The sequence below is a fragment of the Salvelinus namaycush genome, unplaced genomic scaffold (assembly GCF_016432855.1).
Source record: "Salvelinus namaycush isolate Seneca unplaced genomic scaffold, SaNama_1.0 Scaffold170, whole genome shotgun sequence".
NCBI lineage: Eukaryota > Metazoa > Chordata > Actinopteri > Salmoniformes > Salmonidae > Salvelinus > Salvelinus namaycush.
In genome coordinates this window covers 73,374-145,462 of record NW_024058453.1, presented here as the reverse complement: position 1 = coordinate 145,462, position 72,089 = coordinate 73,374, and the positions used below count along the sequence as shown (strand labels likewise).

Here is a 72,089-nt window from a genome sequence, read left to right as displayed (position 1 = left end):
AATAGCTAAAGGATCCAGGGTATGACCATCTTAAAACGACTGCATTTACCCCCCGACCCCCCGCCCCGTTGTCAAAGCAACAGTTTAGTGTCAAAGCGGATAGACGGTAGGTTCTATGATTGTTCACTGCCTCCCTGTGACTTCTGTTTTCTCTGTTAGTGAACACATGGCTGCTGAAAGGATTCTTGATAACTGAGCCCCGCCCCTTCTCTCCTCCCACCCTGTCATAACATTGGCCACGTTCCAGGCTGACTACATTGCAAACAACTGACAGAACTCACAACTTCTGTATAGGTGTTTAGTATATCAGTTAACCACATCATATGATATAGCAATCTGATGAGCATTGGTTGCTGGTTGCAACTCCGCTGCAATATAGTTGGCCTGGAACGAGACCGCTCTCTCCTCATTGTGGTTGACAGATTGAGCTGTACTGAGCTCTGACTTCACAGATACAGGAAACTACTAACCCTGCTACTGTTCTCCCTCCATCACATTTATTTCAAAGCCATTAATGTAATTTATTTCTACAAATATTTTTAAAACTTTTAATCTTTGTTTAATACTAAATATATTTGTAGCCACTTCTAATTATACCTGAGAACAAACATATTTTCTTCAAGTGAAATTAAATTAATATCTTTATAACAGATGTACAGGAAGTGGATAGATAGGACAGGAGATGTAATAATACTCAATGCTTTTCTTTATTGGTTTTAACAAAAGCTGCAGTGCACATGACAACAAATGTCAATTCACTGGCAGAAGAAATGTGAACAATGTAAGCAAACAATGTGGGAAACATTTACAACAGGACAAATGACTAAGATGGCGCCGGAGAAGGCAGACGTTTTACATGTTTTTTTGTTTGTTTATTTGCATTGTCTGTAACTTATTTTTTGTACTTATTTTGTACATAATGTTGCCGCTACCGTCTCTGACCAAAAATAACTTCTGGACATCAGCACTGCGATTACTCACCATTGACTGGCAGAGTCTAATTTTTCCTTAACGAGTCTGACGAAGCCGACGCGAACAATATACTGCTTTCTCGGGAACAGGCCCAGATCTCCGTGATTTGCATGAAGAGGAGACGGAGAAAAAGGGGCCGGAGGTAGGGGCTGCCTTCTGAGAATTCGTAGGCGATCTAATAAACCCCCACTTCCTTCCATTCTGCTAGCAAATGTGCAAACTTTGGAAAATAAAATAGATGACCTACGCGGAAGATTAAACTACCAACGGGACATTCAAAACTGTAATATCTTATGCTTCACGGAGACGTGGCTGAAGGACGGCACTATCAACATACACTGCACTGGCAGGATGGAACAGGGGCGGTGGACTATGTATTTTTGTAAATAACAGCTGGTGCACGATATCAAAGGAAGTATTGAGCTGTTGCTCGCCTGAGGTAGAGTATCTCATGATAAAAAATAGAGGGTTGTGAGGTACTGCACCAAGAAAGCAACCCTGGTCCTGGAGTGCTGCAGGCACTTCATGTTTGTGGAAGACCAGGTATTGAATTTAGGCAATCACTGAACTGATCAATTAGCTAAATTACTCAGCATGGTCTGTAGTTGTGACACAATCCTGCAGTACCTACAGCAGTCCAGAAAGAGGTTTGTCTATTGTGAGCTTAGTCTGCCAATCATTCCTTTAACTGGTGGAGTTAAATACTGCCCTCTTCCGGCTGCTGTGCAGAATGAACCGTGTCAGGTAACTAAAGGCCTCTGGGTACATTAGTGTGTGTTTGGTTTTCAATGGCCCTAATCTGGCACACCTGATTCAGTCTACTAACCATCTAACCGTTGACTAATTGATGCAGGTGTGCCTGTCTGGTGGTCCCAGAGGAGAGGATTGGAAAGTACTGCACCTTGTAGGCAACTGTGGTCCTGGAGTGCCGCAGGCATGTTTTTAATTCTCTGTCATTCATGCCTTTAGCTGGTTAAGTGAAATGCTTCCCTCTTCTGGTAACTGTGAACAATGCTCCATGTCACTGCAGCCTACCTAGACTGAAGCATCTGTCAACCCTCTATTTAAAATGTTTGTTTCCCCAGAATCCAACTCCTAAATAAGTGTGTGGCCTATTTGCAGGTGTGAGACAGTCATATGAAAACCCCTTTATCAGATCAATTAAAAAAAGGTCAATGACTAAAATATGTCCTTGATTGTTGTACTATTTGATGTTTATTGTCAACCTGCCTCTTAGACAAACCACCTAGACCGTGTCCGACATCTGTCTTGACTACTACTGACTAAAACTACTGCGTTCTAATCATACTGCATACTATGTAGAATGGAGCCTGGCGAGCCGGCCACATCTCTTAGATTATTATTATGCTACATGGTTATCTGTGTGGTTATTGCTACCCTATTTACAATGTACAGTCTAGTTAAAATGTATACAATAAGCAACAAATATTAACATACTAGGTTCACCCATACTGAGAATGTGTCTTCTACAGTCTATCCACTTATCTTATTATCAGCTGATTATCATCTGGGTCTGAAGTGACAATTCTCTTCCTCAATAGCATGTAGTGAAAAACACCAGATTAAACACTGAAATGATTATGACGTCCTGGCATTGAAAGCATACTCAATATTAGAAATGTCACATATTATAAAACATTGTATTTTCTCATATCCATCAGCCTACTAGTTAGTATGGGGAGTTGGACGTGGCCAGTGTGTTTAGTCATATGGTAGAATGACATACCAGACAGAACCCTCCATATAGTCCTTTCTCTCTATTAACCTATGGCCTATAGTGATCTTACACGTTATCAACGTGTGTCGGTTGTGCTTGACTGAGTCTCTCAAACCAGTTTTTCCAGGTGAACAACGTACTTAATGAAACCGACAGAATATCACTCCCATGAAAAGGCTGCATGGTATTTATGGTTGATACTGTAGCTGCATCATTTATCTTTGTTTTCTCTGAGAGGCGTACGGACAGTGACCTCACAGACAGGAAACGACTAACCCTTCTCAGTGCTCTCTCACCCAACCCTGTCACTCAGCCTCAGAGAGCCCTCCAAGTTGTATTTTCTCCTCACTCTTGTTATTCTTACAACCCATTACGAACTGACCTTAGGTTCAATTGAGTCAGCTTGTCTGGTATAATTCATTACAGATTAGACATGACGGGACACGTGCAATCCTGTCAAGACTTGCATAGTGTGAAAGGTTAACTGTAGGATTTTGTTAACTAACGTGTCATTTCTTTGTACAGCCATTAGGCATGACAGTCAGGCACATAAGGTGATTTTAAGGATTTTGAAAATGCCACAATGTCACTCAGATGTGATGATAGTGATTGGTTCTCTTTGGCTTCATCTCGGCAACTCAGAACCAATTATTGCATGAGCACTGGCCTCTGGACCGTTACTAGTGTTGGTTGTGGGGGGTTGAGATGTTGGACTAGTGGTGGAACCAGGGACAATCATCTTTGGTAGCCCCCCCCCCCCCCCCTCTTTGCAAGTCTCGTGCAACGAATGGCCGAAAATCCCCTCCCCTTCCAAAACTCAAAAGCTGCCAGATGTACTGTAGGTAGCCGCGGTCACGGTGTACATGCCAGCAAATGTCAAGAAAATATTACACCTGACCAAGACATGTAATCTCAACAATTTCAAAACAGTAGCAGTAAAAAAAAATATGCAACCGAGCAATCAATGCAGGTTAAAACAAGCCTTAACAGGGGTTGCGTTCCAGGTCGAATACATTGCAGACGTTGCATTGCATCAACCATTGGTTGTGTGCCACATCATCGACTGTGCAGTCGGGCATCAGATTGCGATATGATGTAGTTAGTTGATATGTTAAAGACCTATACAGGCATAAGATTAGGCATGCGTCTGCAATGTAGCTGACCTGGAACACAGACAGAATCTCTACAGTGTGAAGCTGGGGTAATATACAGTAGTTATCAACATAATATAGAGTATTATGTAGCCTGTATCTGATGCTCTGATAATGTTTGATTCCACTCCACTCAAAATCAATTTGCAATTCAGATCACTGTCTACTCCCTTGCTCTTTAGTGTGTAGATGACTTCACACAACAGGTTATTCACTGGTGACTTTGTCTGGATTTTGGTGACTTCAAAAATCTCATATGGCGGAATTAAAACTTCCCTCTCTTCAGGAAAGGCTGAGTAAGAAGTTAGCTCAGCGCCAAAGCAAGTGTGGATCTCAAAGCAAGACACATTCCCAAAGTTGGTTAAGTCGGATCTGAAAGAGCTTGTGGCGAAGGTGCCGAAACGGATCTCGTGGTTGAGAACACTCAGATCAAACTTCTTGTTGGTTCTGTGAAAGGTTTCCTTACATGTCTCTTGTCCTTCTCTAAGAATCTGAATGGCATCAGTCAGGTAGAAATGCAATGCATGGTACTTGAATGATGTTGTCATATATGCAGAATTGCCCTCTTGAACTGCTTTGTTAAAGTCCAGGTAGATTGATTTGGAATTGGGTCCTGGTTTGTTTTTTGTGTACAAATAGATAGCAATGGAATGCTCTGTATTCAAACTGTCTCCATGTGGTATAGCGTGTGGTTTTGCTATGTTCCAGGATGTATTGAATTGAGGATTAGTGTTTAACTCATCGTAGAGGTACATGTTTTCAACCACCCGTAACATTAAATCTCTGCAACCATCATATTTGTCATCAACAGAAGAACGGACCATGTCTAGAGGTAGAATCTCTTGCATCCCTCCATCTTGAATCCCTCCATTCTCAGTTTCTCCATCCTGTGACAGTGACATTATTTAGACACGTTTCCATTCATAAGACTTATGGCAAACTGTACTAAAGTTTGGGAACGCTGTTCTAATGTAGGGGCAAACAATGACAATTTAATATGTAATCATTTTTTCTTTATTTTATTTCAATAAAATGTAAAATATCTCACCTTTGTATGGGGAATGTCGAAGATGAAAACTAAGATTACCATCAAAACAAGTAGAAATATAACAGAAAAGACGATTGTCTTCTTTTTGTGTATGTTATTGATTTCCATCTAGTGACGTTGAAGAAGGAAGTAAAAGGTTACAGTTAATTTCAACAAGAAACCAGTGCTGTGTTCGAATACCCATACTTACATACTGTATACTACATACTTAAAAACTTCTTGCCACTATAGGGGGTGCTGTTTTCGCATTAGCATAATTTCCTCTACAGATTAAACTGCCTCTTATTCAATTATTGCTCTTACTATATGCATATAATTAATACCATTGGATAGAAAACAATCTATAGTTTCTAAAACCGTTTCAATTTTGTCTCTGAGTGAAACAGAAGTCATTTGACAGCACTTTCCCTGACCAAGAAGAAGAATGCAAGATGTGTATGCTCGCTTCAACGCTCTGCCTATATATGGTCACGCCACCTATGACCCGAAACACACTTCATTCGTCTTCCTCTGGGTGTCAAGAGGACGTCAGAGGAGAAATTTTTTGTTTACCTTGTACTGACGTGAAATAAGACCTATTTCTTTGGCGTGACCGACAACTTCCGGTTCTCTGATTCGCGCTATTTGGAGGTGCGATTGTCTACTGTTTTGCTGCCGTTACGGATGAAAACTATCTCCGTCTCGAAATTTGTTTGATACATGTGACCATATCATCTTAATGTATGTTTTTTCAATATAGTTTAATCAGATTATTTGAATTTTTTCGGGAGTTTTGCCGTGTTCCGTTCTGTGACTTTTTTTTACTTTGGCCAGTCGACCAGTACATATGCTAAATGAAGAGGGAAAGTTGCCATTATGAATGGATTGAACGACTCATCAGGACTAAGGACACCTTGATCAACATTCTGATGAAAGATCAGCAATAGTAAGACCCAATTTACGATGTTATTTCATATATCTGTCGTGCATGTGAACTGGTCGGGGGCGCCCAGCTGGTTCTGGCTGGCGTGGCTATGCTAATTTAGCGCTACATTTTGTTTTCGCTATAAAACATTTAATAAATCTGAAATATTGTTTGGATTCACCAGATGTTGGGCTTTCAATATCTGTACGCTGTGTATTTTTCTGAAATGTTTTAAGATAAGTAATTAGTTATATGACGTTGGTCTCTGTAATTGTTCTGGCTGCGTCAGCACTATTTCAGATTGCAGCTGCAATGTAGAACTGTGATTTATACCTGAAAAATGCACATTTTTCAAAAAAAAACTATGCTATACCATAAATATGTTATCAGACTGTCATCTTATGAAGTTGTTTCTTGGTTAGTGGCTATATATATTTTTATTTAGTCGAATTAGTGATAGCTACTGACGCAGGAAAAAACTGTTGGAGTAAAAAAATTGTGTCTTATGCTAACGTGGTTAGCTAATAGATTTACATATTGTGTCTTCCCTGTAAAACATTTTAAAAATCTGAAATGGTGGCTTTATTCACAAGATCTGTATCTTTCATCTGGTGTCTTGGACTTGTGATTTAATGATATTTAGATGCTACAATTTACTTGTGACGCTATGCTAGCTATGCTACTCAGTGGGGGGGGAGTGGGGGGTGATCCCGGATCCGGGTTGGTGACTCGTTAAAGGTTAATGAGTACATACTACATACTATAATTTCATTTTAGTATACTGTAAACGAACGGTATCCTTTCAGTTGAGTGTACTAGCGCTTTGCCTGTCTAGCGCTTTGCCTGTCTAGCGCTTTGCCTGCTGTTGCTATGCAACTTCTTGCTAGCTTGTTAGCGTAACTAACAAATGACTAGCTAGACACCTTACAACTTCATTAACAATGTCCAATGACAACGCAAAATAAATATACCACTTAACTAACCTAAGAATGACCTGAATAATAAAGTCAGTAAATGTTGGGTAGTTAGTTAGATAGCATATAGTTAATGTAGTTTGATGTATTAGTAGCCAACTAACGTTAGGTAGCCAGCTAACATTCCGGTACATACAAGCAACTGCTGCAATGATATGCTATGCGGTTCGTAAGGCTAGCGTACCTAACAAATTGTCACCCAACATAATGTGTAATGTCACTTATTTGAAAAGTCATTACATTATTACATTGCTGAACATTTTCTTAAAATTTGTCATAATTACTTAAAGCAATGCATTTGTGTCTGCTCTCATCGGACTGCATATTTTCGCCATTTTCTTCAAATCTGAAAATGTTGTGAAGCCACGCCCATTTTCTGAAGAATTGCATTATGAGCCCCAAAAGCACAGAAATAGTGTCCACTGCCTGTTATACTTCCTATTTTGACTAATGTAGTACGACATCCGGGAACCTGTGGCATACTAACTATATCCATACTATGACTAATAAGTACACTACATACTCAATTTCCGTCACAAATAGTGCGGTTAGTGCGGTTAGTATGAGTATTCCAACACAGCTCAGGTCCTACTGTGCCTGTTCCTGAGGTATTCATATTGAGAGGTACAATTGGAAGAACTTGAAATTAAATAAAATGTAAATGTGACATTTGTAATATCTGCCATCTAATGTATTTGTGCTCTCTGTTCTCGCTAGTTAGTCACTTTTACTTATCACTCACAAGTTAGTGTTATACTGTAGGGCAAGGTTACTACTATAATCATTCTTTAATCATTCATTTTGTGTCTTTTGCTTGTGAAATAATCTGTAGAAAACTGGATGTACAGGAGGCAAAGTACAGTTAGAAATGTTACATTCTTACCTGTTAGTTCAGTTCTGGTCAATCAACGTTATGGTATATTTTTTTAGGCCAAGTTATGAGCAAAAGCTCTTAATCCTCTTCTCTTGTGTTTTCCATTGTTATGTCAATACGCACAACATGTTTTTTTATGGAAACACCCATGTATGACGCAACACTGGTTTTTCTGGTCCTTGGTGACTTTAGCACTGAGTACACCTCGCATTACACTTCTAGCACAGGTTAAAGGGGAAACACTGATGTATCACAAGGGGTAAAAACCTGAAGCATCCGGTGGGGGCTTCCACTCACTACCAAATATGGTGATGAGAGGAAACCCAGTGACCAGCAGTGGGATAAGATTGGCAATATGTAACTGGGCCAACGTTGTACTAATGTTATAATACATTAAACATCTGATCTCAGTACAGTTTTCTGTTCCCAAAACGAACATATGTTATGAACAGAATGAACACAATTATGCAGACTTTACCCTTTGCAAAATTTGAAAAAATTACATTATTTATAAATAGTGTTCAAGTTCCTACATACCCACACTCTGACACATTCAGATATACTACATACCCACACTCCAACACATTCAGATATACTACATACCCACACTCCAACACATTCAGATATACTACATACCCACACTCTGACACATTCAGATATACTACATACCCACACTCTGACACATTCAGATATACTACATACCCACACTCTGACACATTCAGATATACTACATACCCACACTCCAACACATTCAGATATACTACATACCCACACTCCGACACATTCAGATATACTACATACCCACACTCTGACACATTCAGATATACTACATACCCACACTCTGACACATTCAGATATACTACATACCCACACTCTGACACATTCAGATATACTACATACCCACACTCTGACACATTCAGATATACTACATACCCACACTCTGACACATTCAGATATACTACATACCCACACTCCGACACATTCAGATATACTACGTGGGTCATTCCTGGGCTCGGGTAATTTTTCAGCCCCTCTGACCTTAATATTGTATTTCAAGTATTGGGTCACCAAAATGAAATGTTAAGGACTTTGTATATACATTGAAATGTCCAGAATAATAAATTGACGTAAATATACCATTAATGTTAACTTCATTATTAATTAAAAACAGTATTTTTTTAACTGACACTAGGATTTGTGGTATGTCTCCCAAGCGTTTCACTTAATTTTTACTTGGGAAATGAATATTAAAATGTGCACATAATTCATATTTTTTTATCAAATAAATGCATGATTATTGATTAAAATCACACAATTTATCTCTGACCCTCAGTCTACACTCAACCCCGTCACACCAAACAAACTCTGCCAATAAAAATGGTCAGTCCACCCTTACGTGCCATCATTAACAGGAAGTGACATTATTCAACAATGTTCAGCTGAATGTTACAGAAACAGGTAAGTAATCATATTATTTTATATCTGTATTTTTTTTAAGTCAGGTGGGGATCGTCGAGCTGACCAACTCAACCCTGTTACATTAACTTCTTGCAACTATAGGGGGTGCTGTTCCGCATTAGCATATTTTGGTCTCCAAATTAAACGGCCTATTGCTCAATTCTTGATCGTACAATATGCATATCCTTACTAATATTGGATAGAAAACACTGTCTAGTTTCTAAAACCGTTTTAATTATGTCTGTGGGTGACCCAGAACTCCCTCTACAGCAAAAATCCTGACATGACTTGCGAAGGTCTGAGAATTATCCTCTGATCTGGGTTCAGTTTTAAAGCCTGTGTATATCCTATGGCTGGAATTGAACTGCACCCGCCTTCCCCTGGATGTCAGTAACCAATGAGAAGTGGAATGGTCTGTCTGCGTAGCTGTCCGAGGTTATAAAGCCGGATGGAACGAGAGTACCTTTCTTTGTCTCGTTCGTCATGGCGCCTGGCAAGAAGTCAGGATGAAATTTTGGAACGCTCAGTTATCGACCAGAGATGTATCCGTCTGTAATTTAATTAAATATAGGTGTTAGAAACATCATAACGATGTTATTTGAAACCGATTTATATCAGTTTATGCGAGTATAGTGCTATTTTTCTGAATTTCCTTTGTATCTAGTTTGAGGATTTGGACATGTGTGTGCGACATAGCTAATGGTAGCAGCTAGTTCCAAAGGTGAAGAGGACGTTTTACAACAAAGCAACTATTCTTTTGAAGAAAAGACACATTGCCCAAGATACTGATGGAAGCTCGTCCAAAAGTAGGAACTATTTATGATGTTATTATGTATTTATGTAGAAAAATGTCATAGTGTTTGCGCGCCACTTTTGCAGGCACTGGTCTGGCTGCAACGCACACTATATGTCTAGTAACGTTAATTTTAAAAATCTAACATAGCGAATGCATTAAGAACTAATTTATCTTTCGATTGTTGTCCAACTTATATTTTTTAGTCAAGTTTATGAATAGTATTTTTATAAGAATAGGCGCTAATCCAAAATGGCGCCGGCCAGAATACATGCAATGTTTGTAGTGATTACATAGTATAACCACGATTTGTGCTGCTAAATATGCACATTTTCGAACAAAAGCTATATGCATTGTGTAATATGATGTTACAGGTCTGTCATCTGATGAAGTATATCAAGGTTAGTCAAATTATATATCTTTTGTTGGGTTGTTACGATCGCTAACATTTACAGCTGGTAAATGCGGTTGTGATTCTGGCTATTGTGGTACGCTCATATAATGCTATATTGTGTTTTCGCTGTAAAACACTTAGAAAATCTGAAATATTCTCTGGATTCACAAGATCTGTGTCTTTCGATTGCTGTAGGCTGTCTATTTTTCTGAAGTGTTTTAGGATGATTCTTTTGGTAATTGACGTCGGTCTCAGTAATTATTCCGGCTGCTTCCAACGCTATTTCAGATTGCAGCTGCAATGTAGAACTGTGATTTCTACCTGAAATATGCACTTTTTTCTAACAAAAACTATCCTATACCATGAATATGTTATCAGACTGTCATCTGAAGAGGTTTTTTCTTGGTTAGTGGCTATCAATATCTTAGTTTAGCCGAATTGGTGATAGCACCTGAAGTAGTAAGAAACTGATGGAGTTAGAAAAGTGGTGTATTTTGCTAACGTGTTTAGCTAATAGATTTACATATTGTGTCTTCCCTGTAAAACATTTTAAAAAACAGAAATGATGGGGTTATTCACAAGATCTGTATCTTTCATCTGGTGTCTTGGACTTGTGATTTAATGATATTTAGATGCTACTATTTAATTGTGACGCTATGCTAGCTATGCTACTCAGTGGGGGGGGAGTGGGGGGTGATCCCGGATCCGGGTTGGTGACTCGTTAAAGGTTAAATAAAGATGGAAAACTAGTACTTATCAAAATGATACTTTAACCCATAAAAATATACAGTCTATTAATTTCATACAGTCTATCATTGTTATTCTATCTTCCGCGACGCATATAAGGCCCTCCCCCGCCCTCCTTTCGGAAAAGCTGACCACGACTCCATTTTTTTGCTTCCAGCCTACAAACAGAAACTAAAACAAGAAGCTCCCGCGCTCAGGTCTGCTTCAAGACTGCTTCGATCACGTGGATTGGGATATGTTCCGCATTGCGTCCAACAACAACATTGACGAATACGCTGATTCGGTGAGCGAGTTCATTAGAAAGTGCATCGGCTACGTAATACCCACAGCAACGATTAAAACATTCCCAAACCAGAAACCGTGGATTGATGGCAGCATTCGCACGAAACTGAAAGCCCGAACCACTGCTTTTAACCAGGGCAAGGTGACCTGAAACATGACCGAAAACAAACAGTGTAGCTATTCCCTCCGCAAGGCAATCAAACAAGCTAAGTGCCAGTATAGAGACAAAGTAGAGTCGCAATTCAACAGCTCAGACAAAAGAGGTATGTGGCAGGGTCTACAGTCAATCATGGATTACAAAAAGAAAACCAGCCCCGTCGCGGACCAGGATGTCTTGCTCCCAGACAGACTAAATAACTTTTTTGCTCGCTTTGAGGACAATACAGTGCCACTGACACGGCCCGCTACCAAAACCTGCGGGCTCTCCTTCACTGCAGCCGAGGTGAGTAAAACATTTAAACGTGTTAACCCTCGCAAGGCTGCAGGCCCAGACGGCATTCCCAGCCGCGTCCTCAGAGCATGCGCAGACCAGCTGGCTGGTGTGTTTACGGACATATTCAATCAATCCTGATCCCAGTCTGCTGTTCCCACATGCTTCAAGAGGGCCACCATTGTTCCTGTTCCCAAGAAAGCTAAGGTAACTGAGATAAACAACTACCGCCCCGTAGCACTCACTTCCGTCATCATGAAGTGCTTTGAGAGACTAGTCAAGGAATATATCACCTCCACCCTACCTGACACCCTAGACCCACTCCAATTTGCTTACCGACCCAATAGGTCCACAGACAACGCAATCGCAACCACACTGCACATTGCCCTAACCCATCTGGACAAGAGGAATACCTATGTGAGAATGCTGTTCATCGACTACAGCTCAGCATTTAACATCATAGTACCCTTCAAACTCGTCATCAAGCTCGAGACCCTGGGTCTCGACCCCGCCCTGTGCAACTGGGTACTGGACTTCCTGACGGGCCGCCCCCAGGTGGTGAGGGTAGGTAACAACATCTCCACCCCGCTGATCCTCAACACTGGGGCCCCACAAGGGTGCGTTCTGAGCTCTCTCCTGTACTCCCTGTTAACCCACGACTGCGTGGCCATGCACGCCTCCAACTCAATCATCAAGTTTGCGGACGACACTACAGTGGTAGGCTTGATTACCAACAATGACGAGACGGCCTACAGGGAGGAGGTGAGGGCCCTCGGAGTGTGGTGTCAGGAAAAGAACCTCACACTCAACCTCAACAAAACAAAGGAGATGATTGTGGACTTCAGGAACCAGCAGAGGGAGCACCCCCCTATCCACATCGACGGGACAGTAGTGGAGAGGGTAGTAAGTTTTAAGTTCCTCGGCGTACACATCACGGACAAACTGAATTGGTCCACCCACACAGACAGCGTTGTGAAGAAGGCGCAGCAGCGCCTCTTCAACCTCAGGAGGCTGAAGAAATTCGGCTTGTCACCAAAAGCACTCACAAACTTCTACAGATGCACAATCGAGAGCATCCTGTCGGGCTGTATCACCGCCTGGTACGGCAACTGCTCCGCCCACAACCGTAAGGCTCTCCAGAGGGTAGTGAGGACTGCACAACGCATCACCGGGGGCAAACTACCTGCCCTCCAGGACACCTACACCACCCGATGTCACAGGAAGGCCATAAAGATCATAAAGAACAACAACCACCCGAGCCACTGCCTGTTTACCCCGCTATCATCCAGAAGGCGAGGTCAGTACAGGTGCATCAAAGCAGGGACTGAGAGACTGAAAAACAGCTTCTATCTCAAGGCCATCAGACTGTTAAACAGCCACCACTAACATTTAGTGGCTGCTGCCAACATACTGACTCAACTCCAGCCACTTTAATAATGGGAATTGATGGAAATGTATGTAAAAATGTATCACTAGACACTTTAAACAATGCCACTTAATATAATGTTTACATACCCTACATTACTCATCTCATATGTATATACTGTACTCTATATCATCTACTGCATCTTGCCATCTTATTGTAATACATGTATCACTAGCCACTTTAACTTCTTTGGGCTGCAAGCCTGAAGCCGGACACAATATGACAACAGCCACTTCAAATGCAGGGCGCGAAATTCAAAATATATTTTTTAGAAATATTTAACTTTCACACATTAACAAGTCCAATACAGCATATGAAAGATAAACATCTTGTGAATCCAGCCAACATGTCCGATTTTTAAAATGTTTTACAGCGAAAACACCACGTATATTTATGTTAGCTCACCACCAAATACAAAAAAGGACAGACATTTTTCACAGCACAGGTAGCATGCACAAAACCAACCTAACTAACCAAGAACCAACCAAACTAACCAAGAAACAACTTCATCAGATGACAGTCTTATAACATGTTATTCAATAAATCTATGTTTTGTTCGAAAAATGTGCATATTTGAGCTATAAATCAGTTTTACATTGCAGCTACCATCACAGCTACCGTCAGAAATGGCACCGAAGCAGCCAGAGTAATTACAGACACCAACGTCAAATACCTAAATACTCATCATAAAACATTTCTGAAAAATACATGGTGTACAGCAAATGAAAGACAGGAATCTTGTGATTCCAGCCAATATTTCCGATTTCTTAAGGCGTTTTACAGCGAAAACACAATATAGCATTATATTAGCTTACCACAATAGCCAGAAACACAAGCCATTTACCAGCAGCAAATGTTAGCGATCGTAACAAACCAGCAAAAGATATATAATTTTTGACTAACCTTGATAAGCTTTATCAGATGACAGTCCTATAACATCAGGTTATACATACACTTATGTTTTGTTCGAAAATGTGCATATTTAGAGCTGAAATCAGTGGTTATACATTGTGCTAACGTAGCATCTTTTTCCCAGAATGTGCGGATATTTTTATGACACTCAACTATTCTGACCAAATAACTATACATAAACGTTACTAAAAAATACATGTTGTATAGGAAATGATAGATACACTAGTTCTTAATGCAATCGCCGTGTTAGAATTCTAAAAATAACTTCATTACGACATCCAGCTTAGTTATAGCGAGAGAGTGTCCAAAATCTGGGCGCAAACTACTAGTACAACATGTTCCACAGATATATGAAATAGCATCATAAAATGGGTCCTACTTTTGACGATCTTCCATCAGAATGTTGTACAAGGGGTCCTTTGTCCAGAACAATCGTTGTTTGGATTTAGAATGTCCTCTTCTCCAGTCAATTAGCACGGAAAGCTAGCAAAGTAGCGCGAAGCTCTCCTTCCTGAACAAAGGCACACAACGCAACACGCCTAACGTCCCGAATAAATTTCAATAATCTAATAAAACTATATTGAAAAAACATACTTTACGATGATATTGTCACATGTATCAAATAAAATCAAAGCCGGAGATATTAGTCGTCTATAACGACAGCTTATCAGAAGGCAAAACCAGGTCCCTTCACGCGCTCTCCAGAAAACAGGAAACTGGTGACACGTCATACAAAGAGTTTTTTTCGACCCCAGATCAAGTTATGCACTCCATTTCTTCTCTCACTGCCTGTCGACATCTAGTGGAAGACGTATGAAGTGCATGTATTCTAATAAATATCAAGGACATTTATAGGCAGGCCCTAGAACAGAGCATCGATTTCAGATTTTCAAAATGAGTTCTGTTTTACTCACAGATATAATTCAAACAGTTTTAGAAACTAGAGAGTGTTTTCTATCCAATAGTAATAATAATATGCATATTGTACGAGCAAGAATTGAGTACGAGGCCGTTTGAAATGGGCACCTTTTATCCAGGCTACTCAATACTGCCCCTGCAGCCCAAAGAGTTTAAACTATGCCACTTATGTTTATATACCCTACATTACTCATCTCATATGTATATACTGTACTCTATACCATCTACTGCATCTTGCCTATGCCGTTCTGTACCATCATTCATTCATATATCTTTATGTACATATTCTTTATCCCTTTACACTTGTGAGTATAAGGTAGTAGTTGTGGAATTGTTAGGTTAGATTACTCGTTGGTTATTACTGCATTGTCGAAACTAGAAGCACAAGCATTTCGCTACACTCGCATTAACATCTGCTAACCATGTGTATGTGACAAATACAATTTGATTTGATTTGATTTGATGAACACCATGTGTACTGAGCAGAGGCAATTATGAGCCCAAAAAACTCAACCCCGTCACGTTTCATTGTAATGGGGTTATAAACCTGTGACAGGGTTGAGTTATTTACTTTATATATGAATATTGAAAAATATATATTTTAAGGCAGGTAGCTTAGTGGTAGGAGAGTTGGGTACGGCTCTTAACTTCAGTTGTTCCTTTAACAGTGATATCAGTGATGCACAGGAGCTTAACAAAGCCCTCCGTGAGACAAACACGTCAGTGAAGCTGTTTCTTGTGAAGAGTGCCGATGTTGAACGTGCGATGGAGATGATGCCAAGCCCGATAAAAGCGGTGCCCTCCACCATGAGAATACACCAGGTCATCACCATTGCTCCTGGTGAGCTGATGTCTCGTGATGTCAGCTGTCTTTGTTCAACAAAGAAGGACCTAACCTGTACATGCTTTAACACACAGCACTTCAGTTTCAGGCAGAAGGTCCTGGCTGCTCCAGAACAGCCAGTTATTTTTGAAAATCCACAACCTGTGGGTGAAATCCAGTGGGGAAATCCAGGTGTTCTTGGGCAGTGGTGTGTAGTGGAATATGATGATGACCTTTATCAAGGCATCATCCTCCACACGGATGAAATGAGTGTACAAGTGAAATGTATGCATCGTGTAGGACCAAACAGATTTTTCTGGCCTTCTCCAGACGATATCCACTGGTATCAGTTTGATGAAGTCCTTGAGATGATTCCACCCCCACAGCTTGTGACATCCTGCCACGTAGAGGTTGAGAGAGATGTGTGGGCCAGACTCTCAGGAAGAAAACCATGAATGAATGAATATGGTGCTCCTGAGAAGAATAGTCATGCTGACACTAGTGCTGTAGTTATGGCTGTTCTAGCATTATAAATGACCTTGGAAAATGTTTGTCCAGTTTGATGACATGTTTCTGATGAAACCTGCTGAATGATATTTATATTCCTAATAATAAAACCCAGATTATTCTAAATATATCTACCTATCATACAATGAAATGGGGCGTCAGGGAGCCTAGTGGTTAGAGTGTTGGGCCAGTAACCGAAGGGTTGCTGGATCGAATCCTTGAGCTGACAAGGAAAACAATCTGTTGTTTTGCCCAGTTAACCCACTGTTCCCTGATAGGCTGTCATTGTAAATAAGAATTTGTTCCTAACCGACTTGTCTAGTAAAAAAAAAATGCAATGTAAACACTAGTTTATATGGAAACTGGTGTCTCTTCAACCCTGTTACAGTATTCAACACTGTCACATGACAATATTTGTTCAATAAAATGACCAAGAATGAACAAATATGAATTTTATGTTTTCTGAGCTCAGTCTGAAATGTTGAGGACAATCCCAAGAAGATTATAGATGAATGTTAAAATTCTGAATTGAACGCTTTTTTAATTTAAATGATGAGCCTGCTGACACAATGTGTCTATTTCAGGGTTTAAATAGCAAAATGATGAGATTTGACATACATTTTATATTTATAATAATAGCATTTTTGGGGGGGACACATGAGCATTGTTGTTGATTTTATAACAATTATCTTTTATAATCCCATTCAGACAAATTCCATATTGTCTGTGACGGAGTTGAAGATAATTTATATCCATATCAGACAAAAATGGACAATAATGAAAGGGCTTTAATGCCTGAGGTGGGAAAATATGTTTTCTAGAAGGTTTAATTATGTACTTAATTGTGTGGGGTGTTCAGAATTATATATATTTTTAAAATACAATATTACCACAGCCCAAGAATGACCCACATACGCACACTAGTGGTGCGAGGGTCATCTGTTTGTTCACCCGCACCCACCCGCAATTGTTAAAAACCCATCCTCAACCGCCTGACTACATGTGATAAAGTGAAAATCTGAGGCCCGTACTCAACCCTAACCTGCAAATATAGAAAATGTGCTATAGGATACAGTCAAAGACCGCAGAGCAGAGAGATTTTTTTGACAGAGGGTGCATGATTTAGATATGATTCTGCTTTCTCAACCACGCATCCCGGATCCGGGATAAATGTCATCAGCAACGCTGAATAGCATAGCGCCGCAGTCAAATAATATTACAAAAAATATTTATAATCATGCAATCACAAGTCAAATATACCAAAACACAGCTTAGCTTGTTGTTAATCCACCTATGGTGTCAGATTTTGAAAATATATTTTACAGCGAAAGAAATCCAAACTTTTGTGAGTGTAGTTTTCAATGCTACATCAGCTAACCCCAAATTAGCATGGTCACGAAAGCGTGAAAAACAATAAAATTCATCGCTTACCTTAGATAATCTTCAGACGTTTCCACTCACGAGACTCCCAGTTACAGAACAAATCTTCTTTTTGTTCGATAAATATTACTTTTATCACAAAAAAACGCCATTTGGGTTGTGCGTCATGAAGAAAAAACGGCTGCCTCATTCAGGTCCTGAAAGGAAGACGGAAATTTCCAAACGTATCAGATTAATAACTTCCGACATTTTGGTAAGCTGTTTGTTAGTCAACTTGTCAATAAATATAGCTTTTGTCATCATATGTACAGAATGTCAACTTTTATTTATTTCAGGGTAATGAATGGTACATAATGTACTGTGTCACTTTGGAGTCACTTTTACTGTAAATAAGAATAGAATACCATGATTAAAGATCTATGAATGAATCGTGAATAATGATTAGTCAGAAAATTACAGAGGTAAAAATATCGTGCCTCCCCAAAAAATGCTAACCTCCCCTATTATTGCTAATGGTGAAAGGTTAGCATGTCTTGGGGTTATGATCTTCTGTAACTTTCTCACTCATCATTATTCAAGATTCATTTATGATAATCCGTAATTATGGTAGCATCCACATTAATGTAGAAGTGTTCAGAAACATACTCTATTCGTATTTACAATAAAATGTCTCCAAAATGACACAATACATGACTTACCATTCATTAACCTTAAATAAAAGGTGACATTCTGTACAAGCGCCAAATACAGTTGTTCCTCTTAAAAGTTGCGAGCTTACACCGCGGGACTTAGAGGTACCCAGGGTCACAGCGTCATTGCTCCAGACCACCACAAGGGGGAGATAGAGCACTCATTATGCATTTGGGTCGCAAGGTTTTTATATGGCCAATCATATCGAGTGGTTCCAATGACGAATTTGACACGGGCCACCCGTCCCTGTTGACTTCAGCAAAGATGGCTGACAAAACATTACGGGGAAGAAAATGTAAGTAGTTATAACGTCATAACGAGTCAAGCTAAAAAATTACAATTGAGAGGAATATGTTAGTTAATCTAGAGACAAACGATTGTGCATATTTTTTGTCCAAAAGTTGATTTACAAAAATTGCTATTTAGCAAGTTTTTTTTCAGCCACATCCAATACCAGGTGTATCAAACTCATTCATTATACACTTCAACAGTGTTTACCACTCCTGCTCCTGGGACATCAGTGATTACACATTGTAACTATGCAATAGACTAGAAACATGATATAAGTAAAGACTGATTTGTAATTCATATATACAAGATAAAAAACGGTACATTCTGCCAGCACGCCACAAGCGGATAATGACGAGTGGAAGAGAGCGAGGAACGAGATGGGAATAACAATCCAGGCTAATCCAGGCTATTTGCTCTGAGACCGGCATAATAATGTAATGAAACAAGCAGGGAGCAGGTTTCGAACCCTCAACATTCTAGCCCGATGTCCAGCACGCTATCGACTGTGCCCAAATGTATTAATTGGGTTTGGGGCCGATTGTGGCTAAAAACACTTCATCAATTGGAATCTTTAACATGTGGAAAGGGGAAAAAGTATTATTATTAGTTTTTCACACGCGTAGCAGGATGGGCTATTAGCTGAACAATAGACTATTCAACCTTTACTAAAGAATTGTCTAATATCCGAGCTAGGTGTGAACCTCCCCTCCTCAACTTGAGCTAGGTGTGAAACTTGCAACAAACCAACTTGCAACAAATCATTTTCAGGACTATCTACAAAAAGCAGCGGAGATGTGCAATATGTTTCTAAGAAGAGGCTATTCTCCACAATGTGTAGATGAAGCTCTTAATTTGGCATTGGGGAAAACACAGATGAACTGCTACAAAAAAGACCCGCTAAAGACAGGGATTATCTAATCACAGTACATTTTAATGGCCTAAAACATTACATGTATACCTTTAGATTTTGTGGAATATAGAAAGTTAAGATATCAGACAGGGGAGGTGATATTAATAATACTCTGAGTAAAAGAGAATGTGTTTGTATTTTCACCCTCCAGACATTATTTCCTAAAGGTTTTAATGATGAAATGCCTATGTATGTTATGTTGTAAATTTGAACATGAATTATGCCCCTATTTCAGATTACTCTGATGTTTTCCTTACACTGTACCCAATGATTTATGAAAACTTGCTTGGTAGGTCGATGTCCTCATTGTGGTTTAACAGACGTGTTTAATACATTTTATATACACACGTTATTTGAATATTTATGAAATGCATATTGTTATTTTTGGTAGAACTTATTTGTTTTTCCTTCGCCTCTAAACCCCTTTCAATGCGTGGAACGGATGTGGTGTGGCTAGGTCTAGATTTAAAAAACTCACAAAAGCTCTGATGAAGGCCGTGAGGCCGATACGTAAAGCTTATGTGCAGGTTCCTTCTTCTTTTTCCTCATCTTATGCGACTGTTGCCAGGCACCTGCAAAAAAGATAGCTCAGATGTTTTGAATTTTTAATTGGACTTTACAAACAACAAGAGGGCTTCAATGGAGTCTATTTCTTCAGAGCCTAGACCTATATAAAATAACTTAACTGGCAGAGTGAGGTAGGTTATGAGGCTTAACAGCCTAATAGAAGTAGGATTTTCTTTATTAGGCCTACTTACAGTTGCAACTGGTGAAAAATGTAGCATCCTACATAAAACAATCATTTAAAGAAAAAAAGTCTGCACGTTCGAACTGAAACAACGTAAATAAAAAGAAAGCACACATTTGTAATTCCCAAACTATAAAAGTCATTGGAAAGGTAGATACAAATTATGTGTGACATTGTGGTTACAATAAAGAATGTAGCCCATCATGCAAATGTTTCCTATTAGCAGGACAATATACTTTTATAGCCCGGCTACTGTTGTGAAAATCCCTCAACTTGAAATGTATTCGATGCTTAAGTACTCTAAAGTGTTACATTTCTAACTCAAAACAACATTTCTTCATCAACATCTTTATGCTTTCCTTAATCTTCTTGATCTTATTCCTTTTTTTGTAACAATTTTGAGCAAATCGCTCAAGGGCCACGGTTGATTAATCTGTGAAGATGACATTATTAAATGTCTCGCCAGCTCTGATCCATGCCTGGGTCTGCAGGACGCAAAGTTTTTTGTTTGTCAGACTAATCATTGGGCCGAAACTACATAACAGTACAAAACAAGCGAACACACATGGTTAATGTTCTGAGAATTAAAAAAAAAGATTTTGATGAAGAAATACTGTACTGCTGTTTTGAGTTAAAAATGTAACACTTTAGAATACTAAATACTAATACGGATACTACTAATACTATAATACTATAAATACGAATCTGAATTGGTTCAAACTAGGTGAAGGTTAGCGTTAAGGTAAGGGTCAGTTTTATATTTGTCTATAATCTGCTTCTCCATGTGATGCTAGTCAGACAAGTCCCTCATACCTACTTTTATAAGTGTTTGTCTCCCCCTACCGGCTGTTTTCTACAAGCTCAGTTTCTTCCTTCTATTACTGTGACCTTGACCCATAGAGATATATAGAGGATTCATCTTTATCTGTTCCATTGTAGCTACAATCCATAGGAAAACCCACCCAGTTGACAACTTGGATGGTGGAAGCCCAGGGTTTCTTCTCAGCGGAGAGGAAGTAGAAACTGGAGTCAAAGTATCTCCATTCCTCTTCACAATGCAGCTTTGTTGAAGAACAAAGGTGAACACATTGAGAAACTTAGCCAGTATCTTTATTCTCATAAACCCATTGATATGTAATTACAGTTGATTTTACATTTATGGTTCATCCTTGGGAGCAATTTCCAAACGCCTGAAGGTGCCACTTTCATCTGTACAAATAATAGTACACAAGTATAAACACCATGGGACCACGCAGCCGTCATAGCGCTCAGGAAGGAGACGAGTTCTGTCTCCTAGAGATGAACGTACTTTGGTGGGAAAAGTGCAAATCAATCCCAGAACAACAGCAAAGGACCTTGTGAAGATGCTGTAGGAAACAGGTACAAAATATCTATATCCACAGTAAAACATGTCCTATATCGACAGAACCTGAAAGTCCTCTCAGCAAGGAAGAAGCCTCTGCTCCAAAAGACTACAGTTTGCAACTGCACGTGGGGACAAAGATTGTACTTTTTGGAGAAATGTCTTCTGGTCTGATAAAACAAACATATAACTGTTTGGCCATAATGACCATCGTTAAGTTTGGAGGAAAAAGGGGGAGGCTTGCAAGCCGAAGAACACCATCCCAACGTGAAGCATGGGGATGGCAGCATCATCTTGTGGGGGTACTTTGCTTCAGGAGGGACTGGTGCATCATATTGTCCTTACAATTCTATTGTAAGGACATTATAATGACCCATGTTGTAGTCCTGGACCTACTGAACATGTTGATGTACACTACCGGTCAAAACACCTACTCATTCAAGGGTCATTCCTTATTTTGACTATTTTCTACATTGTAGAATAATAGTGAAGACATCAAAACTATTAAATAACACATATGGAATCATGCAGTAACCAAAAAAGTTTCAAACAAATCAACATATATTTTAATTATGAGATTCTTCAAATAGCCACCCTTTGTCTTGATGACAGCTTTGCACACTCTTGGCATTCTCTCAACCAGCTTTATGAGGTAGGCACCAGGAATGCATTTCAATTAACAGGTGTGCCTTCTTTAAACTTAGTCAAGGAATTTCTTACCTTCTTAATGCGTTTGAGCCAATCAGTTGTGTTGTGACAAGGTAGGGGTGGTATACAGAAGATAGCCCTATTTGGTAATAGACAAAGTCCATATTATGGCAAGAACAGCTCAAATAAGAAAAGACAAAAAATATCATTACTTTAAGACATGAAGGTCAGTTAATACGGAAAATGTCAAGAACTTTTAAAGTTTCTTCAAGTGCTGTCGCAAAAACCATCAAGTGCTATGATGAAACTGGCTCTTATGAGGACCGCCACAGGAATGGAAGACCCGGAGTTACCTCTGCTGCAGAGAATAAGTTCATTAGAGTTACCAGCCTCAGAAATTGCATCTCAAATAAATACTTCACATAGTTCAAGTAACAGACACATCTCAACATCAACTGTTCAGAGGAGATTGTGTGAATCATCAATTAACAGAATGAGGGAGAAAAAATAAGACAAAAAAGAGTTCTGTTTAGATTTATAGGAGAGTATGTAGACATACTGTACTCTGGAAAAAATATATATTAGAAACATGTCATGTGATTTGCCATAGGCGTATGCTCAGTAAACAAAAAAAAGTTTGGACCATTATTAACCTATGCTTATCGTTTTAATAATAACATTAAAAAGTCAAAAGGCACTAGCACATCTGAGCAATATTTTTTGCAGGTGCATGGCAACAGTTGCACAAGATGAAGGAAAAAGGAAACCGCACACTGCTCTTGATAGTATCACTGATCTATAATACGCTTACAATTATTGATCTATGCTTATCACTTTAATAATAAGAATAACAAAGTCACAGATTAATAAATATAGGAACAATGTTCTTTAACAAGGTCTACCAGCTTCCTGATTGAATGAGATTGGATACTCTAAACAGTGTTACCTGGACACACACAGAGGGCAGAACAGTACTGAGAGGGAACACACACACACACACAGACACACACACACACACACACACACACACACACACACACACACACACACACACACACACACACACACACAAACAAACCAAAAAAAGCAATGCTAATGAAAGGTGAGAATGACTCACAACCTTCACTGTACAAGGGACAACGTGTAGGTTACCAATAGCAACACCAATGATCATGCACCAGTGGACCTGTCTGCTAGGGCGGCAGGTGGCCTGGAGGGTAGGGTCAGTAACCGAAAGGTTGCTGGATCGAATCCGTGAGCTGACACTGTATACATCTGTTGTTCTGCCACTGAGCAAGGCAATAATGCACTGTTCCCTGTGTGCCATGGATGTTGATTAAGGCAGCCCCCCGCACCTCTCTGATTCAGAGGAGTTGGGTTAAATGTGGAAGATGCATTTCAGTTGAATGCATTCAGTTGTACAACTGACTAGTCTTTCCTTCTCCCTATATATTCATGTGTTGTGTCTCTTCCTGGAGGTTGCTGTCTGCTCAAAACACTGGTTAAGGTGTGAAGTCCTCCCTAAACCTATAAAAGCTCATATGTTGGGGTATGGCTGTTGAACTAAGTTAATGAACTAAGTTAATGAGGCATTTATAAGTTATCATCTTTAAGAGTTGATTGGTAGACTTTATATCATAAAACAGCTGTGAGAAACAGTCCTATTGTGGCAGATTTTGTCAAACCCCCAACCTCTTATACTTGTGTGTTTGTGTGCGCACATACGTGTGATCATGTGTGCGTGTGTACGAGTGTGTTTGTGGGTATGCTAGTGTGTGTTATCACAGTGCATCTCCTCATGACCTGAGGATTCAGGGAGAACACTGTACAGGATGGTTGCTGTGAGCTTTGGGATGCTATGTGTTCCCCAAGTCACTCTCAACATCTCCCTGAGACTAGTCTGTGAGTGTATTCTTATCTAGTCATTACACTATATCAGACTTTCACAACAAGGTCCAAATTCAGATGAATTTTGTTATCTGTGTAACTAAATTCCTCCTCTGTTAGACTTTTAAGGAACTTGCAAAGCACATCCAAAATAATCTGTCCAATTTTAGCAGACTGTCTAGCAATGTTCCCTCACATTTTTTGGGGCACTGTGTAACGGTGCTCTAGCTCTTCCTCCTCCTCGGACGAGGAGAGGAGAGAGGGATCGGAAGACCAATTTGCAGCGAGGTATGATGACATAAATGATATTTATTGAAATACGAAACGAACACGAAAACACTTGAAAATTACAAAATAACAAACACGACGTAGACAGACCTGAACATGGAACTTACATACAACATGAAGAACGCACGAACAGGAACAGACTACATATACTAACGACAACGAAACAGTCCCGTGTGGTGCGAACATACACTGACACGGAAGACAACCACCCACGACAAACAATGTGAAACAACCTCCCTATGTATGTCTCTCAATCAGAGGAAAACGAAAACACCTGCCTCTGATTGAGAGCCATACAAGGTCAATTAAACCTGACACTTAACATAGAACAAACAACACAGACTGCCCACCCAGCTCACGTCCTGACCCACTAAACACAACAATACAAAAGGAAAACAAGGTCAGGAACGTGACACACTGAGCAAATTTCTGGCGCACGTTTGTTTTACATTATGAAGGTCTTGACATTAAATCATTATTTTATATTTGGTCTGTAACACCATGGGTCAAATAGGTGACTTTAAATGGAATTGTATTGTATTGTATTATGCCAGACACCACACAAAATAAAATGAATTATTATTACCAGACAGAGAATTAGACAATGTAGGCTATCACTCTGCCTATTGGCTTATTTGCATGTTCTACTTCTGACCAGGGTCCATCACTATGTAGGAAATAGTATAGTGCACTACTTCTGACCAGGGTCCATCACTATGTAGGAAATAGGGTTCCATTTGGGACACAGTAGTTTAGGGAAGTTATTGCTGGAACACCTATTGTATTGTAATTTCAGTTGATTTCAGCATGTGTTGCTGTGACAACTCATATTTAGCCATACCACTGACTTCCTTTAATAACAGATTCCTGTCTGTCTGTCTCAAATTAAATTTTATTGGTCACATACACATGGTTAGCAGATGTTAATGCGAGTGTAGCGAAATGCCTGTGCTTCTAGTTCCGACCATGCAATAATATCTAACAAGTAATCTAACAATTTCACAACTACATTTTACACACAAGTGTAAAGGAATGAATAAGAATATGTACATATAAATATATGGATGAGTGATGGCCGAACGGCATAGGCAAGTTGCAGTAGATGGTATAGAGTACAGTATATACATATGAGATGAGTAATGTAGGGTATGTAAACATTATATAAAGTGGCATTGTTTAAAGTGACACGTTTATTACATCCAATTTTTTATTATTAAAGTGGCTAGAGTTGAGTCTGTATGTTGGCAGCAGCCACTCAATGTTAGTGATGGCTGTTCAACAGTCTGATGGCCTTGAGATAGAAGCTGTTTTTCAGTCTCTCGGTCCCAGATTTGATGCACCTGTACTGACCTCGCCTTCTGGATGATAGCGGGGTGAACAGGCAGTGGCTCGGGTAGTTGTTGTCCTTGATGATCTTTTTGGCCTTCCTGTGACATCGGGTGGTGTAGGTGTCCTGGAGGGCAGGTAGTTTGCCCCCGGTGATGCGTTGTGCAGACCTCACTACCCTCTGGAGAGCCTTACGGTTGTGGGCGGAGCAGTTGCCGTACCAGGCGGTGATACAGCCCGACAGCATGCCCTCGATTGTGCATCTGTAAAAGTTTGTGAGTGTCTTTAGTGACAAGCCAAATTTCTTCAGCCACGCTGTCTGTGTGGGTGGACCATTTCAGTTTGTCCGTGATGTGTACGCCGAGGAACTTAAAACTTTCCACCTTCTCCACTACTGTCCAGTCGATGTGGATAGGGGGGTGCTCCCTCTGCTGTTTCCTGAAGTCCACGATCATCTCCTTTGTTTTGTTGATGTTGAGTGTGAGTTTATTTTCCTGACACCACACTCCGAGGGCCCTCACCTCCACCCTGTAGGCTGTCTTGTCGTTGTTGGTAATCAAGCCTACCACTGTAGTATCATCACTGGTGGGAGTCACGTGGTTGCCAGTATTGTGTTAATATCACACTTGTCACGTTCCTGACCTGTTTTCTCTTGTTTTTTATGTATTTATTGGTCAGGGCGTGAGTGTTGGGTGGGCAGTCTATGTTTTCTATTTCTATGTGGGGTTTTGTGTTCGGCCTGGTATGATTCTCAATTAGAGACAGGTGTGTATCGTTTGTCTCTGATTGAGAGTCATACTAAGGCAGCCAGGGTTTCACTGGTGTTTTGTGGGTGTTTGTTCCTGTGTCAGCGTTTGGGCCACACAGGACTGTTACAGGTTAGTCACGTTTGTTGTTTTGTTAATTTGTAGTGTTTGTTGGTTTGCCATTAAAATCATGAATACCTCCTACTCCGCATCTTGGTCCGATCCATGCTCCTCCTCGTCCGAGGAGGAGAACGACATTGACAACTGTTACAACACTGTGGTTGACTGATAAAGAGTTTCACTTCCATAAATCACACAGACACAGGACAGTGCAGGGAGAAGACACAGGTACAGACTTACATTAGAGTTGAGGTTAGAAGTAGAAGTTACTGTATTTGAGCACAAGTGTGTTAAGATGTCAGAAGGAGTCTATGAAAACACAGATGGATTTAAAGACGATGAGCCTGATGCAATGAAGAACACAGACATTGATGGCCAATTATATGCCAACGTAAGAACCTTCAAGCCCAGTCCAAGAGATGGAGTTGTTGCTTCAGGTAAGATCGCATGAACACACACACACACACACACACACACACACACACACACACACACACACACACAAATTACACACAACATATTAAACAAGTGAGCTTATACTGTAGTATTCTAGCATTATTTGTCTCAATCATTGATGATACAGTAAAACACATTACCAAATATCTTTAATAATGTGTGATTCAGTACATGTTCAGTGGTGGAAGAGACCCTCTGGAGTTGCTGCAGTGTGTCTGGGGCTGCTGTGTGTCCTAATACTCTTTGAAAGTCAGGCTTTGTTGTAAGTTACATATAAGCAAAATATCAAATGCTCATATTTGACTGTTGTTCCCCTATATGGGTCCGAAAAGAGGGAAGTGAAGTGGATCTTTCCTGTCACTCAACCAGCTGTCACTCAAAATCTCCTCGACCAATCAGGTTCCTTAAGAGAGAGGGAGGCAGGTCGTCTTTCGGTTACTGGCCAAAGGTTGAAATCCCAAGCCGACTACTTGAAAAATCTGTCGATGTGCCCTTTAGCAAGGCACTTAACCCTAATTGTTCCTGTAAGTCTCTCTGGATAAGAGCGTCTGCTAAATAAATAAACTGTAAATGTAGAGGAGAGACACGGTGGTTACTGTTGTCATCTCATCCTCACTGGTTAAGACAACCCACCCTCAATATCCACTTGGAGCAGTTTGTAGTGTCACATCTATTATATGGACATTATAATGACCCATGTTTGTAGTCCTGGACCTCCTGAACATGTTGATGTATATCTGGGAGTAAACAGAGGATCCAAATCAGAAGAAAGGTGAAAGGAAGGGGGAGTTCTGGAAACTCCCTGAATTATCTTGGGGCTGTTACATATGATATTTAATATATGTTAACATCTAGTCTTTGTTCTCCACTTCCCCTCTATGATCTATATCTTCCTCGTATGATAGTGTCCTGTCCATCATCACAAATAGCAAGTCCTGTTCCCTGGGCAGGAGGACTGTGTTGAGATATAGTCTGGACAAGATGACCATGTAGAGACATGGAATGATTTATATTGTGCTACAGAAAATAGTTTAACAATAAACACTACAACAATCTCTCACACGTACACATGCAAATCAAATCAAAGTTTATTTGTCACGTGCGCCGAATACAACAGGTGTAGACCTTACAGTGAAATGTTTACTTACAGGCTCTAACCAATAGTGCAAAAAAGGTATTAGGTGAACAATAGGTAAGTAAATAAATGAAAACAACAGTAAAAAGACACAAAAATTACAGTAGCGAGGCTATATACAGTAGCGAGGCTATATACAGTAGCGAGGCTATAACAGTAGTGAGGCTATAACAGTAGCGAGACTATATACAGTAGTGAGGCTATAACAGTAGTGAGGCTATAACAGTAGCGAGACTATATACAGTAGTGAGGCTATAACAGTAGTGAGGATATAACAGTAGCGAGACTATATACAGTAGTGAGGCTATAACAGTAGCGAGGCTATATACAGTAGCGAGGCTATAACAGTAGTGAGGCTATATACAGTAGCGAGACTATATACAGGCACCGGTTAGTCGGGCTGATTGAGGTAGTATGTACATGTAGATATGGTTAAAGTGACTATGCATATATGATAAACAGAGAGTAGCAGTAGTGTAAAAGAGGGGTAGGTGGGTAGCGGGACACAATGCTGATAGCCCGGTTAGCCAATGTGCGAGGGCACTGGTTGGTCGGGCCAATTGAGGTAGTATGTACATGAATGTATAGTTAAAGTGACTATGTATATATGATAAACAGAGAGTAGCAGCAGCGTAAAAGAGGGGTTTGGGGGGGACACAATGCAAATAGTCCTGATAGCCTTTTGATTACCTGTTCAGGAGTCTTATGGCTTGGGGGTAAAAACTGTTGAGAAGCATTTTTGTCCTAGATTTGGCACTCCGGTACCGCTTGCCATGCGGTAGTAGAGAGAACAGTCTATGACTGCACACAGTAGAGAGAACAGTCTATGACTGCACACAGTAGAGAGAACAGTCTATGACTGCACACAGTAGAGAGAACAGTCTATGACTGCACACAGTAGAGAGAACAGTCTATGACTGCACACAGTAGAGAGAACAGTCTATGACTGCACACAGTAGAGAGAACAGTCTATGACTGCACACAGTAGAGAGAACAGTCTATGACTGCACACAGTAGAGAGAACAGTCTATGACTGCACACAGTAGAGAGAACAGTCTATGACTGCACACAGTAGAGAGAACAGTCTATGACTGCACACAATAGAGAGAACAGTCTATGACTGCACACAGTAGAGAGAACAGTCTATGACTGCACACAGTAGAGAGAACAGTCTATGACTGCACACAGTAGAGAGAACAGTCTATGACTGCACACAGTAGAGAGAACAGTCTATGACTGCACACAGTAGAGAGAACAGTCTATGACTGCACACAGTAGGGAGAACAGTCTATGACTGCACACAGTAGAGAGAACAGTCTATGACTGCACACAGTAGAGAGAACAGTCTATGACTGCACACAAGAACACACACAATTATACACTCAACTATGCAAACTTGTTCTATGTTTTACATTAGCATAACCACAACTACCGTGTCATTTTGTTGATACTTCCATAGAGGTAAGACCTACAGCAGTGACACAGACAGAGACACACAGATGACTCAGAGACAGAGATATCAGTAGAAGCAGAGACTTAACGTATAGAGGACTTGCAGTTGACGTACGACGCCTCCTGGCGGCCATGTTGGAAGACCACCACATTAATTCTAGAAGCAGAGACTTAATGTATAGTAGACCTACATGGAAAGAAAGACCCAGGTATTGTTAAAGATGTCAAAGGTAATCTATGCTGAGCCAGATATGAACAAGAAGGTCAAGTTTGACAGAGGTGAGATGGAGGATAGGATTGTGGATATCTACGTCAGTGCAGACACCCTGAGAGATGGTGAGACCAGCACCAAGAGAGAAGAGACAGAGGACATTGTTCCTAATAATGGACCAGGAGACCAGCACTCAGGTAAAACACACACACACACACACACACACACACACACTCACAAAACATAACAGTATATTGTATGTGTCCACAGAGCCTGATAGCTCAGAGAAGAGACCCTCCCTAGTAGCTGCAGTGTGTCTGGGGCTGCTGTGTGTTCTCCTACTGGCTGGGATCATAGGCCTGTATGTCTATTGTGAGTTTGTGTACAAGTTCATTGCTTTTCACATAGTTGTTGTAAGTGCTGGTTACTATGCCTAATTACCTGGTGTTTTACCTAGTAACTATGTGTTTACACTTTGTAGATAACAGAGCCATCAAAGTTTCTGAGGATAAAAGGAACAACTTGTCACAGAGTTTATCACTTTATAAGACTAACGCAACTGCAGAGAGAGACCAGTTACAGACCAGATACAACAACCTGACTGGAGAGAGAGACCAGCTACAGACCAGATACAACAACCTGACTGAAGAGAGAGACCAGTTACAGACCAGATACAACAACCTGACTGAAGAGAGAGACCAGCTACAGACCAAATACAACAACCAACTAGAGAAAGACAGGCTTCAGAATTTGCTTTGTGGTCAGTGAGCTGGTTTTCATACCTTTCTTTATTATAAAGTCAATGTTTCATTGAGATCTAGTTCAGTGAATGATGGAAAATAAAATGTGATGTTTATTGTATTGTATCATATTGTATCAGTGTTGTGTCATCAAACAGAAAAAACATGTTGTTCTGACAGATGGAAGAAGTTTGAATGCAGTTGTTACTTCATCTCTACTGAGGAGAAAACCTGGGAGAAGAGCAGACAGGACTGTCTGGAGAGAGGAGCAGACCTGGTGATCATTAACAGCAAAGAGGAACAGGTGAGAGATGACAGCGCAAAAGAGAAGGGTGAGGTGGGGGGGGGTATAGGTCTGTCGGGGTAGATATGGTCATACAATGAGTTTCTAAAGTATTGGGACGTTGACAAATGGCTTTTTTGGTGGGGGGGCTTTGTGCTCCAGCACTTTGGATTTGGAAATATACAATGTCTATGAGGTTAACGGGCAGACTGACAGCTTTCAGGTTATTGGATTTGTTCACCTTTAACTTTCTCACTCATCATTATTGACAATTCATTCAGTACTATCCATAGTCATGGTAGCATCCACATTTATGTAGAAGTGTTTAGAAAACATATTATATACTTATTTACATGTAACATTACACTCCAAATTGACACAATACATTACTAACCATTCATTTCTATTGGGCACAAAATAATCTGAAACAGCCAAAACTAAAAGCAAATTCATCCAACACGTTTGTAGAGTCACAAGCTAAATGTAGTCATTGTATGCTATGAATATGGGACCAAATACTAAACTTTGACTACTTTAATACACATTTAAGTGAATAGGTCCTAATACTTTTGGTCCCCTACAATGGAGGACGATGTACAAACAGTGATGTCATTTCTAAACGGTTCACTTGATATGGATGAAAAAACTCGAAACTGAAAGCTGACGGTCCGCACTTTAACCTTTAATGTATAATTTAAAATACAAAGTGCTGAAGTACAGAGTCAAAACAACAAAAATGTGTCAGTGTCCCAAAACTTGGAGCTTACTCAATGCAGTTGTATCTTTCTCAACCACAGGAGTTTCTCTTCACCTTCAAGAAGAGAGTCTGGATTGGTCTGACTGACAGAGAGACAGAGAAGACCTGGAAATGGGTGGATGGAACACCACTGACCACAAAGTAAGAGATGTTAACTACTCTGGCAATAAGGCTCCAATTAAAATGTTTCTATACGGGTTATTGTCATTGATTGTAGCAGTCAACAAAGATATCTTTAATTATGTATATTAACATGTATATTATTTATGATTGTAATGTTCTAACTGCGATATCTCACGGTTATTAACCCTGTAGGTACTGGTATTAACCATGATATCTCACGGTTATTAACCCTGTAGGTACTGGTATTAACCATAATATCTGACTGTTTTTAACCCTGTAGGTACTGGTATTAACCATAATATCTGACTGTTGTTATCCCTGTAGGTACTGGTATTAACCATGATATCTGACTGTTGTTATCCCTGTAGGTACTGGTATTAACCATAATATCTGACTGTTTTTAACCCTGTAGGTACTGGTATTAACCATGATATCTGACTGTTTTTAACCCTGTAGGTACTGGTATTAACCATGATATCTGACTGTTGTTAACCCTGTAGGTACTGGTATTAACCATGATATCTGATTGTTTTTAACCCTGTAGGTACTGGTATTAACCATGATCTCTGACTGTTTTTAACCCTGTAGGTACTGGTATTAACCATGATATCTGATTGTTTTTAACCCTGTAGGTACTGGTATTAACCATGATATCTGACTGTTTTTAACCCTGTAGGTACTGGTATTAACCATGATATCTGATTGTTTTTAACCCTGTAGGTACTGCTATTAACCATGATATCTGACTGTTGTTAACCCTGTAGGTACTGGTATTAACCATGATATCTGACTGTTTTTAACCCTGTAGGTACTGGTATTAACCATGATATCTGACTGTTTTTAACCCTGTAGGTACTGGTATTAACCATGATATCTGACTGTTTTTAACCCTGTAGGTACTGGTATTAACCATGATATCTGACTGTTTTAACCCTGTAGGTACTGGTATTAACCATGATATCTGACGGTTGTTAACCCTGTAGGTACTGGTATTAACCATGATATCTGACTGTTGTTAACCATGTAGATACTGGTATTAACCATGATATCTGACTGTTATTAACCCTGTAAGTGCTGGTATTAACCATGATATCTGACTTTTGTTAACCCTGTATGTACTGGTATTAACCATGATATCTGACTGTTGTTAACCTTGTAGGTACTGGTATTAACCATGATATCTGACTGTTTTTAACCCTGTAGGTACTGGTATTAACCATGATATCTGACTGTTTTTAACCCCGTAGGTACTGGTATTAACCATGATATCTGACTGTTGTTAACCCTGTAGGTACTGGTATTAACCATGATATCTGACTGTTTTTAACCCTGTAGGTATTGGTATTAACCATGATATCTGTAGGTACTGGTATTAACCATGATATCTGACTGTTTTAACCCTGTAGGTACTGGTATTAACCATGATATCTGACTGTTTTTAACCCTGTAGGTACTGGTATTAACCATGATATCTGACTGTTTTTAATCCTGTAGGTACTGGTATTAACCATGATATCTGACTGTTTTTAACCCTGTAGGTACTGGTATTAACCATGATATCTGACTGTTGTTAACCCTGTAGGTACTGGTATTAACCATGATATCTGACTGTTGTTAACCCTGTAGTTACTGGTATTAACCATGCTATCTGACTCTTTTTAACCCTGTAAGTGCTGGTATTAACCATGATATCTGACTGTTTTTAACCTTGTAGGTACTGGTATTAACCATGATATCTGACTGTTGTTAACCTTGTAGGTACTGGATTGACAAACAGCCTGATAATGCAGGTATTACTGGGGAAGACTGTGCTGAGATACAGGAAGATCAGAGTCATCTAAAGGCATGGAATTACTTGTCATGTGACAGCAAACTCAACTGGATTTGTGAGAAAGTGTTTTAAAATCACCATGACAACATGATGTAACACATACAGCAACCTACAGTTCTCTCTCTCTGTGTCTCAAACCAACTCACATGTTGTATTTCTTTGTATTAACATATTAATAAAAACCTTACTTATTTCCTGACATAACTTCCTGTGTATGAGTCAACATCAAGTACATTTGATTTTGTCAACACTCTGCATGCAGTGCATTTCACCATTTCCAGATAAAATGCAATCTTCTTACTTGCTACAGATATTTACATGCTCCAATTTAGACCTGGTGATAACATTCTCAACAGTCCCAAACCACCATTACATACACTATAGGAGTTGACTGTGTCACTAATCAATGAGTGTAGTAGAGATATCAAAGGGTATCAATGGATGTTACTTAATAATTGTTGACAGTCAGTCTTTGTTGTCAAGTTACATTTAGGCACAATATCAAATGCTCACATTTAACTGCTGTCCCCTTATATGGGTAACAAAAGAGGGAAGTGAAGTGGGTATTTTCAGTGGTTCAACCAGCTGTCACTCAAACTCAACCAATCAGGTTCATTACGAGAGAAGTGGGCTGTGTCCAATTATGTCGCCATCTCATCCTCACTGGTTAAGACTACTCACCCTCAAAATCCACTTGAGCAGTTTGTACTGTCAAAGCAATTGTATGGATATTTTAGGGTAGCCTAGTGGTTAGAGTGTTGGGTTAGTAACTGAGAGGTTGCAAGTTCAAATCCCTGAGCTGACAAGGTACAAATCTGTCGTTCTGCCCCTAAACAGGCAGTTAACCCACTGTTCCTAGACTGTCTTTGAAAATAAGAAGTTGTTCTTAACTGACTTGCCTGGTTAAATAAAGGTAAAAAATAATGACCCATGTTTGTAGTCCTGGACCTCCTGAACATGTTGATGTATATTTGGGAGTAAACAGAGGGTCCAAATCAGCAGAAAGGAAGGGGGAGTTCTGGAAACTCCCTGAATTATCTTGGGGCTGTTACATATGATATTTACCAATCCCCAGTGAGGGCTACCAAGCATCTCCTCCAAGGGGAAAAGGGTTACTGGTCTAGAAGCACTGTTTCGATTGCTCCAACAGTTTTGTTTCGTACTGCAGTTTAATTAACGGAAGCAAGTCAGTCAGATTTGAAAATGTGTAATAAGACACTTTAGTCATCACCTTTGTGCACAAAATATCCATTGAATTATTCGGATAATTTTCCACTGAAAAATATTTTTAAAATGTATATTCATCTAATGTCTGCCATGTTTTTGATGACATAATGACGACATCACTGCTCGCGCTGCTCCCAGGGTGCACTGAGTGCTGGTGAGCATGTGATGTTGGGCTGAGTAAACCGGATGCAACCCAGATATACATGTGATTACCTTGATAACAACGGGTTCTTATTATACCTCAGTGGTCTCCTCTGACTGTCCGTTAGCATGCAGCTCCTCAAACTGTTGTTATTACACCTCAGTGGTCTTCTCTGACTGTCCGTTAGCATGCAGCTCCTCAAACTGTTGTTATTACACCTCAGTGGTCTCCTATGACTGTCCGTTAGCATGCAGCTCCTCAAACTGTTGTTATTATACCTCAGTGGTCTCCTCTGACTGTCCGTTAGCATGCAGCTCCTCAAACTGTTGTTATTATACCTCAGTGGTCTCCTCTGACTGTCCGTTAGCATGCAGCTCCTCAAACTGTTGTTATTATACCTCAGTGGTCTCCTCTGACTGTCCGTTAGCATGCAGCTCCTCAAACTGTTGTTATTATACCTCAGTGGTCTCCTCTGACTGCCTGTTAGCATGCAGCTCCTCAAACTGTTGTTATTATACCTCAGTGGTCTCCTCTGACTGCCTGTTAGCATGCAGCTCCTCAAACTGTTGTTATTATACCTCAGTGGTCTCCTCTGACTGTCCGTTAGCATGCAGCTCCTCAAACTGTTGTTATTATACCTCAGTGGTCTCCTCTGACTGTCCGTTATCATGCAGCTCCTCAAACTGTTGTTATTATACCTCAGTGGTCTCCTCTGACTGTCCGTTAGCATGCAGCTCCTCAAACTGTTGTTATTATACCTCAGTGGTCTCCTCTGACTGTCCGTTAGCATGCAGCTCCTCAAACTGTTGTTATTATACCTCAGTGGTCTCCTCTGACTGTCCGTTAGCATGCAGCTCCTCAAACTGTTGTTATTACACCTCAGTGGTCTCCTCTGACTGTCCGTTAGCATGCAGCTCCTCAAACTGTTGTTATTATACCTCAGTGGTCTCCTCTGACTGCCCGTTAGCATACAGCTCCTCAAACTGTTGTTATTATACCTCAGTGGTCTCCTCTGACTGTCCGTTAGCATGCAGCTCCTCAAACTGTTGTTATTATACCTCAGTGGTCTCCTCTGACTGCCCGTTAGCATGCAGCTCCTCAAACTGTTGTTATTATACCTCAGTGGTCTCCTCTGACTGCCCGTTAGCATGCAGCTCCTCAAACTGTTGTTATTATACCTCAGTGGTCTCCTCTGACTGCCCGTTAGCATGCAGCTCCTCAAACTGTTGTAATTATACCTCAGTGGTCTCCTCTGACTGTCCGTTAGCATGCAGCTCCTCAAACTGTTGTTATTATTATACCTCAGTGGTCTCCTCTGACTGTCCGTTAGCATGCAGCTCCTCAAACTGTTGTTATTATTATACCTCAGTGGTCTCCTCTGACTGTCCGTTAGCATGCAGCTCCTCAAACTGTTGTTATTATACCTCAGTGGTCTCCTCTGACTGTCCGTTAGCATGCAGCTCCTCAAACTGTTGTTATTATACCTCAGTGGTCTCCTCTGACTGTCCGTTAGCATGCAGCTCCTCAAACTGTTGTTATTATACCTCAGTGGTCTCCTCTGACTGTCCGTTAGCATGCAGCTCCTCAAACTGTTGTTATTATACCTCAGTGGTCTCCTCTGACTGTCCGTTAGCATGCAGCTCCTCAAACTGTTATTATTATACCTCAGTGGTCTCCTCTGACTGTCCGTTAGCATGCAGCTCCTCAAACTGTTGTAATTATACCTCAGTGGTCTCCTCTGACTGTCCGTTAGCATGCAGCTCCTCAAACTGTTGTTATTATACCTCAGTGGTCTCCTATGACTGTCCGTTAGCATGCAGCTCCTCAAACTGTTGTTATTATACCTCAGTGGTCTCCTCTGACTGCCCGTTAGCATACAGCTCCTCAAACTGGCAGCGCTCTGCCAACCTCACCATCGGTGTCAACGAGACAGGCATCGTCTGCATCACCATATGCCCGGGCAAAGGGACCCTCAACACTTCTATGGCGGTGGGCCCCAGAGCCAAAAAAATGACCCTGTGGACTGCAGAGCCACCAGCTGTTCAAAGAAGTTAGAACTGGTGGTAGTGGACAGGGATGGCAACGTGGGTGTGTGTCTGGGCTCAGTGAAGGACTCTGTTGGGGTGGTTGTGAGCTCTACAGCCCAAGACCCAGTTTACCAAAAGCATCTTAAGGCTCCATCACTATTTCCACAGGATCCTATTCTTCTAAGATGCACTTAGCCTTAATATGCTTTTGGGAAACTGTGTCCTGGTCTCTGTCACCAACTGTATTACCTGTAGTTAATACTACATCCACCCAGGTCTCTGTCACCAACACTACAGCTGTACCTGTAGTTAGTACTACATTCACCCAGGTCTCTGTCACCAACACTACAGCTGTACCTGTAGTTAGTACTACATCCACCCAGGTCTCTGTCACCAACACTACATCTGTACCTGTAGTTAGTACTACATCCACCCAGGTCTCTGTCACCAACACTACAGCTGTACATGTAGTTAGTACTACATTCACCCAGGTCTCTGTCACCAACACTACAGCTGTACCTGTAGTTAGTACTACATCCACCCAGGTCTCTGTCACCAACACTACAGCTGTACCTGTAGTTAGTACTACATCCACCCAGGTCTCTGTCACCAACGCTACAGCTGTACCTGTAGTTAGTACTACATCCACCCAGGTCTCTGTCACCAACGCTACAGCTGTACCTGTAGTTAGTACTACATTTACCCAGGTCTCTGTCACCAACACTACAGCTGTACCTGTAGTTAGTACTACATTCACCCAGGTCTCTGTCACCATCACTACAGCTGTACCTGTAGTTAGTACTACATCCACCCAGGTCTCTGTCACCAACACTACAGCTGTACCTGTAGTTAGTACTACATTCACCCAGGTCTCTGTCACCAACACTACAGCTGTACCTGCAGATAGGTCTACATCCACCCAGGTCTCTGTCACCAACACTACAGCTGTACCTTTAGTTAGTACAACATTTACCCAGGTCTCTGTCACCAACACTACAGCTGTACCTGTAGTTAGTACTACATTCACCCAGGTCTCTGTCACCATCACTACAGCTGTACCTGTAGTTAGTACTACATCCACCCAGGTCTCTGTCACCAACACTACAGCTGTACCTGTAGTTAGTACTACATCCACCCAGGTCTCTGTCACCAACACTACAGCTGTACCTGTAGTTAGTACTACATCCACCCAGGTCTCTGTCACCAACACTACAGCTGTACCTGTAGTTAGTACTACATCCACCCAGGTCTCTGTCACCAACACTACAGCTGTACCTGTAGTTAGTACTACATCCACCCAGGTCTCTGTCACCAACACTACAGCTGTACCTGTAGTTAGTACTACATCCACCCAGGTCTCTGTCACCAACACCACAGCTGTACCTGTAGTTAGTACTACATCCACCCAGGTCTCTGTCACCAACACTACAGCTGTACCTGTAGTTAGTACTACATCCACCCAGGTCTCTGTCACCATCACTACAGCTGTACCTGTAGTTAGTACTACATCCACCCAGGTCTCTGTCACCAACACTACAGCTGTACCTGTAGTTAGTACTACATTCACCCAGGTCTCTGTCACCAACACTACAGCTGTACCTGTAGTTAGTACTACATCCACCCAGGTCTCTGTCACCAACACCACAGCTGTACCTGTAGTTAGTACTACATCCACCCAGGTCTCTGTCACCAACACTACAGCTGTACCTGTAGTTAGTACTACATCCACCCAGGTCTCTGTCACCAACACTACAGCTGTACCTGTAGTTAGTACTACATCCACCCAGGTCTCTGTCACCAACACTACAACTGTACCTGTAGTTAGTACTACATCCACCCAGGTCTCTGTCACCAACACTACAGCTGTACCTGTAGTTAGTACTACATCCACCCAGGTGTCTGTCACCAACACTACAGCTGTACCTGTAGTTAGTACTACATCCACCCAGGTCTCTGTCACCAACACTACAGCTGTACCTGTAGTTAGTACTACATCCACCCAGGTCTCTGTCACCAACTTTACCTGTAGTTAGTACTACATCCACCCAGGTCTCTGTCACCAACACCACAGCTGTACCTGTAGTTAGTACTACATCCAGCAGAGGGCCACCTTTGACTCTGTCCCTGTATCTTAGGATCTGTGTGATGCTTTCTCTCCTCCTGTGGAAAAGAGTAGAGCTGTAGAATTGTATAATAGTTCACGTAGGTAGATGTCATGTGGAACAGTGGAATCAGTGCAGAGAGAGTTGTGTTACTAGATGTAACCAGTATGTATATGTTATGTTGTACTAAAAGACAGGGTGGAAATATGAAAGTTTTGGCATAAAACATGTGAAGGGTTTTTATTCTTTCTATTCTCTTAAAACTGAAACTATGGAGATGTTGTCAGAACTTCTGCTTTTTCATTCTGAGTAACTCTTCACAGTCAGCATAGATAGAACAAAGACCCCCATATGGTCATTTTTGGTCGGTCACACTTCGGGGGGAGGTTTCCCCTAGGTACAGATCTAGGAACAGGTTTCTTTCCCCCAATCTTAACCTTAACCTTTGTGGTGGAAATGCAAAACTGACCCAAGATCAACTTCTCCTTACACTTCCAGTCACAGAATGAGAGCCATAATGTGCTCTCCATTGAAGGCTGAGGCTACTGTAAACTCAGTCAGAATATATGTAGTGTACATGTAAATTAAAAAGATCCCAATTTACTTTAGCCGATCCAAAATTGGGACCCTATGAATTCACACATAGATCACATAGCATGATATAAGGTCATATCATGTCGTATATTATCAAACTAAGGCTGGTGGGAGTCACATGGTGGCCAGTGTTTTGTTGATTTCACAATTTATCATCCACTGTGGTTGACTGATAAAGAGTTTCACTACCTAAAGTCACACAGACCCAGGACAGTGCAGGGAGAAGACACAGCTACAGACGTATATTGGAGTTGAGGTTAGAAGTAGAAGTTACTGTATTTGACCACAAGTGTGTTAAGATGTCAGAGGGAGTCTATGAAATCTCAGATGGATTTGAAGACGATGAGCCTGATGCAATGAAGAACACAGACATTGATGGCCAATTATATTCCAACGTAAGAACCTTCAAGCCCAGTCCAAGAGATGGAGTTGTTGCTTCAGGTAAGATTGCATGAACATACATACACACACACACACACACACACACACACACACACACACACACACACACACACACACACACACACACACACACACACACACACACACACACACACACACACACACACACACACACACACACACACACACACACACACACAAACTACACATTATACATTAAACAGATTTATTTGTCCCAATCCTGGATGATGCAGTAAAACACATTACCAACGATCTTTAATGTGTGATTCAGTACATTTTCTGTGGTGGAAGAGACCCTCTGGAGTTGCTGCAGCGTGTGTGGGGCTGCTGTGTGTTCTCATAATACTATTTGACAGTCAGTCTTTGTTGTCAAGTTACACATAAGCACAATATCAAATGCTCATATTTGATTATTGTTCCTCCATATGGGTCCCAAAAGAGGGAAGTGAAGTGGATCTTTTCAGTCATTCAACCAGCTGTCACTCAAAATCTCCTCGACCAATCAGGTTCATGAAGAGAGACGGCGGCAGGACTTCTAGCAGTTAAGATCACTAGGCCAGTAACCGAAAGGTTGCTGGATCGAATTCCTGAGCCGACTACGTGAAAAATCTGTCGATGTGCCCTTGAGCAAGGCACTTAAACATACTTTTGTAAGTCATTCTGGATAAGAGCGTCTGCTAAATTGGGGGGCTGAGCGGCGCAGCGGTCTAAAGCACTGCATTGAAGTGCAAGAGCCATCACTACAGACCTGTGTTCAATCCAAGGCTGTATAACAACCGACCATGATCAGTAGTCCCATAGAGCGGCGCACAATTGGCCCAGCGTCGTCCGGGTTAGGGGGAGGTTTGGCCGGGCTAGGTTGTCATTGTAAATAAGAACTTGTTCTTAATTTACTTACCTAGTTAACATTTAAAAAAATTACTAATGGGTAAATGTAGAGGAAAGCCATGGTGGTTACTGTTGTCATCTCATCCTCACTGGTTAAGACTACCCACCCTCAATATCCACTTGGACCAGTTTGTAGAGTCACATCTATTATATGGACATTATAATGACCCATGTTTGTAGTCCTGGACCTCCTTAACATGTTGCTGTATATTTGGGAGTAAACAGAGGGTCCAGATCAGCAGACAGGTGAAAGGAAGGGAGAGTTCTGGAAACTTCCTGAATTATCTTGGGGCTGTTACATATGAAGTTTAATATATGTTAACAACTAGCCTTTGTTGTCCACTTCCCCTCTATGATCTATATCTTCCTGGTATAATAGTGTCCTGTCCATCATCACAAATAGCAAGTCCTATTTCCTGGGCAGGAGGACTGTGTTGAGATATACTCTGGACAAGGTGACCATGTAGAGACATTACATTATTTATATTGTGCTGCAGAAAATGGTTTAACAATAACCACTGTAAAAATCTCTCACACACATACACACAGCACGGACGCAAGAATGCAAACGTGTTCTATTTTTGTATGAGAGAGAGAGAGAGAGAGAGAGAGAGCGAGAGAGAGAGAGAGAGAGAGAGAGAGCGAGAGAGAGAGAGAGAGAGAGAGAGAGAGAGAGAGAGAGAGAGAGAGAGAGAGAGATCCAGTTTTGATATTTGCCACAATTGTCATCATTCCATGTCTTTACAGGGTCATCTAGTCCTATGTTTTTACAGCATTAAAGACACTGTCAAAGATGAGCATACCATTATCAACACATTTTTTGTCTCTCTCTCTTTCCATTACATTTTCAAATGCAAATAGTACTTGGCTTCTATAATACATCTACAGTTCTCATGGAATGACATCCATGAGTCAAAACATATATTTTTAGGAACATGATTGGAAGCTCTCTCTCTCATAGTTTTTCTGGTAGTCTAGTAATTACTATGCTGATAAGTCCAACCTAGTCTCAAAACATTTTGTATTATTCTGTACGTAAATCAGAGACACTCCATTTTAATATGATATATTACCTTTCATATGGTATGTATCAATGTGTGGATGACCATCATCCATTTTGTATGATATGTTACAAATTACAATGTGTATGATATGTTACAAATTTGCAAAAACATACAATATGTTGCGAATGTCCTAAAGATATGAATTCTACTAACATTAGCTAGCTGGTAGTCAATACTATGTTGATTGTTGGATACAGTGATATGGAGGAGAGGAGATAAGAGGAGAGGAGATAGGAGGAGAGGAGATAGGAGGAGAAGAGATAAGAGGATGGGAGGAGAGGAGATCAGAGGAGAGGAGAAAGGAGTAGATATGAGGAGGGGAGGAGATAGGATGAGAGGAGAGACTAATTGAGATAGAGCCTTAATGTCAGAGAGAGACATAGAGGAGGGAAGATGAAAATTAAGAGATAAGACAAATAATTGTTGTGTTTAGATTTAGAGGAGAGTATGTAATCATACTGTACTCTGGAAAATGATTCTTCATTATTTTTATTAGAAACATGTCATGTGATTTTGCAAAAAAGTGGGACCAATCATTAACCAATGCTTATCACTTTAATAATAAGAATAACAAAGCACAGATTAATAAATGAAGGAACAAATTTCTTTAACAAGGTCTACCAGCTTCCTGATTGAATGTGATTGGATACTTAAAACAGTGTGACCTGGACACACACAGAGGGCAGAACATTACTGAGAGGAAACACACACACACACACACACACACACACACACACACACACACACACACACACACACACACACACACACACACACACACACACACACACACACATACATACAAACAAAACAATGCTAATAGAAGATGAGAATGACTCACAACCTTCACTGTACAAGGGACAACGTGTAGGTTACCAACGGCAACACAATGCACCATACAACAGTCTGCTACATACCCACACACTCATCATGGTGTCTATCTGCTGTTGTGTCTCTTCCTGGAGGTTGCTGTCTGCTCAAACCACTGGTTAAGGTGTGAAGTCCTCCCTACATCTATAACACTGTACGTTCTCAGACACAACAGACTGTTAAGCTAAAGCAGCTGTTTAACAGGATATACAACATAATATACTGTCTGTTGTACTGTGTGTAGATACATAAAGTACCAAAGTATATTTTAAGGCAGCAATTAGAATTAGCCTTTATATGGAGCAGTCTGAGGATATTTATGCTAATGTAGACAGGAAGAGCTGTGGACAGGATACTGTGGACAGGACCATAGATAAACAACCTGAATCTCAGAACACTGGCAAATACACCGTAGTCATAGAGACACACACATGGAAGTTTAAACTAATGGTTATTATCCTTCCACTTGCCACATAAACAATTGTGCCTATGTTAATATGATGAGGTTGGCTGATGCCCCATGCTCCAAGGCTTCAAAATTCAACTGAGTAAAATAAACTGTAACAAACGTTGTTCCTTTAAGACTAGAGGTTAAATGTTCTGAAATGTTCGAGGCTCTGTATTTTAGGATGTATACTAACTGCAGAAACATTCATTTTCATGTTCATAATGTCCAATGCAAATCGCCAATGTGTATTTCCAACCTGGTCTCATTGCATTTCTTATTATTCTGTACGTAAATCCGAGTCACCTCATTTAGTGTAATATGATAGGTATCATATGATATGTATCAAGTTGTGGATGTCCATGATCCATTTGGTATGTTACAAATGACAATTTCTATGATGTTACGAATTACATTTTGTATGATATGTTACGAATTACAATGTGTATATGTTATGAATTTGCAAAACGTACAATATGTTACGACTGTCCTAAACATATGAATTCTACTATTATTAGCTAACTGGCTAACGTTAGCAAGGCTAGGAGATAACTAACTGGTCACTATATTTCCTGTTAATGTGAGAAGCTGTATCTTTAACAACCACAAGTCCCCCTCAACAGGAAGAGAGATGGGGTGAGAAAATATCACTTTAAAAGTGTTATTGTGTCTCATTGATGCTATGTACAGTACCTGTGTCCACAGAGCCTGATAGCTCAGAGAAGAGATCCTCCAGAGTTGTTGCAGTGTGTCTGGGGCTGCTGTGTGTTCTACTGGCTGGGATCATAGGCCTGTCTGTCTACTGTAAGTCTTAAGCTACAATTCCTACAATTCACCAGCATTCACTTACAATTCACCAGATTATCTATTTTATTGATACACTTTGTTGTTGTTATAACAGATGATGGGGTCTCTAAGAGCTTCATAGCATATAAGACCAACTCATCTGCAGAGATAGAACAGCTACAGACCAGCTACAACAACCTGACTAAAGAGAGATACCAGATACAGACCAGTTACAACACCCTGACTAAAAAGAGAGACCAGCTACAGACCAGTTACAACACTCTGACTAAAGAGAGATACCAGATACAGACCAGTTACAACACCATGACTAAAGAGAGAGCCAACCTACAGACCAGTTACAACAACCTGACTGAAGAGAGCGACCAGCTACAGACCAGTTACAACACCATGACTAAAGAGAGAGACCAGCTACAGACCAGTTACAACACCCTGACTAAAGAGAGAGACCAGCTACAGACCAGTTACAACACCCTGACTAAAGAGAGAGACCAGCTACAGACCAGTTACAACACCCTGACTAAAGAGAGAGACCAGCTACAGACTAGTTACAACGCCATGACTAAAGAGAGAGACAAGCTACAGACTGAGAGAGATTTTCTTAACTGGAGGCTTACCAATCTCAGTGAGTAAACCTACAGTAATACATTACCATTAATACCACACAACTAATCATCAGTCTGTGTTCTTTCATTAAGTGTCCAGTGTGATAAATTGAAGGAAATTCATATTTTCATCAATATTTTCAAACCTGTCCTGAAGGCTGGAAGAAGTTTGAATCTAGTTGGTACTTCCTGTCTACTGAGTCTAAAACCTGGAAGGAGAGCAGACAGGACTGTCTGAAGAGAGGAGCAGACCTGGTGATCATAAACAGTGATAAGGAACAGGTGAGAGGGAGAGGGAGAGGGAGAGGGAGAGGGAGAGGGAGAGGGAGAGGCGATGGGTGTGCAGGGGGTAGATATGATCAAACATAAATGTCTGTTAATTTATCTTTCTCAACAACAGACATTTCTCTTCAACCTCAAGAAGAGAGTCTGGATTGGTCTGACTGACTCTGTTAAGGAGGGGACCTGGAAATGGGTGGACGGCACCCCACTGACCACAAGGTGAGAGATGATAACTAATCTGTCAATAAGGCTCCTTTCAACCTTTTTCTATACAGGTTACTGACATTGATGATACCAGTCAACACAGTTAACTATAAGATGAAAAATGTCTACATATTATTTAGTATTATGATGTTGTTACTGTGATGTCTTATTGTTGTTAATCCTGTAGGTACTGGTATTAACCATGATATCTGACTGTTATTATCCCTGTAGGTACTGGTATTAACCATGATATCTGACTGTTTTTAACACTGTAGGTGCTGGTATTAACCATGATATCTGACTGTTATTAACCCTGTAGGTACTGGTATTAACCATGATATCTGACTGTTTTTAACACTGTAGGTACTGGTATTAACCATGATATCTGACTGTTTTTAACCCTGTAGGTACTGGTATTAACCATGATATCTGACTGTTTTTAACCCTGTAGGTACTGGTATTAACCATGATATCTGACTGTTTTTAACCCTGTAGGTACTGGTATTAACCATGATATCTGACTGTTGTTAACCCTGTAGGTACTGGTATTAACCATGATATCTGACTGTTTTTAAAACTGTAGGTGCTGGTATTAACCATGATATCTGTCTGTTGTTAACCCTGTAGGTACTGGTATTAACCATGATATCTGACTGTTGTTAACCCTGTAGCTACTGGTATTAACCATGATATCTGACTGTTGTTAACCCTGTAGGTACTGGTATTAACCATGATATCTGACTGTTTTTAACCCTGTAGGTTCTGGTATTAACCAGGATATCTGACTGTTGATAACCCTGTAGGTACTGGTATTAACCATGATATCTGACTGTTGATAACCCTGTAGGTACTGGTATTAACCATGATATCTGACTGTTATTAACCCTGTAGGTACTGGTATTAACCATGATATCTGACTGTTGTTAACCCTGTAGGTACTGGTATTAACCATGATATCTGACTGCTTTTAACCCTGTAGGTACTGGTATTAACCATGATATCTGAGTGTTTTTAACTCTGTAGGTACTGGTATTAACCATGATATCTGAGTGTTTTTAACTCTGTAGGTACTAGTATTAACCATGATATCTGACTGTTGATAACCCTGTAGGTACTGGTATTAACCATGATATCTGACTGTTGATAACCCTGTAGGTACTGGTATTAACCATGATATCTGACTGCTTTTAACCCTGTAGGTACTGGTATTAACCATGATATCTGAGTGTTTTTAACTCTGTAGGTACTGGTATTAACCATGATATCTGACTGTTTTTAACCCTGTAGGTACTGGTATTAACCATGATATCTGACTGTTGTTAACCCTGTAGGTACTGGAATGACAAGCAGCCTGATAGTGAAGATCCTACTGGGGAAGAGGACTGTGTTGAGATACATAAAGATTGGACTCCACTTAAGGCATGGAATGACATGTCATGTGACGGGAAACTCAACTGGATTTGTGAGAAAGTGTTTTAACATCACCATGACAACATACTGTAACACATATAGCAGTTTATATTGTACACAACTTTGTTCTTCATTCTCGCTCTCTCTCTCTCGCTCTCTTGCACACGCACACGCACACGCAAGCACGCACACACACACACACACACACACACACACACACACACACACACACACACACACACACACACACACACACACACACACACACACACACACACACACACACAGACTCTCCCTCTATCACACTTACACACATTTTCACACACACACACACACACACACACACACACGCACACATGCATGGAGGTACACAGACGCATTCAAATGCACCTATTGTTGTATTTGTTTGTTGTATTATATTAATAAAAGTCCTACTTATTTCCTGTTTGTAGCTTCCTGTGTACCAGTAGTTATGTTTGACATATCATCAGAGGCAACATGAAGTTATTACATTTGACTTTGTGCAAACAAATAATGTTCAATTCAAATGTATTCTACAGATATTTACATGCTCCAGTTTAGGCCTGGTGATAACATTCTCAACAGTACCAAACCACCATTACATACACTGTATAGGAGTTGACTGTATCACTAATCAATGAGTGTAATAGAGATAAAGAAGGATCTCAAAGGATGTTACTTAATCATCTTTGACCATCAGTCTTTGTTGTCAAGTCACATACAATATCAAATGCTCATATTTGACTGCTGTTCCCATATAACGGTCCCAAAAGAGTGAAGTGGATATTTTCAGTCATTCAAACAGCTGTCACTCAAAATCTCATCCTCACTGGTTAAGACTACCCACCCGCAATATACACTTGGAGCAGTTTGTTTAGTCAAATCTATTGTATGGACATTATAATGACCCATGTTTGTATTCCTGGACCTCCTGAACATGTTGATGTATATTTGGGAGTAAACAGAGGGTCCAGATCAGCAGAAAGGTGAAAGGAAGGGGGAGTTCTGGAAACTCCCTGAATTATCTTGGGGCTGTTACATATGATATTTAATATGTGTTAACAGCTAGCCTTTGTTGTCCACTTCCCCTCTATGATCTATATCTTCCTGGTATAATAGTGTCCTGTCCATCATCACAAATAGCAAGTCCCATTCCCTGGACAGGAGGACTGTGTTGAGATATACTCTGGACAGATGACCATGTAGAGACATGGAATGATTTATATTGTGCTGCAGAAAATATTTTAACAATAAACACTATAACAATCTCTCACAAGTACACATGAACACAAGTACACACACAATTACTCACTCAAGTATGCAAACTTGTTCTATTTTGACGTACTACGCCTCCTGGCGGCCATGTTGGAAGACCACCACATTAATTCTAGAAGCAGAGACTTTATGTATAGTAGACCTACATGGAAAGAAAGACCCAGGCATTGTTAAAGATGTCAAATGTCATCTATACTTGTCACGCCCTGGCCTTAGTATTATTTGTTTTATTTATTATTTTAGTTAGGTCAGGGTGTGACATGGGGTATGTGTGTATTTTGGGGTATTATATGGTAGAGGGGGTGTTGGTTGTAGTTTATGGTTTTGTGTTGAGTGTATGTATCTAGCTGTGTCTATGGGTGTGTAGTTTTCTAGGAAAGTCTATGGTGGCCGGAATGGGTTCTCAATTAGAGACAGCTGATTTCTGTTGTCTCTAATTGGGAGCCATATTTAAGGCTGCCATAGGCTTTAGCTGTTTGTGGGTCATTGTATATGTTTATGTCGAACGTAAGTAGTTTGTGTGTGCACTTGCGGTTTAGGTGTCACGATCGTTTGTTGTTTTGTTAGTGTGTATAAGTGTTACGTGTTCATCTTCGTCGTTATAATTAAAGAAGATGTATTCAAGTCATGTTGCGCCTTGGTCCTCTCTTTCACGTCAACACGATCGTGACAGAATGACCCACCAATCTACGACCAAGCAACATGACCAGCGGCAACAGGAGCAGCGCAAGGAGGAATGGACTTGGGAGGAGATCCTAGACGGTAAAGGACCCTGGGCACAGCCAGTGGAGTGTCGCCGCCCCAAAGCGGAGCTGGAGGCAGCGAAAGCGGAGAGGCGGCATTATGAGGCGCTTGCTAGGCAGAGTGGCTGGAAACCCGAGAGGCTCACCCCAAAAAATTCTTGGGGGGGGGCTAAAGGGGAGTGTGGCGAAGCCGGGTTGGTTACCTGAGCCAACTCCCCGGGCTTACCGTGGAGTGAGAGGGCGTCGTACTGGTCAGACACCGTGTTATGCGGTAAAGCGCACGGTGTCCCCAGTACGCGTGCTTAGCCCAGTGCGGGCTATTCCACCTTGCCGCACTGGGAGGGCTAGGTTGGGCATCGAGCCGGATGTCATGAAGCCGGCCCAACGTATCTGGCCTCCAGTACGTCTCCTCGGGCCGGCGTACATGGCACCAGCCTTACAGGTGGTGTCCCCGGTTCGCCTGCATAGCCCAGTGCGGGCTATTCCACCTCGCCGCACTGGCAGGGCTACGGGGACCATTCAACCTGGTAAGGTTGGAGAGGCTCGGTGCTCAAGAGCGCGTGTCCTCCTTCACGGTCCGGCATATCCGGCGCCACCTTCCCACCCCAGCCCAGTACCACCAGTGCCTACACCACGCACCAGGCTTCCAGTGCATCTCCAGAGCCCTGTTCCTCCTCCCCGCACTCGCCCTGAGGTGCGTGCCCTCAGCCCGGTACCTCCAGTTCCGGCACAACGCATCAGGCCTATTGTGCGTCTCAGCCGGCCAGAGTCTGCCGTCTGCCCAGCGCCGTCTGAGCCATCCGTCTGCCCAGCGCCGTCTGAGCCATCCGTCTGCCCAGCGCCGTCTGAGCCATCCGTCTGCCCAGCGCCGTCTGAGCCATCCGTCTGCCCAATGCCGTCTGAGCCATCCGTCTGCCCAATGCCGTCTGAGCCATCCGTCTGCCCAACGCCGTCTGAGCCATCCGTCTGCCCAACGCCGTCTGAGCCATCCGTCTGCCCAACGCCGTCTGAGCCATCCGTCTGCCCAACGCCGTCTGAGCCATCCGTCTGCCCAACGCCGTCTGAGCCATCCGTCTGCCCAACGCCGTCTGAGCCATCCGTCTGCCCAGCGCCGTCTGAGCCATCCGTCTGCCCAGCGCCGTCTGAGCCATCCGTCTGCCCAGCGCCGTCTGAGCCATCCGTCTGCCCAGCGCCGTCTGAGCCATCCGTCTGCCCAGCGCCGTCTGAGCCATCCGTCTGCCCAGCGCCGTCTGAGCCATCCGTCTGCCCAGCGCCGTCTGAGCCATCCGTCTGCCCAGCGCCGTCTGAGCCATCCGTCTGCCCAGCGCCGTCTGAGCCATCCGTCTGCCCAGCGCCGTCTGAGCCATCCGTCTGCCCAGCGCCGTCTGAGCCATCCGTCTGCCCAGCGCCGTCTGAGCCATCCGTCTGCCCAGCGCCGTCTGAGCCATCCGTCTGCCCAGCGCCGTCTGAGCCATCCGTCTGCCACGAGCCATTAGAGCCGCCCGTCTGTCCCGAGCCGTTAGAGCCGTCCGTCAGTCAGGAGCCGCTAGAGCCGTCCGTCAGTCAGGAGCCGCCAGAGCCGCCAGCCAGTCAGGAGCCGCCAGAGCCGCCAGCCAGTCAGGAGCCGCCAGAGCCGCCAGCCAGTCAGGAGCCGCCAGAGCCGCCAGCCAGTCAGGAGCCGCCAGAGCCGCCAGCCAGTCAGGAGCCGCCAGAGACGCCAGCCAGTCAGGAGCCGCCAGAGACGCCAGCCAGTCAGGAGCCGCCAGAGCCGCCAGCCAGTCAGGAGCCGCCAGAGCCGCCAGCCAGTCAGGAGCCGCCAGAGCCGCCAGCCAGTCAGGAGCCGCCAGAGACGCCAGCCAGTCAGGAGCCGCCAGAGACGCCAGCCAGTCATGAGCTGCCCTACAGTCATGAGCTGCCCTACAGTCATGAGCTGCCCTCCAGTCATGAGCTGCCCTCCAGTCATGAGCTGCCCTCCAGTCATGAGCTGCCCTCCAGTCATGAGCTGCCCTCCAGTCATGAGCTGCCCTCCAGTCATGAGCTGCCCTCCAGTCATGAGCTGCCCTCCAGTCATGAGCTGCCACTCAGTCATGAGCTGCCACTCAGTCATGAGCTGCCACTCAGTCATGAGCTGCCACTCAGTCATGAGCTGCCACTCAGTCATGAGCTGCCCCTCAGTCATGAGCTGCCCCTTATCCCGGAGCTGCTGCCCCTTATCCCGGAGCTGCTGCCCCTTATCCCGGAGCTGCTGCCCCTTATCCCGGAGCTGCTGCCCCTTATCCCGGTGCTGCTGCCCCTTATCCCGGTGCTGCTGCCCCTTATCCCGGTGCTGCTGCCCCTTATCCCGGTGCTGCTGCCCCTTATCCCGGTGCTGCTGCCCCTTATCCCGGTGCTGCCCCTTATCCCGGTGCTGCCCCTTATCCCGGTGCTGCCCCTTATGACTATGGTGGGGTGGGGACCACGACCAGTGCCGGAGCCGCCGCCGTGGAAGGAAGCCCACCCAGACCCTCCCCTAGACTATGTGCTGGTGCGCCCGGAGTTCGCACCTTAAGGGGGGGGTTATGTCACGCCCTGGCCTTAGTATTATTTGTTTTATTTATTATTTTAGTTAGGTCAGGGTGTGACATGGGGTATGTGTGTATTTTGGGGTATTATATGGTAGAGGGGGTGTTGGTTGTAGTTTATGGTTTTGTGTTGAGTGTATGTATCTAGCTGTGTCTATGGGTGTGTAGTTTTCTAGGAAAGTCTATGGTGGCCGGAATGGGTTCTCAATTAGAGACAGCTGATTTCTGTTGTCTCTAATTGGGAGCCATATTTAAGGCTGCCATAGGCTTTAGCTGTTTGTGGGTCATTGTATATGTTTATGTCGAACGTAAGTAGTTTGTGTGTGCACTTGCGTTTTAGGTGTCACGATCGTTTGTTGTTTTGTTAGTGTGTATAAGTGTTACGTGTTCATCTTCGTCGTTATAATTAAAGAAGATGTATTCAAGTCATGTTGCGCCTTGGTCCTCTCTTTCACGTCAACACGATCGTGACAATACTGAACCAGATATGAACAAGAAGGTCAAGTTTGACAGAGGTGAGATGAAGGAGAGGATTGTGGATATCTACATCAGTGCAGACACCCTGAGAGAAGGTGAGACCAGCACCAAGAGAGAAGAGACAGCAGACACTGCTCCTAATAATGGACCAGGAGACCAGCACGCAGGTGACACACACACACACACACACACAACAAAACAGTCTCTTGTATGTGTCCACAGAGCCTGATAGCTCAGTGAAGAGACCCTTCCTAGTTGCTGCAGTGTGTCTGGGGCTTCTGTGTCTTCTACTGGCTGGGATCATAGGCCTGTCTGTCTACTGTGAGTTTGTGTCCAAGTTCATTGCTTATCACCTAGTTATAGGAGGTACTGGTTACTATGCCTAATTACCTGGTGTTTTACCTAATAACTGTGTTTACACTTTATAGATAACAGAGCAATTCAAGTTCCTGAGGATAAAAGGAACAACTTGTTCCAGAGTTTCTCCCTCTATAAAATCAACGCAACTGAAGAGGGAGACCAGCTACAGACCAGATACAACAACCTGACTGAAGAGAGAGACCAGCTACAGACCAGATACAACAACCTGACTAAAGAGAAAGGCCATATTCAGGCAAAGCTTTTTGTGATCGGTGAGATATAACTGTGGTTAATTAGAAGTAAAATCAACAATAATTATATATCAATGGGTTTATGAGTATAAAGATACTGACTAAGTTTCTCAATGTGTTCACCTTTGCTCTTCAACAGAGCAGCATTGTCAGGAGGGATGGAGATACTTTGACTCCAGTTTGTACTTCCTCTACTGAGAAGACAACCTGGGAGGAGAGCAGACAGGACTGTCTGGAGAGAGGAGCAGACCTGGTGATCATAAACAGCAGAGAGGAACAGGTGCGAGAGAGAGGGTGAGAGAGAGAGAGGTGGAGCAAGTATAATTTTCATCAGTACACTAATATATGTGCAGTATTTTATAAATATATCAATTGTGACATAATCTTCATCTTTCTTGACAACAACACTTGTCTTCAACCTCCACCTGAGAGCCTGGATTGGTCTGACTGACTCTGTTACTGAGGGGACCTGGAAGTGGGTGGACGGCACCCCACTAACCACAGGGTGAGAGATTTGAACATTTTTCCGTGTGATATGGAGATTAAAAACAACAAAGATATATTGCTTCCAATCATGTTCATAAAAAGGTATGTTTCCACTCATGAATGTCATTGACGAGAACTATAGATGTATTATAGAAACGAGGTAATATTTACATATGAAAAGGTAATGTAAATGTGTTGATGGTCCATTCTTGATAATGGTATGATCATCTTACAGAGTGTGTCTGTAAAACTTAGGACTATGTGTATAATTGAGGAGGATGTTTGTACCACAGTGTCTGACTGTCTGGATCTCTGTGTTGTTTAGGTACTGGGGGACAGGACAGCCTGATAATAGTGGGCAGGAGGACTGTGTTGAGATATACTATGGACAAGATGACCCTGTACAGACATGGAATGATGACAAATGTGACAAATATCACAACTGGATCTGTGAGAAAGTGGTGTAACAATAACCCACAGTAACAAACATTATCTCTGTCTCTCTTTCTCTCTCCCTCTAATGGTTGGATAAGGTCCTGAATGGTTAAGTGATGATTCCACCTAGTGGTTAAAGTGAGAGATTAACTCACCATAGAGGTGAAATTGTGGTATGACAGACTCTGTCTCAAAACACATTGGAGAATAGAATCCTAGGGAAGGGACCTTGGACCTTCTCCTCTAATAGGGTTGAAAGGATGAGAGGAGATAGAGGTTTAGTGTCAGAGAGAGACAGAGGAGGAAGAAGAACATTAAGAGCATGAGGAAGACAAATCATTGTTGTGTTTAGATTTAGAGGAGAGTATGTAGACATACTGTACTCTGGAAAATGATTCTTCTTTATTTTTATTAGAAACATGTCATGTGATTTACCATAGACGTATGCTTAGTAAAATAAAATTGGGACCAATTATTAACCAATGCTTATCACTTTAATGATATGAATAACAAAGTCACTTTTGAATAAAAAAAAGGAACAATTTTCTTTAACAAGGTATACCAGCTTCCTGATTGGATACTGAGAGGGCACACTCACACACAAACAAAAACAATGCTAATGATAGGTGAGAATGACTCACAAACTTCACTGTACAAGGGACAACATGTAGGTTACCAATGGCAACACCAAGCATCAGCGGACCTGTCTGCTACACACTCATCATTGGGTGAACACCCTCTCCCTCTGTTCTCTGTCTGTGGACCACGGCAAGTGACAAGATGTGTCAAGGCTCTATCCACCAATAAGAAACAGACGTAAAATGTGTCCTTAATGGCACCCTATTCTCTAAATAGTGCACTACATAGGGAAATAGGATGCCATTTGGGACGGAGCCTTGTAGACCAGACTGTTGTGTATAACGTCCTCTCCATCCCTTGTTCATTCTGTTCCTGACATCTTTCTTCCTCTTTTTAATGTTTTTGGAAGGTTAGTTATGATCCAACCCTTCATTCTGGTGTTGTCCACCTATTCTGCTCCAGTCATTAACACGAGCACATCCTCCCCAATGAAGGTCCACCAACCTCCTGTGACACACACACACATAACTAGACAAACACTAATACCATATAATAAAACAACACTAGTGAAGTTTTGGTAGATTTTCTTCTGTGTCTCAGTTGGTAAAATCATCCCACTGGGTACAGACATCAGTTCAACGTCTAGTTTTGATTTGCACTTGGTTCAGTTGTCATCGTTAGTGATGTAAGTTGAGTGTGTGTGCGCGCGTGCGTGTAGGTCGGTGTGTTAGTATGTGTTCGTGCGTGTTCCTCTGCAGATGGAAGAACAAGACTCTACAGGCTGGCTGCTGTGTGTTTAGAAATGCTGTGTGTTCTACAAGTCATTCTCAACATCTCCCTGAGACTGGCTTTCTGTGAGTGAGTTCTGTGTCCTAAATGGCACCTTATTTATATTTAGTACACTACTTTTGACCAGAATAGGCTGCCAGGAATAGGGTGCAATTTGGAACATAAATTGTATTTCATTATCTCACTACAGCAAGTATCACAAGAGACCAGTTACAGATGAGACTTGACGTTACATAGCTAGTGGGACCTGTAGATTGAAACAAACATAAAAACTGTAGACAACGTCAATAGAGAACTGAGATCTAGGATCAACTTCTCCTCCCCGAATTCTAACCTTAACCATTTAGCAGGGGGGAAAGCAAAATTGACCCAAGATCAGCGTCTAGGGAAAACATTATCTGACTCCATATGTGTTATTTTAGCCGGCTCCACATAAGAAAGAGACCAAATAGAGGCCTGTTACAACACCACTGGCCTGGCACATGTCAGAGACCAGCCAGATACCAGTAGTGGTATCACTGACCTGTTTACAGACAGAGACCAGCTGCTGAAGGAGAGAGATCAGTTACTGAGGGAGAGAGACCAGTTACTGAGGGAGAGAGACCAGTTACTGAGGGAGAGATCAGTTACTGAGGCAGAGAGACCAGTTACTGAAGCAGAGAGTCCAGTTACTGAGGCAGAGAGACCAGTTACTGAGGCAGAGAGACCAGTTACTGAGGGAGAGATAAGTTACTGAGGCAGAGAGTCCAGTTACTGAGGCAGAGAGACCAGTTACTGAGGGAGAGATCAGTTACTGAGGCAGAGAGACCAATTACTGAGGGAGAGATCAGTTACTGAAGCAGAGAGTCCAGTTACTGAGGGAGAGAGACCAGTTACTGAGGGAGAGATCAGTTACTGAGGGAGAGACCAGTTACTGAGGGAGAGAGATCAGTTACTGAGGGAGAGAGACCAGTTACTGAGGGAGAGATCAGTTACTGAGGGAGAGAGATCAGTTACTGAGGCAGAGAGACCAGTTACTGAAGCAGAGAGTCTAGTTACTGAGGCAGAGAGACCAGTTACTGAGGGAGAGATAAGCTACTGAGGCAGAGAGTCCAGTTACTGAGGGAGAGAGACCAGTTACTGAGGCAGAGAGTCTAGTTACTGAGGCAGAGAGACCAGTTACTGAGGCAGAGAGTCCAGTTACTGAGGGAGAGAGACCAGTTACTGAGGCAGAGTGCGTCAAGGTCAGGTTCAGTGTTTAGACCAATAAGAAGGTGGCGCTGGAGAAGAGGCTCTCCGAGTTTGGTGTGTAGTTTAAGTCAGTTACTAGGACTCAATTCCTCTACTCTAACCTTCTTTCTCCTGAAGTGTGCACATGCAGTAGACACTGGCTGCATTCTGATTCTCTACCCTTTTCCAGAAGTGTGCATTGCATTGGTGCAAACATGGCTGGGGGGAGTTTCCACCATATTCCTCACACTAGTTCATTGGGGTGGAGTGTACCAGTTAAATACAACGTTAGAATTTGTTGTGTGACATACAGAAGATTTCTTCAACAGAGCTAAACAGTTGTCTGAAAATCAGGAATACCTGTCCTGAAGGAAACTTGTCACAATAATCTCTACTTTCTCCAGGTGTGAGCACGTGTTCTCTTTCCATGAATGGAATGGAAATGACTGGTACATGGGAATTCACTCTAGTGCCCATACCTACACCAACCCAATGCTTTTAGATTTGTGGGAATTACTGGACAAACAAACACTTTCGGAGAAAGGAGATATTATTTGAACGCAATCCAGATCCGAATATTTAAAAACTAATATGGTGGACACTGTGTGTGTTGTATGTAGGTACTAGAACACTGGTGGAAGAGAGGGACATTGCAGTCCCAACAATGAGGACCGTGTTGAGGTGTCCTGAAGGATGGAGGCTGTTGGGATTCAGATGTTGCTTCCTGTCTACTGAGAGGAAAACCTGGGCTTACAGCAAACAGGACTGTCTGGAGAGAGGAGCAGACCTGGTGATCATAAACAGCAGAGAGGAACAGGGGGTTGGGGGGGGGAGAGAGAGACTTTTTGACTTTTGGTCTTTCTTTAATGAAACCATCTCATTTCATTAAAAGCACATTTGGCCTTCTCCTTATTCGAATACCTGTACCCCATTAAAAACATACCAACAGTAAAAACCACCCCCAACCTCTCACACAGACATTCCAACAGTGGCATTAACCGGGCGCACACATAAAACGCATGAATCACAGTTTCTTTCATAACACAGAAAAGACACCCCTGCCCGATTCCCGTTCCAAACCGTACCAACCAGCTGTTAGTGGCAAGGGCTCCATGAAGAATCCATGAAGAACCCCCCTTTGTAAATCCCCCTCCATCTAAGACCCACCATACTCTCCGCCCCACATACCCCTGCCACTGATGTGCCTTCACTCCTGTTAGGCTCCGAATGTTCCTAACCTTAACGCAGAAGTTGTAGAGGGCTTTACCTCCCACCCCCTCAAACTCCCCCAGGCTCGGAGTGTTAAAATCTAACAAGTCCTCCAGACCCCCTTGCCAGTCCCCAGTCTCTGCCGTCACCTGCAGTGGCGGAAACGTTGGTGGCCCCTCTCCCTTTGGCCTCTCAAACACCCCCCTTACCTGTTCAGACAGTGTCTCCTGGACCTCCTCCAGGAATCTCTCCAGCAGCCTAAGAGACGTTATTCCTGTTTGTTGTGCCAAGACCTCCGGAGTTTTCCACCCCTCCACTCCCAGCAGTCTCAGGTCACCCAGCCTTTGTAAACCCGCTGCCCTCAGTTGCCTCTGCAGGGTGGCAGACTGAACCGGTCTCAAAGGGATGGCTGGGTTGTGGAAAATAGGCTCCTCCCACACCCCCTGCCCCGGCTCCACACCCCCTTCTCGTGTGGGCCTTAGCAGCTGCCAGGCCCTCAGCATTGCAGAGTAAAAATCTGAGAGACCTGCTGTACTCAGCCTCTCCAGCTTCATGAGGAACAGCTGCCGGTCCAACCCTAATCCGCCAGCTCTCCTCAGCAGCGCGCATGCTGGTTCCCTCCAGCCAACATCAGCATTGTAACAGCAGTCTCTGCGCCGCCTTTAGTCGGAAAGCAGCCATCCTGCTCTCCAGTTCCACCAGGCCCTGTCCTCCTTCGTGGACGGTCATGTACAACACTGCCGCCCTCAGCCAGTGATGGCCCAACCAGAAAAAGTCCACCAGCTTGCGTTGCAGGTCTGTGAGCAGACCGGCGGAAGGGTTGATGACAGCCAGTTTATGCCACCAGGTTGTTGATTATCAGTGAAAGATTAGTGGAATCTGTGTGGGTAGCTGGACAGGTAGGATGACTGACAGTGAAGGTGAACAGGTGGTCACGTGTCAGGTGACAGAAGAATGGATGAGACTGAGGCAGGAATTCCTTTAACCATAAAGTGGTATATTTACTGAGTAGTCTGTGCTGCATAACAAAGGAAACAAAATAACACGTATCCAATCAAATTCATAATCACAAAGATCAAATCATAACAATCATTCATTATTAACATAATTAGGGAATTCAACAATCCAGTTCATTAAGAAGTCAATAGTAATCACCTGTGAGTCATTTAGGCTCTTAACTATTTATCATAAATCATGAAATAAATACAAACAGTGAATGGTCATTCAATCTATAATCTCCTTTAGTTTGATATCAAAGTCGATCAGTTAGCAAACAATGACGTTTCTCATTTCACCCTTTCAATTGGTCTTCATGTGTACATGGAATTAATTTAATTACATATTAACCATATCGATTGCATAATTGGCCTATGAGGATCCGTATGGCCGCGATCATTTACAATTCACATTACACAATATGTTTGAAGCGTGCGCTCCAAGCCGCGCTCCGCGATAATAACTATAAACAATAACTGATGGCCCACTCTCCCGCTCGCAACAGATAGTTCAGATGAAAGGTAACAGAGTCGGTGGACTTACGTGGATTCATGGACGCACAGAACTTCGAGCAGACGGAGTTAAGGAAGAGAAAGCAGTGAGATCAGGCGATGCCGTTTTCCTCCTTTTATGTGGATGAGATCTGTCGGTCATTGCCACCTGACCTAATTAAAGCGCTCTGGCCCAGCTGAGTAAGTGGCCATGAATGAAAGGATTATTCCACCAACTCCATGGGCCTTTTCTACAGCCACCCTGGAAATGTGTTAAATTCCACACTCCTCAAAAAGGCTCATTGCTCCCCGTCCTCCGTCATCTCAGGGAGAGGAATTAGTCGAGCAACTGGCCTAATATATGTCCGATTCTTTACCTGGATCTCCACTGATCTAACGCGACCATCGGTCCCAGGCATGGTCTTAGTGATACGTCCCACCGGCCAGGAGGCTCGAGGCAGCTGAGGGTCCACCACCATTACTACTTGGCCAGTTTCCAGGCTGGCCATTTCTCTCCGCCATTTCCCTCTGTGCTGTAGGCTTGGTAGGTAATCCCGAATGAATCGGGCCCAGAAATGGTCAGCCAAGATCTGGCTGTGTCGCCACCGGCGTCTGCCAACGAGGTTGGTATCAGCATACATGGCTTGAGGAAGTGACGCATCTCGGCGTCCCATCAAGAGCATATTCGGTGTAACCGGATCGGGGTCAGCGATATCTGCAGAGAGATATCCCAAGGGTTTGGAGTTCAATATCCCTTCCACCTCTATCAGGACGGTCCGCAAGACAGTTTCAGTGACAGTTTGGTCCCCCAGGACGACTCGTAAGGCCGTCTTTACAGATTTGATCTCTCGCTCCCATGTTCACCCAAAATGAGGAGCTCCCGGAGGGTTAAATTTGAATAAGATTTGTTTTTCCATCAGCTGATCCTGGAGGTTGGGTTCCATGGCTTGGAAGGCTTCCTCCAACCTGGCTTCTCCTGCCTTGAAGTTTGTGCCTCTGTCAGCCAGGTTCTCGTAGGGTTTCCCCCGTCGGGAGATAAACCGCCGTAGGGCCATGAGGAAGGCTTCAGTATCCAAACTCTCCAGTAGGTCCAGGTGGACACACCTAGTCGTCAAACACTTGAATAGAATGCCCCAGCGCTTTTCCACTCGACGACCTAGCTTGATCGTCAAGGGGCCAAAGCAATCTACTCCTGTTGACCAGAAGGGTGGTTTGAGAAGGCGCAAGCGAGCAGGGGGTAAATCTGCCATTTTGGGCACAGTGGCTCCAGCCCGCCATCTCTGACATTCTACGCAGGCGTATTGGTGCTTACGAATGGCTCCTCGTCCTCCAAGTATCCAGTACTTCCGCCTCATCTCCCCATAGACCCTCTCTGGCCCTGGGTGGAGAAGCTTTTCATCATAACTCTTGATGAGGAGCCTGGTAAGAGGGTGTCTGGAGTCAAGGATAATTGGGTGGATAGCGTCGGGGTCCAAAACTTCTGCTCGGCACAGCCTCCCTCCGACTCTGATTACTCCAAGGATTTGATCATATTCTGGGGCGAGAGAGAGAAGACGGCTCTCCTTAGCAACTTCCCTACCAGCTTTCAGAGCTTTTAGCTCCTCAGGGAAGCTAACTGCTTGTGCATGCTGGAGGAGTAGTGTCTCTGCCGCGAGGGAGGTGGGTATAGAAGCCACCCCATCTGAGGTCTGGTTTGTGGCGGCGATCAGATCCGGCAGTGTTTGGGATTGTGCTAGGTCAGGGAGAGCTGTTGTTGGTTCCGTAGAGATGCTGTAACATTGGGCGGACTTCCTTAACTCATGAGCTTCAAATGGTTGCGGAGGAGCCGCACGCCTGGGGGCTTTCGGCCACTCGTTCTCTGGTTGGGACAAGAATGGTGGTCCCAAGCTCCAGCGATGGGGTTGAGCCAGTTCCTTAAGGGTTTTACCGCGAGTAACGTCATCAGCAGGATTGTTTATGCTATCAACATACCTCCAGTCCTGGACTTCTGTCAGGTCTTGGATTTCCGCAATGCGAGTTCCGACAAACACCTTATACCTGCAGGACTCCGATGTGAGTCAGGTCAATACAGTGGTCGAATCACTCCAGTAGATGACCCTTTGGATTGGCAAGGTGAGCTCGGCTCGCAAGGTAGAGGCCAACTGGGCTCCGGAAAGGGCAGCACTGAGTTCCAGCCTAGGCATTGACAACTGCTTCTTGGGTGCGACCCTGGACCTGGCCATGACAAAGGAGACATGGGTGTGTCCTGCCTTATCCTCCACTCTTAGATAGGAAACCGCCCCATAAGCTCGTTCCGAAGTGTCACAGAACACATGCAATTCCAGGCATGATCCCAGTTGGTCAGCACAGGGTGGTACATAACATCTTGGCATTTGGACTTCAGAGAGCTCCAATAACTCTGTTTCCCAACAGATCCATCGTTCCACTAGGTCAGCCGGGTGGATCGGTTCATCCCAGTCCCTCTTGGTCTGCCACAGGTCCTGGACTAAGACTTTGGCCCGGGTTGTGTATGGCAGGATATACCCAAGCGGATCGTATTGACTGGCCAGTGTCCGATAGATGGTGCGCAGAGTGGGGGTTTCGGTACTCAGGGCTGAGCGGTGCTTGTACCCAAGGGTATCCGGTATGCAGCTCCATCTCAGTCCTAGAGTGGGCTCTTGTGGGTTAGCACCAGACTGCGATAGCCATAGTTCACTGCTACTGGACCTAGCTTGTGGCGGGAGGTGCTGGATAACCTCCGCTCTGTTACTCGCCCACTGTCGGACCTCAAATCCCCCTTTGGACAGGAGATTCCGTACTTTATCGAGGAGTGCTCGAGGATGCTCTGTAAGCAGTTATCCACATAGAAGGCATTTTCCACTGAATCCCATACTTCTGGGTCACTGTCTGGGTGCTCCCGTGCGTGTCTCTGCAGAGCGTATATGGCACAGCAAGGACTGCAGGTGGTGCCAAATGGGAGTACTTGCCATTCATAGATGGTGGGCTCTGCGTCTCGTTCCATATCTCGCCATATGAACCGGAGCAGTGTGGTGTCGGAAGGCAGTAGACGAATCTGATGAAACATGGCTTTGATGTCTCCACTGATGGCTGTAGAGTGCTGCCGGAACCCTTGGGTACAAGCACCGCTCAGCCCTGAGTACCGAAACCCCCACTCTGCGCACCATCTATCGGACACTGGCCATCCTCCCTCTATATGACACTTGGGACAGGAGCCACCTCCACCTGGCCAGTCTTGACACCACTGCCTGTAACAGCCCCTCCCAGTTCTTCCTGACCCACCTCTCCGAGCCCAGGTACACCTACAAAACTTTAAGCCCTTCATAACCCCACTGGAATCAAAGGAGGGGCCCTATCCCCCCATGCCCCACATAACAGAGCTTTGCTCTTGCCCCAGTTTACCTTCCCTCGTACACCTTCCGACTGGTCTCTAGTACCTGCATATCCTACCATCAGAGAAATGTCATCAGCATATGCTGACACTGCTATGCCCGTCACCACACCCATGCCTGTCCAGCACACTCCCTACAGTCTCCTGCGCAGCAGGCCCAAAACGGGCTCAATGGCTAGTGTATATAACTGCCAGATAGAGGTCATCCTTGTCTAATGCCCCGTCTCACCCAGACTGGCCTAATGAGCCCCCCTCCCACCTTGACCATACATGATGCCCCCGCATGCAACATCTTCACACAGGTCAAAAAACTCTTCCCAAACCCGAACACAGACATCACATTAAACAGATACTCATGGTCCACTCTATCAAAAGCCTCCTCTTGATCTAAAAAGACCAGTCTTAAGTTCACATTAGAACATCTCGATAAGTCCAACATGTCCCTGATTAAGAACAAGTTGTTCGTGATTGAGCGTCCCAGTACACAATATGTTTGGACCTTATGTACTATCGAGTCCAGATGGGACTTCAGTTTGTTAGAGAGGACCTTGGCAAATATTGTGTAGTCCGCACAGATCAATGACACAGGCCTCCAGTTCTTAAGTTCACACAAGTCCCCTTTTTTGGGCAGGAGAGTCAGAGAAGCTCGACGGCAGCTCACCGGCAACTTTCTTACCCCAACGCATTCACGCAACATGCAAAAGAAGTCCAGTCCAATTATTCCCCAGATTTTTTATAAAACTCCACTGGGAGTCCATCGACCCCTGGGGGAAATCTGGGTTACGGCCTCTGCCAGTTCATGGGACAACAGAGGAATGCCCATTTCATCCCTCTGTGCCAGAGAAAGCTTAGGGAGTCCTGCGAACAAGACCTAGCACACATAGGATCACACATTTCTGCCCTATACAACTCAGTATAAATCTCCACAGTTCATTCCCGCATCTCTCCCACCACAGAGGTCACCCGCCCATCAGACAGCCGTAGACAATGCATACCCTTAGCTTCACCGCTCTGTCTTTCCAAACCGAAGAAGAAGGAGCTGGGAGCATCCATCTCCTTGAGCATGGAGAACCTAGCTCTTACAAGTGCTCCCTTTGCTTTAACCTGGAAAAAACTACCCAGGTCCATACGTAATTCAGCCAAATTAGCCTGGAGGCCTACATTGCCTTGCCCCACCATCTCTACCTCCATCTCATTAAAACTTCTTGAGCCTATGGGGGGTGCTGTTTCGACTTAGCATAAATTCGTCTCCAAATTAAACTGCCTAGTACTCAATTCTTGCTCGTACAATATGCATATTATTGTTATTATTGGATAGAAAACACTCTCTAGTTTCTATAGCCGTTTGAATTATGTCTCTGAGTGGAACAGAACTCATTCTACAGCACTTTTCCTGACAGGGAGTGAGATTTCAGAAATCTTGGCCTCTGGTCCCAGGTCAGTTTTAATGTCCCTGTAAATGCTATGAGGATACAAACACTGCCCACGCCTTCCTCTAGATGTCAGTAAGAGGTGACAATTTGAATGGAGTCGATTGCGCAATCAGGGCCTGTATAAAAGAGCACAAGGCGGAAGTAGCTTTCTTTTCTTCCTGCGCCTGACGCACGATGGACGTCGGGACTGGCCTCCTTCCAAGCTTTGGTTTAGCCACTTATATATCGCCGGTCATGTTTTTACTCGTTATAGGTGTTAAGAACATCATAAGGTAGTTAATTTAAACCGTTTTATAGCAATTTATATCCGTTTAGTGCGATTTTGAGGCATTTCTTTGTGATGCACAGTACCGGTCGAACGTTAGTGGCCATTTCGACGGGACAAGAGGACATCTTTCGACCAAAAGACGATTAGACCGAAGAAAGGATACATTGCCCAAGATTCTGATGGAAGATCAGCTCATAGTAAGAACTATTTATGATGATAAATCGTTGTTCTGTTGAAAAATGTTAAACGCATATATCGCCATTTTTTTTTGTGTAGCTTCGCTTTGGCGAACCCTGTATTGCACAGTAAGGATAATTTTAGAAATGTAATTCAGCGATTGCATTAAGAACTAATTTGTCTTTCAATTGATATCCAACTTTTATTTTTTTAGTCAAGTTTATGAATAGCTTTTGATAAAAATAGGTGTCTTTCCAACATGGTGCCGGGCAGATTGCTTGAGTAGTTGGACACTATTTCCATTGTGTAAGCACGATTTGTGCCGCTAAATATGCACATTTTCGAACAAACTCTATATGTATGTTGTAATATGATGTTACAGGAGTGTCATCGGAAGAATTCTGAGAAGGTTAGTGAAAAAATTTATATATTTTGGCGATGATAACGTTATCGCTCTCTTTGGCTTGAATCAATGCTCGGGTAACGTTTGCACATGTGGTATGCTAATATAACGATTTATTGTGTTTTCGCTGTAAAACACTTAGAGAATCTGAAATATTGTCTGAATTCACAAGATCTGTGTCTTTCCATTGCTATGCGCTGTGTATTTTTAAGAAATTTTTATGATGAGTAAATTGGTAATACACGTTGCTCTCTGTAGTAATTCTAGTCGCTTTGGTGAGATTTGTGATGGTGGCTGCAATGGCAAACTATGATTTATACCTGAAATATGCACATTTTTCTAACAAAACCTATGCTATACAATAAATATGTTATCAGACTGGCATCTGATGAAGTTTTTTCTTGGTTAGTGGCTATTTATATCTTTATTTGGTCGAATTTGTGATAGCACCTGATGGAGTAAGAAACTGATGGAGTTAGAAAAGTGGTGTCTTTTGCTAACGTGGTTAGCTAATAGATTTACATATTTTGTCTTCCCTGTAAAACATTTTAAAAATCAGAAATGATGGCTTTATTCACAAGATCTGTATCTTTCATTTGGTGTCTTGGACTTGTGATTTAATGATATTTAGATGCTACTATTTAATTGTGACGCTATGCTAGCGATGCTAATCAGTGGGGGGTGGGTGGGGGGTGCTCCCCAAGTGGGACGCAAGCGTCCCGCGACCCCAGAGAGGTTAATACAACGCTCTAGTTACCCCAATACTCTCCAAGCCTCTGAGGATGAGAGAGCTGTATACTGTTGACAGAAAAGCCGAATTTGGACTTTCCCCACATTCCACCATTGACTCAGGGACTCATACTCTTTGCTGCCCCCACCTTTCCCAAAAGGTCTGGAAACCTGAGCAAAAAGTGGCATCTTGTAAGAGCTTTACATTAAATTTCCAATAGGATGCCTGCCGGGGCCCTGGTGAAATAGACGTGCGAGCCATGGTTATGTGGTGATCCGAAAACCCAGCCGGGAGAATGGTAGCGCCCAATTCCTATTGCTCCGATTCCTGGACATGTAAAACCGATCAAGTCGGGCTGCACTCACCCTAGCCCCAAAAACCTTCACCCATGTATACTGTCTTGTGTTGGGATGTTTGGTTCTCCAAACATCCACTAGGTTGAACTGATTAATGATGTCCCTTAACACTCCCACTGACACTGAATGAGGCTCTTCCCCATTTCTGTCTTTGGTAAAATCCATTGTACAGTTCCAGTCCCCGCCGACCACCAGCGTCTCCTCAGGCGCTACTTGTGAGAGTTCCTGTCTAAGACTCCCAAATAGAACCCCCCTCTCTCTCCCTGTGTTAGGTGCATACACATTTATAAAGACAAAACCCATGTTGTTAATTTCTGCTTTCACAACAAGCAGCCTACCCCTACACACCTCCTTTGAGGAGTAAATTTTTACAGACAGACCCGGTGCAAAAAGGACTGCCACCCCTGCACTAAGATTTGTCCCATGGCTCAACACACTTGCCCCTTTCCACCAGAGCCCCCAATCTACTTCATTCACCACATCACTATGTGTCTCCTGCAGAAACAACACATGTACTTTTTTTTTTTTACATATTCACCCAACACACTCCTCTTTCCCGCATCTCTGGCGCCATTTATATTAAGCGAGCCTACCCGAAGAGTCTCCATAAGAAGTGGGAGAAAAGCCAGCAGAGAAAGAGACCAATAGCAAAGCTCAAAAAGCCCCAGTGCCAGAAAAAAACTATACATCTAAACAGTGTCTGAAGGAAGACCCTTACGCACTGTTGTGACCCACTTTCTTAACCTAAACCGTTTCCTGGGTGAGAGGACACCATGCCCCTCATTTTTCATAGCATGTTGTACTGATCTTACAAACTTTCTCGGATCAGGAAAAAAAGCCTCAAGATTAACTTTTTTCCCCCCTTGGTATCATTCGGTAACCTTGTCAGTTCCCTCAACATGTACTTTGACCCCTCTGCTTGACTGGCTGCCAGCTCCGGACCTATTGAAGAGTCTGAAAAAGAAACTCATCATCCTCTTCCTCAGACTCTGTAACGGCAGCCTTCCTCCTCTTCACAAGAAGAGAAGGTGTAGCAGGGATCGGACCAACACGCAGCGTAGCCAGTGCTCAACATGTTTAATTACGAATAACGTGAACACTTACAACAATACAAAATAATACAAATGTGGCAAACCGATACAGCCCTATCTGGTGCAGAGAAAACACAAAGACAGGAAACAACCACCCACAAACCCCAACACAAAACAAGCCACCTATATATGATTCCCAATCAGAGACAACACAAAACACCTGCCTCTGATTGAGAACCATATTAGGCCAAACATAGAAACAGACAAACTAGACACACAACATAGAATGCCCACCCAGCTCACGTCCTGACCAACACTAAAACAAGCAAAACACACAAGAACTATGGTCAGAACGTGACAGACTCACTTTCCTCCTCATCTCCATCTCCCATCCTGACCACCTGCCCTTCCTCTCTGGTTAGGGCCTCACCCACAGCAACAGGCAAAGGTTCCATGGTGCCTTTGTCCACACCCTTTTTCCTTTTCCGCTTGACACCCTCCTCCTCCCCCCTAATCTCTTACACTTCCCCACTATACTCTCCTTATCCACTAGCATAACCTGACTAGACCCAGCCTCATCTGCACCACCCACCAAAGCATGACTAGGCCCAGCCTCATCTACACCAACATCCATAGCATGACTAGGCCCAGCCTCAGCTACCCTACCATCCATAGCATGACTAGGCCCAGCCTCATCTACACCACCATCCATAGCATGACTAGGCCCAGCCTCATCTGCACCACCCTCCATAGCATGACTAGGCCCAGCCTCATCTACACTACCATCCATAGCATGACTAGGCCCAGCCTCAGCATCTTTAGCCTGACTAGGCCCAGCCTCAGCTACCCCACCATCTCTAGCATGACGAGACCCAGCCTCATCTACACCACCATATCTTGCATGAATAGGCCCAGCCTCATCTACACCACCATCCCTTGCATGCCTAGGCCCAGCCTCTGCTGTCTGCATATCATTGACCCCTGCACGTTGACCTCGATTTCCTCCACTGGCACTTGTGCCCTCACCTTCTCTATGGCCTTTATGTGGGCACGTAAAGTTCTTATGCCCCAAATCCCCACACTCAAAACACGTAGACTATCTGTGCTGGCAAACCCTGCGTAGAGAGCCCCTACCCATGCCTCACTTAAAAATGCACATTTAGCTGTTGCTCATTGTTATTCGGAAACATAAACACTTACTAGTAAACTTTTCAAAACGACTCAGCTCTTTCCTGATTTGATCATCCGTAATAAACTGAGGCAAATTTGCAACTACCACCCTTGTTGACCACCCATCATTTAAACCACACCTTCCAAATCCCAGGGAACTAACTCTGTCCTCTTCCACCCTAACTTTGACAAAAACTGTGGATACCGCTAAAACAGATAGTGCATTAATCCGAAAGTTAGTTAGGACAGAGACCTCCACACCAAACACTAAAACGCAAAAAAACTTGAGAGAGAGAGAGAGAGAGAGAGAGAAGAGCCCTCCACACTCAAAATCCCAAAAACTCCCAGCATGCACTGAGAGAGAGAGAGACGGAGATCCACATGCGTATGAATTAATACACACATTTCCCACACACACTTCTCAATATCTCTTCACAATGATGACTTTATGTCCATCGAGTGTAAGCCATCACATGACTTCCTTATGAACGATGCCACAAACAGTATAACCTTGCAAAGTATAACTTCCTGTTTGAGGGGATTGGATATTTAAGACATTCTATCAACTGTAGTGGACCACAGACCGATATCAGAGAAGTACCTGGTGGAGACGCATATCAGACCAACTACTAAACTATTTGTCAGTACAGTTAGAATCATACAGTAGTTATTACCATTAAGAGTCAACTAGAAAGGTAATCATACAGTAGATATTACCATTAGGAGTCAGTTAGAAAGGTAATCATACAGTAGATATTACCATTAGGAGTCAATTAGAAAGGTAATCATACAGTAGATATTACCATTAGGCGTCAGTTAGAAAGGTAACTATACAGTAGATATTACCATTAGGAGTCAGTTATAAAGGTAATCATACAGTAGATATTACCATTAGGTGTCAGTTAGAAAGGTAATCATACAGTAGATATTACCATTATGAGTCAGTTAGAAAGATAATCATACAGTAGATATTACCATTAGGAGTCAGTTAGAAAGGTAATCATACAGTAGATATTACCATTAGGAGTCAGTTAGAAAGGTAATCATACAGTAGATATTACCATTAGGAGTCAGTTAGAAAGGTAATCATACAGTAGATATTACCATTAGGAGTCAGTTAGAAAGGTAATCATACAGTAGATATTACCATTAGGAGTCAGTTAGAAAGGTAATCATACAGTAGATATTACCATTAGGTGTCAATTAGAAAGGTAATCATACAGTAGATATTACCATTAGGAGTCAGTTAGAAAGGTAATCATACAGTAAATATTACCATTAGTAGTGAATTAGAAAGGTAATCATACAGTAGATATTACCATTAAGAGTCAATTGGAAAGGTAATCATACAGTAGATATTACCATTAGGAGTCAGTTAGAAAGGTAATCATACAGTAGATATTACCATTAGGAGTCAATTAGAAAGGTAATCATACAGTAGATATTACCATTAGGAGTCAGTTAGAAAGGTAATCATACAGTAAATATTACCATTAGGAGTCAGTTAGGAAAGGTAATCATACAGTAGATATTACCATTAGGAGTCAGTTAGAAAGGTAATCATAGAGTAGATATTTCCATTAGGAGATTACTACCGTGCTTCTACACCTGCATTGCTTGCTGTTTGGGGTTTTAGGCTGGGTTTCTGTACAGCACTTCGAGATATTAGCTGATGTACGAAGGCCTATATAAACAATAAACTTGAGACAGTTAGAAAGGTAACTATACAGTAGATATTACCATTAAGAGTCAGTTAGAAAGGTAATCATACAGTAGATATTACCATTAGGAGTCAGTTAGAAAGGTAATCATACAGTAGATATTACCATTAGGAGTCAGTTAGAAAGGTAATCATACAGTAGATATTACCATTAGGAGTCAGTTAGAAAGGTAACTATACAGTAGATATTACCATTAGGAGTCAGTTAGAAAGGTAATCATACAGTAGATATTACCATTAGGAGACAGTTAGAAAGGTAATCATACAGTAGATATTACCATTAGGAGTCAGTTAGAAAGGTAATCATACAGTAGATATTACCATTAGGAGTCAGTTATAAAGGTAATCACACAGTAGATATTACCATTAGGAGACAGTTAGAAAGGTAATCATACAGTAGATATTACCATTAGGAGTCAGTTATAAAGGTAATCACACAGTAGATATTACCATTAGGAGACAGTTAGAAAGGTAATCATACAGTAGATATTACCATTAGGAGTCAGTTAGAAAGATAATCATACAGTAGATATTACCATTAGGAGTCAGTTAGAAAGGTAATCATACAGTAAATATTACCATTAGTAGTGAATTAGAAAGGTAATCATACAGTAGATATTACCATTAAGAGTCAATTGGAAAGGTAATCATACAGTAGATATTACCATTAGGAGTCAGTTAGAAAGGTAATCATACAGTAGATATTACCATTAGGAGTCAATTAGAAAGGTAATCATACAGTAGATATTACCATTAGGAGTCAGTTAGAAAGGTAATCATACAGTAAATATTAACATTAGTAGTGAGTTAGAAAGGTATTCATACAGTAGATATTACCATTAGGAGTCAATTAGAAAGGTAATCATACAGTGGAAATTACCATTAGGAGTCAGAAAGGTAATCATATAGTAGATATTACCATTAGGAGTCAGTTAGAAAGGTAATCATACAGTAGATATTACCATTAGGAGTCAGTTAGAAAGGTAATCATACAGTAGATATTACCATTAGGAGTCAGTTAGAAAGGTAATCATACAGTAGATATTACCATTAGGAGTCAGGTAGAAAGGTAATCATACAGTAGATATTACCATTAGGAGTCAGTTAGGAAAGGTAATCATACAGTAGATATTACCATTAGGAGTCAGTTAGAAAGGTAATCATACAGTAGATATTACCATTAGGTGTCAGTTAGAAAGGTAATCATACAGTAGATATTAATATTGGGAGACAGTTAGAAAGGTAATCATACAGTAGATATTACCATTAGGAGTCAGATAGAAAGGTAATCATAAAGTAGATATTACCATTAGGAGTCAGGTAGAAAGGTAATCATACAGTAGATATTACCATTAGGAGTCAGTCAGAAAGATGATCATACAGTAGATAATACCATTAGGAGTCAGTTAGAAAGGTAATCATACAGTAGATATTACCATTAGGAGACAGTTAGAAAGGTAATCATACAGTAGATATTAACATTAGGAGTCAGTTAGATAGGTAATCATACAGTATATATTACCATTAGGAGTCAGTTAGAAAGGTAATCATACAGTAGATATTACCATTAGGAGTCAGTTAGAAAGGTAATCATACAGTAGATATTACCATTAGGTGTCAGTTAGAAAGGTAATCATACAGTAGATATTACCATTAGGAGTCAGGTAGAAAGGTAATCATACAGTAGATATTACCATTAGGAGTCAGTTAGATAGGTAATCATACAGTAGATATTACCATTAGGTGTCAGTTAGAAAGGTAATCATACAGTAGATATTTCCATTAGGAGATTACTACCGTGCTTCTACACCTGCATTGCTTGCTGTTTGGGGTTTTAGGCTGGGTTTCTGTACAGCACTTTGAGATATTAGCTGATGTACGAAGGCCTATATAAACAATAAACTTGAGACAGTTAGAAAGGTAATCATACAGTAGATATTACCATTAGGAGTCAGTTAGAAAGGTAATCATACAGTAGATATTACCATTAGGAGTCAGTTAGAAAGGTAATCATACAGTAGATATTACCATTAGGAGTCAGTTAGAAAGGTAATCATACAGTAGATATTACCATTAGGAGTCAGTTAGAAAGGTAATCATACAGTAGATATTACCATTAGGAGTCAGTTAGAAAGGTAATCATACAGTAGATATTACCATTAGGAGTCAGTTAGAAAGGTAATCATACAGTAGATATTACCATTAGGAGTCAGTTAGAAAGGTAATCATACAGTAGATATTACCATTAGGAGTCAGTTAGAAAGGTAATCATACAGTAGATATTACCATTAGGAGTCAGTTAGAAAGGTAATCATACAGTAGATATTACCATTAGGAGTCAGTTAGAAAGGTAATCATACAGTAGATATTACCATTAGGAGTCAGTTAGAAAGGTAATCATACAGTAGATATTACCATTAGGAGTCAGTTAGAAAGGTAATCATACAGTAGATATTACCATTAGGAGTCAGTTAGAAAGGTAATCATACAGTAGATATTACCATTAGGAGTCAGTTAGAAAGGTAATCATACAGTAGATATTACCATTAGGAGTCAGTTAGAAAGGTAATCATACAGTAGATATTACCATTAGGAGACAGTTAGAAAGGTAATCATACAGTAGATATTACCATTAGGAGTCAGTTAGAAAGGTAATCATACAGTAGCTATTACCATTAGGAGTCAGTTAGAAAGGTAACTATACAGTA

General features: G+C 42.4%; 2 protein-coding genes across 2 annotated transcripts; one reads left to right on the top strand and one right to left on the bottom strand.

Moving 5' to 3' along the window:
- Positions 1-3,893: 3,893 nt before the first annotated feature.
- Positions 3,894-4,409, bottom strand: LOC120037328 (NAD(P)(+)--arginine ADP-ribosyltransferase 1-like). The gene has a single exon (XM_038983485.1). The coding sequence runs from the start codon at positions 4,407-4,409 to the stop codon at positions 3,894-3,896; it is 516 nt and encodes a 171-aa protein (XP_038839413.1).
- An 11,377-nt stretch (positions 4,410-15,786) lies between these two features.
- LOC120037327 (C-type lectin domain family 4 member E-like) lies at positions 15,787-46,952 on the top strand. The gene is made up of 6 exons (XM_038983484.1): positions 15,787-15,862; positions 24,197-24,283; positions 30,041-30,199; positions 30,901-31,046; positions 31,823-31,923; positions 46,745-46,952. The coding sequence occupies exons 1-6, from the start codon at positions 15,787-15,789 to the stop codon at positions 46,890-46,892; spliced, it is 717 nt and encodes a 238-aa protein (XP_038839412.1). The 3' UTR covers positions 46,893-46,952.
- The last annotated feature ends 25,137 nt before the right edge of the window (positions 46,953-72,089 follow it).

Bases quoted from the DNA above. Each gene is read 5' to 3' on its own strand.
- LOC120037328 (XM_038983485.1), bottom strand. From the start codon at position 4,409: ATGACAACATCATTCAAGTACCATGCATTGCATTTCTACCTGACTGAT.
- LOC120037327 (XM_038983484.1), top strand. From the start codon at position 15,787: ATGGAGATGATGCCAAGCCCGATAAAAGCGGTGCCCTCCACCATGAGA. The intron at 31,047-31,822 runs GTGAGAGATGAC...TCTCAACCACAG, and splicing joins TTAACAGCAAAGAGGAACAG to GAGTTTCTCTTCACCTTCAA. The intron at 31,924-46,744 runs GTAAGAGATGTT...TTAACCCTGTAG, and splicing joins GGAACACCACTGACCACAAA to GTACTGGAATGACAAGCAGC.